Source organism: Aquila chrysaetos, chromosome 7 (genome assembly GCF_900496995.4).
Source record: "Aquila chrysaetos chrysaetos chromosome 7, bAquChr1.4, whole genome shotgun sequence".
Taxonomy (NCBI): Eukaryota; Metazoa; Chordata; class Aves; order Accipitriformes; family Accipitridae; genus Aquila; species Aquila chrysaetos.
In genome coordinates this window covers 24,198,352-24,270,440 of record NC_044010.1, presented here as the reverse complement: position 1 = coordinate 24,270,440, position 72,089 = coordinate 24,198,352, and the positions used below count along the sequence as shown (strand labels likewise).

At 38.9% G+C, this 72,089-nt stretch overlaps 1 long non-coding RNA gene across 1 annotated transcript; it reads left to right on the top strand.

Annotated features, from left to right (window-relative positions):
* Nucleotides 1–18,730: 18,730 nt before the first annotated feature.
* LOC115344155 lies at nucleotides 18,731–61,768 on the top strand. Its single transcript, XR_003924451.1, has 3 exons — nucleotides 18,731–18,837; nucleotides 41,371–41,531; nucleotides 61,635–61,768. It is a non-coding gene; the product is annotated as an uncharacterized LOC115344155 (long non-coding RNA).
* Nucleotides 61,769–72,089: the final 10,321 nt, after the last annotated feature.

The following is a 72,089-nucleotide window of genomic DNA, read 5'->3' as shown; positions in this document are numbered from 1 at the left end:
CCACCTGATTTCTCCTTTCTCCTAATTCTCATATTTTAACATTTCTCCATCAAAATTACCTCTTTCATTCGATTCCTTCTCCTCATCTGCATTCTACTGTGATGCTTGCTTCCACCAGTAATATCTCAACACTAAAACAAAAGCTTTATCGTCCTTTAACCTACATTGGTCAATTTTAATAGTATTTGATTTTTGGAAATGTTTATTACATATGCCTTTTTAATAACATTGTGTGAGTAGAGTAATGTCTCTTAAACTACTTTGAGACATCAAGGTGCTCATGGTCTTCTATCTGACAGGAAAAATAAAGAACTAAAAAGGTTGTATAATGTAGCTACTCAGTATAATATTAGTCTTTGGTTTTGTTTGGTTGTAATTTTGGATCTTTCTGTTGGTTTTGCTATGTAAAAAACAGAATATGAAGCTCAAATGTTTTAGGGCCGTGTAGGAAGAAAAATAGTGTGCAAGTTGCACCATTTAAAAAAAAAAAATGTAGCAAAGCAGCAACTGTAATATTTCAGGTCTAGGTTTGTCCTTCAGGTATTATTTGTTGGTACAAAACTCCAGCACATGGTTCTGGTACAGAGAAAGATGTTTTGAGAATAAAGAGAGCGAGTTTGAAGCAAAGTTCTAATGCAAATACATACGTAGGCAGGAAAGACACTGCCCTTGATGAGGAGGTGCTGAGAGGATTACCAGTCAAGAATATTCAGCAATTATCCATGTTGAATTTGTGACATATTAAACCTTTGCACAATATAACCAATGTTTTAGTCTTACAGCAAGCCATTATTTGTTCAGATAACAAAAGATAAGAGATTCTTCTGCCATGAGCATGAATGAAGATAATTTGTCATGCATCCTTAATATATCTGCTCTGAAAAAAAATGGGTTTAAACTATCATAAAAACTGTATTTGGATCATTATGATAAAACTGAGAGAACTCTTTCCTTAAAAGCAGCAATATTTTTCAGTCTAAACAGCTACCAAAAAGCCAGTCCATTTTGATGTCTTTATGTAAGATTACAGTCATAGCCTACATGCTGTACCTGCTTGGTGAATTGTGTTGATGAATGTTTTTTTTCTTGGTGAGTGTCCTCTTTCTGAAAGAACCTTAGAATGCTTATATTTGAACCTTAAGGATGTTAATTTAGATAAATCAGTTTTCTGTTATTCTGTATGTATATGCTATTTGTCTCAAACCACCGAGTTAGGTGTCATATTCATTATGCACCATGAGTCAACTCACGTTGCTCTAACTTGAACAATCCACAAATGACAACAACCAGGCAAAACTGGTGGTGTGAACTCCAAACTTGTATTATACACTTCGGCTCAGAAAATTCATCAAGACACTATTGCAGTGACTTGTCCCTAAACAGAAGCAACAAAGGCATGCAGAGATGCATTTCACATTAGAATTTGACTCTACAGTGAATCATACCTATCATTCAAAGTAATTCTGAATACCATGTTGTCAGACTAAACAATCACTTCAAAATACATGATTTATTGTTCATCTGTCTTCTCTGATACAAAACAGGGAATCTATTGATTTTTTTGAAGCCAATTTTTTTTGTGGTGTGAAGCATCACAATTGCTATTAACTATAATATTGTGCGGGCAGTGAAATAGTGCTATTAGTTAATGTGCAAGCAAATATCGACCAGTAATTTTCAACAATAAATGTAATGATATGAGACATGAGTGTTTGTTTAGCATTTTATTTTGACAATCCAAGAACTGAAGAAAATCTCAGAGTCGGAATCTTGCTACCATTAAAATTTATGCAAAGATTTCTATCCATCTAGGTTTGGCAAAACTGGCTGTAAGCCAAAGGTCTAATGACTTTAGCTTTAGAAGAAAATCAATGGTATGCAAATAATTATTGAATTGTCATAGACTAAGCAAAGCAGCTCAAAGATTTAAACAAAAGGAGGGGGGTTAATTTTAATTCAAAGAACAAAGACTTGCTACTATTTCCCTTGAAATGTAGGCAGTATTTGTATCAGTGATCTTTTTGTTTTGTTAGGAAAAAATACTGGGAAGCTGAGTGGCAAGCACATTTAAGATAAAGTATAGCTACCTCTTTTACCAGGAACTATGTACATTCTTCAATAGGAACAGGAATGTTTTAGTTTTTGCATGTGAGAGCATATCTGTAATAGTCCCTCTGCCACACATCAGTGCAGCAATAGGTACTGTGGCATACAGCCTGTCTTGGTGCCCATTGGTTTCAGTGGTGCTACGTTCCTTTGCCTCGGGGAAGGCAGTACCTCTCAAGCTGCACCCCTACTGATGACAACACCAAAGGATGAATGCAGTTTGTAACCCAGTAAATATGATTTTTCCATTGCTACTACAAGGCCACAGGCCTCAGGCTGAGCTGGCTTTAAAAGGTGCCTCATAGCCAAGTGAATGAGAATGGCTTGCTCTGGTAAAATAAGGCCCAAATTTACAATACAGAAAGGAAATTCATATTTCTCAGACCAAATAATTGTATAGCTAGATGAATCTTTAATACTAGAGGAATTGTTTATTTGGTGGTCTCCTTTCATGCATAAGTAATGTCTTTTTTTCAGACACGAGCATTGGCATTAGATAATGTTGCTGGAGACCTGCAGAAAAGTGAGAAATATTTGCTACCTATTTTGTGTAACACAGGATATGGTGAAATGAAGCAGAAGAGTAGCTGACCTCTATTGAAAACCAAATGATTTTTCTGTTAATGTTAGCCTATACCACTAAAAGATGAAAGATTTACTATCAAATTACTAGGAACACAAAGCATTCAATTAAGATTTGAATCTATGGTTGCATGTTTTTAATTCTTCATCACAGGCAGGTCTTTCATGAATCACTTACCATTTATGAAATATATTATGAAAATATGCGTAAGGTTAATTTTCTCAAAGAAGGAATTAGAAGGAAGTCAATTATTTCAACAGACTCTATATTATTAAAAAAAATATTTCCCAACAGTTTCGTCAGTTTTCTTCAGTGTGTACACAATAGTCATATTCAGTGTAGCTTCCCTTCGTTTATTTTAAATTAACAATATTACATTGTAACCCAGTAAGTGTGGTTATATTCACCACTGCTGGGGGCAGGCATCAGGCTGTGTCGGGTCCCAGGGGGTGGCTGGGCGGCCCTTGGCCTGAGTGGGGCTGAGCTGGGTTTACCAGGCGCCCCGTGGCCAAGAGCCCATTGCCCAGCCTGTCTGAGCTCCAGCTCTGTGAGTGCCGCCGGGGAAGGGGCTGACAGCCCCAGGCAGTCCCTGCCGGACAAACAGCTCCTGTGGGCAGCTTTCACCCCTTCCCTGGGAGCAGGGGGAAGGGAGCAGGTGGGGATGGGAGAACGTGTAATGAAGCGGAACGGGACACGAGATCAAGGACACCACCACAGACAAGGGGTAAATACTGAGAAGGTGGTTTTGTACATGTAACGACTTTGACTGTATTATCAATGAGGCTTTTTTGCATTAGATAATTTGAAGTATTTGACTGTGAAAATGCTAATTGGACAAGCAATATATGGCATGCTCCCTTTACCCATAACAGTATTTTGTGTGTAAAAGTACTTACCACAGACAACACATCTCATTTACATTATGCTAATTAATACAACTAATCATTAATTTGTTAAAAAAATTACACCTGTATTTCAGAAAGTGTATGAGTGATTAATTTTTCCCCTCGTACAATGAAGAATAGCTAAAGCAACCTTGTCCCTCAGTTAATTTATGCATTAAGGACTCTTCAGACATAATTTGCTGCCTGTCCTCTTGTTTTCTTTGAACGGCAGCAAGCCACATTTCTCTTCAGTATCACAAACACCTGACTTCCTCACTGACTCCAGGGCATGTCTCCTTGCAAAATGCTTGAGAAACAGGAAAACTACTGCATAACTTAGCACCTGCGGCACAGAAATGGTGATTCAACAGTGGTTTGTAGAGGTCTGTGGCAGAGTGGGGAATTAAACCTTGGCACTGTAAGGCTCAAGGTTCAGGTCCCTACTGGCACTAACAGCAAAGCTTATCCATGACATTATGCATTCCTAACAATATTAGTGACCATAACACTAGCTAGGAGTTATGGGGAGGAATGGAGCCAGCTACAGATCTTGAAAGGATCTTGCTCTGGGATTGCTGGCTGCTCAGGAGGATCTTATGGTATGGAATTATATCTGGTCATTTACAAATGCAAGATCTGTCTTCAGGACTTCAGATGTGAGATGTGGTTCACGTCCAAAGAATTGTTTGCCTCTGGGCAAGAGGGGTTTTATGCACTGAACAGGGGTAATTTTTGTAGCTCTATAGAGCTGAAAAAACGCCTAGCATGCACAGAAGCATTAAGTCACTGTAGATAAGAAAAGACAATATCCTCACTCTGACAAGATCTGTGGTGGTTGTGCATGACTTCACAGCTGACATGATCAAACTTCATAGCTCCCACTACCACTCTTCATCCATTCTTTCACCATATTGCTTTCCCAATGGCACAGAGACAATTGGGTGTTTTCCTTTTCTTCCCTGTCATGGTTTAGGCCCAGCCAGCAACTAAGCACCATGTGGCCGCTCACTCACTCCTCTCCCCTGGTGGGATGGGGAGCAAAATCAGAAGAAAAAGGTAAAAATCTGTGGGTTGAGATAAGCACAGTTTAATAGGACAAGAAGGAGAGAAGAAATAATAAGAACAATAATACTAATAACAGAATATATAAAGTGAGTGATGCACAATGCAATTGCTCACCATCTGGAACCTGATGCCCAGCCTGTTCTCGAGCCACGATCCCTCCACCCTGCCCAGCCAGCTCCCACAGTTTATATACTGAGCATGACGTCATATGGTATCGATTATCCCCTTGGCTAGTTCAGATCAGCTATCCTGGCTGTGTCCCCTCCCAGCTTCTTGTGAAAATGAGCTCTATCATAGCCGAACCCATGACATTATTCACCCCTTATTCTATACCATCTATGTCATGCCCAGATCCTACACTTTCCAATTAATCACCACCACTTTTCCTGTCTTTGACATATATATATATAAATATACACGGATATCTTTCCCTTAGTCTATGGGCCATCCGTCTAACGTGTCCACCAAGTTCATTTAACCCATGACTTCAGGGCTCCAGCTGTCATAACAGTCTTTCAGGGCAGGAGAGATGGTGTGTGGTGTTGGATTGTTGCATGCTGCATCTAGAGCTCGTGGCTGGTGTATTTGGCGCAGCCCACGCCCACGGTCTGCATGGTTGAAGATGTCGATCTTGAGGAAGTTGCTGGGTGCCATTTGCTGGAGCCAGCTGAAGTTCCATCACCGCTGCACTTTGGTCAGTTTCATCGAAGTGCATCCTTCAGTAATTTAGGTGATTCTTACTGTAATACCATTGATACGGCATATAGCAACTGTAGTAGCAATGACATACAGTGGTGGTGGTATTTAGCAATTAACATCATACAATTTAATTCACTGGCTATTCTCACCCAAAATAAATCCCCTTGAGGAACACATCGAACTTCCCCATCCTTCCACATCACCCACCAAGTGGACCCAGGTCCTTGAGCAAATGCAATCCCACAGATGGGTTTGTCTTTGCCCAAGACAGGACTAACCCAGACTATCTTCCCTAAGATACTCTTCATGTGCACTACAGGGACTTTATCCCCTTCTACAGTACGTGGAAGTTTTGATTGGGCAGGGCCAGCTCAATTGGTAGATCTTCTAGTGTTAACTAACCAGGTGGCTTCTGCTAAATGTGTACCTCAAAGTTTGAAGGTCCCACGCCCCATCACTCTCAGTGTAGTTTTTAGCAGTCCATTGTATTGTTTGATTTTCCTGGAAGCTGGTCCGTGATAGGGGATGTGATATACCCACTCAATGTCATGCTTTTTGGCCCAGCTGTCTATGAGGTTGTTTCAGAAATGAGTCCTGTTGTCTGACTCAGTTCTTTCTGGGGTGGGGTGCCGTGTCACCGTAAAACTAGCTTTTCAAGGCCCAGCACAGTGTTCCTTGTAGTGGCATGGAGCACAGGATATGTTTCCAGCCATCTGGTGGTTGCTTCCACCTTTGTAAGCACATGGCACTTGCCTTGGCAGGTTCATGGGAGTGTGATATAGTCAATCTGCCAGGCCTCCCCATATTTGTATTTCACCCATTGTCCTCCATCCCACAGGGGCTTTAACCGCTTGGCCTGCTTGATCGCAGTGCATGTTTCACGTTCATGGATAACCTGTGCGATAATGTCCATGGCCAAGTCCACCCCTCGATCACGAGCCCATTTATATATTGCATCTCTTCCTTGATGGCCTGAGGTGTCATGGGCCCACCAAGCCTTATGTTGCCAGTCCAGATCCATGTGAGCCACTTCAATCTTAGCAGCCTGATCCATCTGTCGGTTATTTTGATGTTCTTAAGTGGCCTGACTCTTAGGTACATGGGCATCTACATGATGTACTTTTACAACCAGATTCTCTAGCCAGGCAGCAATATCTTGCCACAGTGTGGCAGCCCAGACGGGTTTGCCTCTATGCTGCCAGTTGCTCTGGTTCCATTGCTGTAACCACTCCCATGGAGCATTTGCCACCATCCGTGAATCAGTGTAGAGATAGAGCACTGGCCATTTTCCTCTATCAGCAATGTCTAAAGCCAGCTGGATGGCTTTCACTTCTGCAAACTGACTCGATTCACCTTCTCCTTCAGCAGTTTCTGCAATTTGCCATATGGGACTCCATACAGCAGCCTTCCACCTCCGATGCTTTCCCCCAATGCAACAGGACCCATCAGTGAAAAGGGCACATTACTTCTCATTTTCTGGCAGTTTATCATACAGTGGGGCCTCTTCAGCATGCATCACGCCCTCCTCTGGTAATATTCTGAAATCTTTCCCTTCTGGCCAGTCTGTGATCACTTCCAAAATTCCTGAGTGACTGGGGTTTCCTATGCGTGCCTGTTGTGTGATCTGTGTGACCCACTTACTCCACGTGGCATCAGTTGCATGATGTGTAGTGGAGACTTTCCCTTTGAACATCCAGCCCAACACCGGCAGTCGGGGTGCTAAGAGGAGCTGTGCTTCAGTACCAACCGCTTCCGAGGCACTTTCGGACTCCTTCATATGCTGCCAATATCTCTTTGTCAGTTGGAGTATAGCGAGCCTTGGATCCTCTGTATCCCTGACTCCAAAACCCCAGGGGTCAGCCTCGGGTCTCCCCTGGTGCTTTTTGCCAGAGACCCCAGGTAGGGCCATTCTCCCCATCTGCGGTGTAGAGCACATTTTTAACATCTTGTCCTGCCCGGAGTGGCCCAAGGGCCACTGCATGAACAATCTCCCGTTTAATTTGTTCAAAGGCTTGTTGTTGTTAAAATCATTCTTCTTCCAGGTCACTTGATAGAGACTGTAATCTGGCATATGCATACCTCAAAAACCCACAATGCCTAAGAAAGCTTGTGTTTCCTTTTTGCTAGTTGCTGGAGACATAGCTGCTGTTTTGGTGATCACATCCATTGGGATCTGATGGTGTCTATCTTTCTATTTTATTCCTAAAAACTGGATCTCCTGTGCAGGTCCCTTGACCTTTGTTTTATGGCAAAACCTGCCTTCAGAAAGATTTGAACTATTTCCTTCCCTTTCTCAAAAACTTCTTCTGCTGCGTTGCCCCATACAATGATGTCATCAATGTGTTGCAGGTGTTCTGGAGCTTCACCCTGTTCCACTGGATGCCCCTCCAAGTGAAAGCAAACTGTGGCCTGCACTCTGCTGCCAGAGGGATTGAGAAAAAAGCATTAATGATATCAATTGTGGCACACCACTTGACTGCCTTTGACTCCAGTTCGTATTGAAGTTCTGGCATATCCAGCACAGCAGCATTCAGTGGTGGTGTGACTTCATTCAGGCCACGATAGTCTACCATTAGTCTCCACTCCCCTTTAGATTTTCACACTGGCCATATGGGACTGTTAAAGGGTGAATGAGTTTTGCTGATCACCCCTTGGCTCCCCAGTCAATGAATCAGCGTATGGATGTGAGTCAGGGAGTCTTGGTTTGTGTGATATCGATGCCAGTGCACTGATGTGGTAGCAATTGGCACCTGTTGTTCTTCGACCCTCAGCAACCCCATAAATGAAGGGTCTTCAGAGAGACCAGGCAAGGTAGACAGCAGTTCAGTTTCCTCTGTCTCCAAGGCAGCTCTACCAAAAGCCCACCAGTACCCCTTTTGGGTCCTTAAAATACCCTCTCCTGAGATAGCCTTTGCCAAGGATGCATGGGGCCTCTGAGCCAGTCACAATGGGGTTTTTCTACCATTCTTTCCCAGTCAGGCTTACTTCATTCTCCAATACAGTTGACTCTTGGGATCCCCCCATCACTCCAGAAACACAGATGGGTTCTGCCCCTTTATATCTTGATGGCATTACGGTACATTGTGCATCGGTGTCGCTCACCTTCTTTCCAGGACATCACTGCCAATGAGTTGGCATACAACAGTGCTGCACTTCATAGAAACTTCAGCCACATGGATTGTGTGCATTGGACTTTATCTGAACCTGTGGGTAACTGCTTGTTATCCGGATCATTATAAATGACCTCCAGCACAGCTAATTCCCTCAGGCACTGTATACCTCTCTCCATGGTGGTCCATTTGCCTGGGTGATATGTCCCTTGAAGGGGTACCTTTCCTTCACAACTGACAGGAGTCACCTCCAGAGGCTGAGGGTTTGTGTCTTTTTTCCAATCGCCTTGTCAATGCACCCTTCCCTAGACAGGGATCCCAGCTGCTTGGCTTCCCTACTCTTTAATTCCAAGCTACTGGCCCCGTTTTCCCAGCATTGGAGCAGCCAGGTAAAAATGTGCTTGCCTGGATGGCAGCTGAAATCCTTGGCTACTTTGGGTCACCTATCCTGGCTGTGTCACCTCCCAGTTTCTTGTGAAAATTAACTCTATCCTAGCCAAACCCATGACATTGCCCTCGGAGGGAGAGGTGCCCTGCAGGGAAGGGAACAGATTCCACAGGAACCGCTGTCTCTTTAGAACCACCACACAAGACTCTAGAGAGACAGCTCTAAGATAAAGGATAACAAAGGTGATTTTTTGTCAGACCCCACAAGCAGAAGTGCAGATGGTACACTAGTAGACATTATTTGCTAATAGAATATTCCTTCTGTTTCAGTTTGAAAGCTTTTAAGTGTAACAGATGGCAGTACTATCAACATAATTCAAGATAAGGGACATTGGCTTATACTGGAACACCACTGACCTGACTGATAATATTTATGCACCTGGAGACCTTTTTTTTTTTTTTAAATAACTTGATTCCTTTAATCAGGCAACAGTTACTTCCAAGGAGGCACTGTTGTCATCTGGAAGTCATCTGGAAACTATTCAAACGTCACAAAGGTCAAATTAAATGACTGGTCTTATTTCCAGTGTGATATATTTCAAACCATAAGATCCCTTCACAGCTGAAGCAATTCTGAACCTTTGCTTACAGAAGGAGTGGATGCTTCATGAAGAATTATTGGGATGGTTTTCTAAAATCAGCGGAAAGCAAGCTGACGGGGTTGGAAGAATCCTATTGGTGCGGACATTGACTCACTTATTTTTTCTGTCTTAGGTTCAATACTTATCACTCAAGTAATTGCAAATAAGATTCGGTCATACAAATGTTGGAGGATTTCAATGTTCACTGGATGTGCAAGCCACCATTCTTTTTAAACAGAACTATTATTGTGTATCTGAAACAGTAGAGCACATGGACTAGTACTAACTAGACATACATCCAAGAACACTGAAAACATTAGACTAAAGGCACAATCCTTCTTGACCCCTAGTTAATACACGTTGCCAAAATTTTTTCTGGATTGTAATTGTTGAGTTTGATTTTTTCTTATTAACCTATCTTATACATAATGATTGATGGAGCACTGTAAGATCTTTAAATTTTGACAAGCAAATCAAATATCTTTGTTACAGAATCCAATCTAGAATCTAAACTTATTAGCTTTTTAGGATATCTTGCCAGTAGGAAATTATTTAATCTATTTATTTTAATTCTCCTGCCTGTAGGACATCTCTCTATGTCTTGGAAATAACATTTGACAAGGACTTCAAGATTATAATGTTAGGATTATAATAATAATTAGATCCATTTTCAGCATTTCCTAGACATATTATAATATAATAGTACTGTAGTAAGAGCTATTCAGTGTTTGGAAGAAAGAGACCGATTGTCCTCTTACGGTTGATGCCAGATTCTCAGATGGTGTAAATCAACTTCGTTTCCAAGAGCTAAAGGTCTCGGCTTCTATTTTTTTATACATACTTTGTTTACAATGTTATTTCAGAAGCATTGTGATGGTAGTTCTTTCCCTGGCAACTATTTTTTCCATTTGCAAGTTTTCTTTCCTCAATCCCGTTTTTATTGAAATTAAAATGAAGGAGGTTTTTTCACTTCAGCATTAGGTTAGTGATTTGATACATGATGCTTAGTTAGCATCAATTTCACTGTCAAGAGGAGAGGTCTTTTTTATTCTATGTTGTCCCAGGATAAATGCTATAGATCCTTTATAAGTAATAATGATTTTTAATTTCTTAGACAAACTAATAGGTGTTAGACGTTATTTCAAGTTCTGTACATATTGATATGGTCACCGTGTTAAAATGTCCTTCCATCTGAGATCTGACCAGTAGGTTTTTCTGTATATTTATATATACAGAATGAAAGCTTCCACAAGAAGTAGTAATGCAAATCACTGAACTTTGATTCCCTGTGTTCCAACTAAACTCATTGACAAACTTCTCTTCTGCTAAACCTTTTCTGTTCATAACTTTTCTGTTAACAGACCTGTTATTAGCTGTTAGTCTCCTGTACAAAAACTAAGTTTCTTATCTCCCAGCTCATAGTCCTTACCAGCTTTTACTCTATTTACAATTCCACTTCTGTATTTTGTGTTGCAGTTACACCTGTTCCCTATATTTCTTCTTTCCTGAAGATCGTTTATGTCTTTTCTCATTCTTTCTAAAGAGCCACCTGTTTCCTGAGGTAACAGGGTGGCTGTTTTGCTCCAGTCCTCCATTCTGCTGTTGCACTGATTTCTTCATTTGCTTCACACTCTCTGAAATTCACTGGCACATTCTGGTCCCATGCATCTATTCCCTCCTCTCTGTGACGCTGGTCTGCTCTTTGCTCAATCAGGTGATTATTTTCTCCTTTATGCAGGGAAAATCTTTAGTGATGAGCAAAATTTGACTTAACATAAGAAGTATTAAAGACCCACTTTTTTTCCACAATTGGTATTAAATTAACCCTAATCCCACAGTAGGTCTTTTCAGCATCAGGCTTCCAAAATTATGAACTGAGCCTACCTAACAAACAAGTTACGATAATGACTGACAAAAACATGTGACATGACACCTGCAATAGTACATTAATACTGATAAATTGTGAAGACTGCAGAAAATACAGTTTCTTAAAAGCAGGAAGTAAGGTCTCCTGCACATTTGCCTCGTATGGGGTCATTTACAAGTTTTTTGTTCTAGCCAAGGTCTGAGCCTGGGAAGATGTGCCAAAGCAGTGCAACAGGGCAGTACCTGCACAATGGGATGGAGTGTGGGTAGAATCCTGTCTTGTATGGTATGAACCCTGTTAGGGAAGGGGTGATTTTGACTCTGAAATGGATTTCCAGAAGAACAGCAGAATGTTTCACCCAGCGGTTGTGTTCTTTTCATATGCTGAAACACTGCAGCAAACCATAAAGGGTAATGTCACTGTCAACAGCAGGTTGCAAGAATGTATTATAAGTGAAAGTGTTAGCTGGATTTGGCATAGTAACCTCTATCCTCTCCAATGTAATAGTAGTTGCTTCATCCAGAACTGTTTAAGCTGAGCAGTACTCAAAGACAGCGAGTAGATATTTGCTGCTCTAAAGGTACCATTTCTGGAGCACTACCGTATGCAGTACCATCAGTCCCCCTGTAGATCAGACAAGAACTAAGGTGTTAGGGTTGCTATGGCATACTCTCAAGCTACTGGAGTACTCTGGATAGCTTAATATGCTAAAGTATGCAACATCTGAAACAAAAATATAATGAACTCTAACTCGCCCCAAAGGACTTTTAAGTGCTTTCAATTGTTCAGCCAGTTTCTTTCAACTGTTGACCTCTGAAACAGTTTGCTGCTCTCATATAATGAATGACCTCATTTAATGACAAACACTTTTTGTTAACTAAATTTTCTTGAGATAATCAACCTACTTCTTTGACCCCTCACCTGAAAGGCAGCCTCTGACACCATAAATTTATTAGAACAGAAACCAATGCATTCTCTTGTACTGAATGCATTTATCACTTTGTGCTCGCAAAATTTTAGTTAGTTATAGGAAGAAGTCTGTAAATTCAGACATGCTATAGGCCAAATCTGAGTTCCTCATCTTAAGTTGATAGAAAAACTGATGGATTGTTAGTCTCTTTTTCTGGGTTTGGTTTTTTTTTTTAGCTGTGTGATTTACAAAGCTCTACAAATCATCACCATTTCAGTATATCCGCTTGCTGTGCATTTTTGCTACTTAGTCACTTCAGAAATTGATTGTCAAGGCTCTTTGGTGCTTGGTTTGTATGAAGTAGAAGACAGGTCACTTTACTAATTATTAAGGATAAGCAAGACAAGACAGATAGACTATATTGCAAGACAGTAATAATAAGAATGATGAAGATAATGATAATAATAATAACAATAATAAATTGTGTAAATTTCAATAGGTTTCTCTAGTATCAAAGAGCTTTTATAGTGAGTGAATTGTAATAACCCATAATGTAGGAGCAGAACTCTTTCCTGATCATGGGTTTTTTTATCATTTAGTCCATGGGAATGATGCTGCCCAAAGTGACTACTAACCTGACTCATTTTTATACACACTCCTCAGCTTGCAGCTTGCTTGTATTGTCATTAGACTTCTAATGTGTCTTTTGCCTTCTTTCCATGGGGAAAAATGCTGGAAATGTCATCCATTCACCCCTGGAGTTGCAAGAGTAAGGTAGTTGGATTCACAGAGCAAGAAGATGATGTGTGTTTTCAGTCTCTTGAGAAACTTCTCATGTTGAAATATACTTAGCAAAATGCCTCATGCTGAACAACAGAAGGGGCAGGTTGTTGTCTTTGGACTGCATATATGATTTGGGTGAGGAACCCTGGGATTGTATCCTCTGTCTCCCTTGTTTCTCTTACGTCGGCTGCATGGTGGGCAGTAAAGGGCAGGCCAAAAGGGCCATTGTGATGCCATTTCCAGCATGTTGCACCATTCTCAGCTGACTCTTAAATAGTTTCTTAGAACTGCCTGAGCAGAGATCAATAAAGTGTCTTTAAAAATAAACACAGATCTCTATTGACATTTCTGTCCAAGAAGTTGTAGAGAAATGGAAAGGAAGTCTTCAGCCACCAAGGTGCCTAAAAAGAAACAAAAAATATTGGACACAGAGTAGTGACAGCATAGTTTAGTTTGTTGGTTTTTTCTTCCCTATTAGTGAAAGGAAGGGACAAACTATGTGTTGGAAGACATCCAGAAGATTGATAACTCATGTATTCTGCAGGGCAGGTATGTGAAGGAGCCAGACACCCTGGTGTCCATGTATCCTGGGAAACCTGTGTTTGCCCACTCCGTGACTATCCTTCTAGCATTCTCTTCTAGTGGAAACCTGAGCAGCCACATCTCCTTCCACCATAAAATTACATTGTAGCTATGAAAACACTTTTCCAGTCCTATAGATACAGGCAGCATCTGCAGGGTCACAGGCAGTGGCCCTGTTTCTCCACTGTTCTTCAACCCGTGAATTCACTGTAAGAGAAGTTTTCACAAGAGTTTGGGTCAAAAAACATGGTCTGAGGATTTGTTGTCCCATGTGGCATAAAAGATCAAGGTTCACTTCCTAGGAATGTGAAATACTTTCAGTGAATAGAATTCATATTACTGTATTCATAAAACCTTTGATGATGGCAGATATCTTATATATCCCCACTTGTATATTAAATTTAAGTTTGTAATAATGTTTTGGTCTTTTGCGATACCTAGCATACCTATAGAAGGGGAAGGGAGTACAGGAGTGCTAAGTGGCATTCTTGTGGCTCTTTCTGCACTTCACATCCCTTGTTGGTTTTCTGCAAATGTAACAAGTTCAGCTTGAGAACCCAAGCCATTCTTTTCAGGCTGACAAACTGCAAAGTGAACAAAAATATTAACTAAAGTCTTAGGCATCTCTAGCTCAAAGAAAAGTGTTGAAGTTCCTCATTTAAAATCTGTCTCTTTCCTTCACATAGTGTGGTTGCAACACAGCAAGAACAAGAGGCAGAAAGCAACAGCTTATTTTGGCTGTTCTTGACTTTGTGAGAGTTTTCCTCTGCACAGTTTTACTGCAAAGTGAAAAAAAAAAAAAAAAAGTGTCTCAAAGCCTGACTAACCTGGTAACAACACTGTGTAGTTGGAGAGGGACAGGGGAGGGAAACAGAAAATTCATACAGAGGAACCTCAAGACTCATGACCAGACACCACATGAGCTTGCAACAAGAAATGGCTATCATAGTTTGGAAGGGAATATAATCACTGGTTACTATACCTTTTACTGTATAGTATCTAGTAATCTTTCTTTCAGTGCTGATGTCACAGGATTGGTATCTCCTGCAAGAGGGTTACAGGAGGTGGTATTTTCCATAAATTGTAACTAATAAGGAAGTAATCAGCATCAGTAAAGCAACCGAGAAAGTAGGGCATTTCTGTTTACTAAGCAAAGATATCATAACTAAGGCACGCTCTAATGAAACACCTTGCATGTCAGTTATGCATTGCAGATGGATTATTGCTTAAGCATACTATGGGAAAGAACAGCATAAAGGAAAATATGATACTATAAAAATGATGGGAAAAATAGTAATGGGAAATTGAACTTTTCATTCACCTTATGACTAAAAACATTTTTACACAATGGGACACCTGGTATTCCACCAGAGTGAATTAGCAAATCAGTATTGGTGGAAAATGAGGAAGAAAATAGGAAACTGCATATTTTATTTGCATTCTACCAAAGCTGATTAGAATAGCATGTTCTATGCAATGTTAATGAATTAAGCAGAAAGAGAGTCTATTTTTAAAAAAAGAGGACAAATTTTTGACTCCCTGGCTGAATGAGTTATATGAGCTTTAGCATAAATATGGTAAAACCCGATAGGTCCGTATATTGCTTACTTTTACACCATTTACTTAGATTTTCAGGGAATCTTACCATGTTTCAATTATAAGAATTTCTGTATCCTGCTTTTTGTCAGTGTTACTGCTGATTCCCACAAGTCCTAGTTTCACTGTCTTTGGACAGAGATGAGGATAACAATTTCATAGACCAAAGAAGGGGCTGGCAATTTGACAGAAATTAAAATGGAAGGAGGTAAGAGTATTTCCATCTAGCTGCAGAGTCAGAAGTAATATAGTTGAATCAGTAGAGCACTGAGCCATGGCTGCTAAGTCAGTCCAAGACTGTAGCAATGTGACAGTATGCTTAGGGAAGCATGTGTGTCTGGATAGTATCGGCACTAGATGAAGATCCCTGTCCCATTTGGTATGAACTAATGGGTTCTCTGAACATCTCTTCTTTGCTCAGTACAGATATCCCAATAAATCTTTAGAAGAATAAGGTCCAGTGTCCTCTTTTTCAGGTGTTCAGCTTAGAAAATTTGAATTTTAATTACATATTTAAATCCATCTTTAGAAACTTTATAGTGGTCGTACCTTATAAGATCACATAGCTCTGTGCTTTATAATAGATACCCAAGTTTGGAAACAAAGGATCAGATTTTCAGTCTCCCTATAGTATGATGGAGTTTTTGCCTTATATATAAGGAAGCCACAGGAAAAATAGTACAGATATAGGGTGAATAAACTAAGCACTGGCCAAGCTTAACTTTTAGAGCAAAATCATGATTATTACAAATGATTCAAGTTACATGTTGGTCAATGCTGCATTAAACATGGCTGATCCATTTAGATATTATCATGTCTTGTGATCAACTCTTTCCAAGCTGTTTCCTGGTATTGATTTTCAGGCTTTATCTATTTTGATACACTGATTTGTTTACAATTAAAGTAGATATATTTTACATTTAACCCATGGGTTAATCAGAATATATTTTTGAAGCACTCTAAGGCAATTTCTTTATTTTTCAGATGTGTTTATTGCTATGTTTCTATCTGAAAGCAGAATGCAAGATGATCATTCATTTTACTTTAGCAACGAAAATTGAAGGAACCCTGCTCATTTAGTTTCTCTCTGAGTGGCCCAGTAGAAATAACATTTATTTTCTGTATAAGTAATTTTGCAGCACAAGAAGAAGAGGCTTCATGTGCAGTTTTTCATAAAAGTTCTCTGTGGACTACTTTGCTGATAATTAATTACTTTGCACAGCATCTGTGTAAGGTGAAGATGGCCTATAACTCCTATAATTTTACTTTCTTCTTTTTCTCTTCTTTTTCTTATCTAGGCTTTTTATCACCCACTTTGTACCATCTAAACCATGTGCAAGTCTATTACCTCTTCCCCCAAGCAAGGTCCTGCCTTTCTTCTTCTTTTAAGCACACCTTCCTCATCCACAAACCCATCACGTTATGTAGCTCAGCGTGGCTTACTACATAATGGGAGTAGAGTTTTTCTTAAAGTCCCAGCAATCCTAATCAAACTATCCATGACTTTTAAACCATAACCCTGCATTTATCTTGAGTTTCACATGTAATTTTTGAACACTAGTGACTTAGTTTTTGCTAATCTCTGAATAAGTCATAGATTACTTTTTTGTTGGTAGTATTTTTATGTGGTAGCAACTCTTGTTTTAATATACAAGAAGAATCATTCTGAATTAATAACAAAAGTAGCCTTACATTGCTCTTGGGTCTTATTTTATAGAAAACCCACTGAAACTCCACTGAGGAACCCAGGTACTACTTATGATCCCATTCTTTACGGGGGAATAAAAAGGCACTCTATTTTAACAATGAAGTAGTTGTACTTCAGTGGCACAATAAATTAAAAGCAATCAAGCAGAAATGAAGGTCAAAATTCAAGATGCATGCATGTGGAATATCCATAAATCTTAAAATAAAAAGGAGGTGATCTTTTCAAAAAGGAGATGATGGTGGGAGAAGCTGAGTCATGGAAAGATAAGAGAGTAGCCCATGGTCACCCCACAGAGCAGTAGGAGAGACAAGCATCAAATGCAGTGTAAGGCCCTATATTCTGGGCTTGACTGAGTATCATCTACTCCACTGATCTTTGCTACTACTGAGTGGAGCTCTGAAAGAACTAAAGAATATGTGAATGATGTATTTGGTCAAAACCATCCTGGATTTAATTCCACTGTCTTTACCTTGTCAAAATTACTCTGCAGTTTAGGTTTCTCTTAATCCATATGCTGCTGATGTATCTATTTGATCCTGCTAGGCACCTTTTGCCAAAGGACAGAGCCAAATTCACTTCTTAACCTTGGTGAGGGGGTTGTTTGTTTTCATTCAGAACAATAGCATGTATCTCATTTATTAGAATAATCAGAGGACTATCTGATGGAAAAGTCAGGTATGTGTAAACTGAAAACATAAACTTAATTCCTGTGGCAGGTCCTTTCAACTGTCTTACAGTTAACTGTGTTCAGCAGCTGAATAATTTGAGATCAGCTACATTACTAGTACTGCTTTATAAATACTAAAACTAGATCAAATGAAATTTTCAAAATCATATTGATTATACATTGTTAGGTAAAGAATCAGAGTGTATTGACAATGGAAGAAACTCAGGATGTCAAGCTAATATTAATAGGACTAAACCAAAACATTGTTCAGATGAAATGAAGCTCCACAAGATCCACCACAACCACAAGAAACAGGAAGGTAAAAACACTATTTCAGAACAAAGACGTTCAGGTTTGCTGTGAGATTCCACCAGGTGGAACATCCTATTTTAGGCACTTCATCCAAAAAGGGTACAGAATAAGTTGAGGAGAATACACAGAATATGTTGCAATGTTAATTGCTTAGGAAGGCTTTGGTTTATTTACCAGCTGCAAGACAGAATAGCAAGACAATAGGTCACAGCTCAAACAACTCTTGAAGAGTACATAAAGTTACTTTTCGCATCATTTCTCTCTTACTGATGGAACTGCAAGAATTGTTTTATTTACTGCCCATACGGGATGAGGACCTGAACAAAGGTACATCTTATTACCATTGCTTCACTGCACGTCTGATGCATGCAGTTTTAGAAGCAGTGAAGGAAAACTTCTCAGTCTTCAGATCAGTGTGTAACTTTGTCAAGGGCTAGGTTGTCCTGACAGCTGAAACACTATGCAAAGTGTATGTAGCTGAAGGAGAGATCCAGGGGGATTTTTCTTCCCCATATAACCTTGCTTCTGAGTCTCCATCCTCACTTGAACAGAGGCAGTGCACATCGGAGTAGTCTGAAACTTTTGAACTCTAGGTTTTCAAACCTAAAAGAAAAAAGCTGGTTCCTTTCCTGCTGTAGTCATTTATATGAGTTCATGCAAAATGTGTGAATGAACATTAACTCTTTCCCTATGCTCTTTCACTACATGCTCCACTTGCCTATTTTAAACTGACTAAAAAAAGCAGCTGAAACCTCCTATCATGGTCCCTCCAGCCAATTTTGCAGTGGGTGGTACCCTCTGACACAGGGGTGGTAGCAACCAGCTAAAAGAAAGTCATAGCTCCAGCATCTACTTGATTAGGGAATGCATGTCAATACCATAGGAGGTATGTAGTCAAAAACCAGATCAAGAGGATTATGCTGCTACAAGGAAGAATGTAAGATGCATGCTTGTGTACTGGGGAGTTCCTGAGCCTTTACATTATCCCTGGTGGATTCCTGTTATCCCAACTGAACCTTAATGGGATAATCTTCCCATAAAGCCAAACACATGATAGGTTGAAGAATTCCTCAAAATAACAAAAACTAGACAGCATTGCAATCAGGTGGGTGACTTTTAAGCCTATGTAGAGAAGAGCCCTCCTATAATCACGGAAACCTCATGCTGGAAGTCTGCTTTATGACCATGGGTGCTTACTGCTGTATTGTGCTAGCAAACAGGGACTGACTGTCAAAGGATTAAATGTCTTTTGTGGGCAAAGTGAGAAATACACTCTTTGACTGTTTGCTCCAATTGCCCTTCTGTGGTGTGGGTTTTCTCACTATAGCTGTTAAGGTCTGCAGAGTGAACTGGCTCGCAGATCCCTGTGAAAAATAACTGACTTAGCAGAACAGGTTACTTTTAGTTCAGTGGTCAGGTCAGGTCACTAGCTAAATTTATACGATGGCCACTCAATGCAGTTGTCTGGCTGCACAACCAGGGAAGGCTGAGGGATAAGAGGCAAAGGGTAGAGCTGTCAAAATGGGGACTTCTTAAGCTGACTTCACAGCTGAAGACAGGTTATTGTGCAACACCAGAGTTAAGCCATAGCTTGACATGCAATAAATCCTATCTGAGGGCTTCCAGCCAGGATCAAAACACTGTGACCACATGCTGTAAAGCACGTGACTTAATTTGAGCTCACTCTGCTGATTTAGTTTTCATTAAAAAAATCTAATAGGTTAACTGATCGGTTAGCAGGCTTTATTATAGTACACCAAGTGCCAGTTCTCCTGCAGCTGATGTAAAGCCGACTGAAAGCTTCACATTTTGTGTCATCAGGCTGACTTCACACAAGTTCAACTGTGTGTCCATGCCTTGTGTGGCCAAATTTTTCCAAGTGATAGGCTTGCCAATACACAGATTTGGTTTTTATGATGGTAAAGCTGTGCCTTTATGCTTGTGTGCCCTACAGAATATGAGGTTGGACCTCAGTCTAATGGCAAGCAACATGCCTAGTGAAGGAGCATATTTACATATACCAACTGAAGCTTTACTCAATGCTAATTTTTATTTGTAAATGTATGGCTCTTGCAAAGGTCTTTTTTATATAAGTCACTGTTCTGAAAAATTCTAGGACGAAGTAGGTATCAGACTTGAAGTCGGATGTCCCCCAAAAGAGTGTTAAACTTGGAGGAATATAATCTAAGTTTAAAGAATAAACTTTAACTCATCAAAGGTTTTATGACAGCATTCCACATGAAGTATTTTTTGCTTAAACTGCTTGAAAGTCTTTCTTGGTATAAGGGAAGGAAATTATTGAACCCAGGCAAAAATTTGCTTGATAATAACTACACAATCTTTTGTCTGGCAAGTTCTTAAATGTAGGTGTTTAGTGTACATTGCCTTTCCAATTCTTTCCACACTGTGTTTTCAGTAAATAGACAGAACTGAAATGAGGATAGTGGATATTTCTCTAAATTACTCCACTTTCCCAAATGGATTCATATTGATTTTATGAATGCATCTTCCAAACAAATAATCTGTTTCTGCCAGCTAGATGTGCCAGTCTCTACTTCAACTTAATTACCACACAATGTTGCATGAGATTGAAATAAAACCTTGCTAGCTGAAAATGAAGAAAAGAAATTTTATCACATCTTGGTACATACGTGTCTTCAAGCAGATCATAGAATAATTGCTGATTGATTTATACTTTTTCCCCCTCTCTCCATGTAGTGAGCCCCCTCCAGTCAAAATGCTTATACTGTGGTCCCTGGTACTCAGCTTTTACAGCATTGCATTATTGGCTTTGTGTGCCAAAGCTATCGTTACTTCCTAATAGATTTATGTGTTATCTTTGCAAATCCCTTGTGTTATGTACATAAATCACGCTTCTCATGAGCTTAGAAATCCCTTAAGATAGTGCTGCCTAAATCATAGCCTTGTTGAAAATACCTTTTAGTTTTTGAACAGCTGTGTGTTTGAGCTCACTGCTAACATAAGGCAATTGGAGCATCTGGCTAAACTTTTTTCAAGGTTTGCTTTGGCAATAGCCTAGCTGATAAATATTGATGAATCTGTATTTGAAAGAACAACTCTTTGTGCAGAGGTCTCAGCAGAGAGGGCAGGCAAGGAATATCATTTGGAACTGCAGAGCTATACATCTGTGTTGAACAAAGTCTGTGTTGTTGCTTTGTTTGCTGTGTGTTATATGAAAGGGACTGACTGGGAACAGGGGGAACTCTGCCTCTTTCCCCTAGTCCCTTCCTTGTGCACTGGCTGAGATGATACCTCTCAGTGGGAGCTGATGAATTTTCCTTCCCTGGGAGGAGCAAGCCATGTTTTGGGGAGAGAAGCTGCTACAGTGCAGAGTGAGGCAGGTGAAGAAACCAAAGGGGAAATACAGAAAAGGAGGGAGTACAAAGAAAGACTGTGGAATTCCAGGGAATATGAATACATATTTTAGGCATTTATGCAGTGATCATTATAAGGAAGTGGCCAAAGCCCTGGCTCAGAGTCCTAACCCCATCACTATGTTTTAGGAACATAGGACTTCCAACATTCATCTCATCCCTGGTCTCACGTAAGACAATTCTGAGGAGCAGATTCCCAGAAGTTTCCTGCAACAAGTTAATACAGAATGATCTTTCCCCAAAGCATCATCTAATATCTGGGCCAGTAGTGAGGTTAAAATAGATGTGAGTGAAAATCAGCCTTTGCAAAGAGAAAGTGATAGTATCCAAGGGAAGGTCCCATCTAAAGCCAGAAAATTGTTTTTTTAAATAAGGAACTTAAGGAACAGAGATGTATGCTGGAGTTCCCAGACTCAAAAATACTGTTGTAGATTGTACTAGGGGAGGAGAGAGAGCAGGCTATAGTCTTCATATGTGGAGAGTGCTGCTTTGATTGTTTGTCTGCTGAGTTATAATGCTTAATATTGGCAATGTGGTTAAGTTCATTGTTTTATCTTTAGCCTTATAACATTGATAGTTTACTGAAAGGTCAAGAACTTAGATAATCTAACTACACTTATTTGACTTCTTTACTTTTGTTAAGTTTCTAGCGAATATGACTTGCAAAGGAAAGCTTGAAAACATGACCCACACCACCAGTGCTCAGCCAATAGGCAAAAAATCATGGTTTTTTTCCCTAAAACTAAGATAACACTGGGGACTGTCTTATCATTCACAGCTGACAGTACTGTGTCTGTTAGTCTCCAATGGCTGCTTTTAGTTACTTTGCAGAGATTAATTAAATGGAAGAAAGTAGATATGATTTAGTGGAAAACTGCTGAAGCCTTATTTCTTGGAGTTTTCTTTTAGTTTACATCTAAGAGAGAGAGAGAGTTGTAGCCCTACTACATCCATAATGCAGGATCCAAGAACATGAGGATCTGTTACCCTGATAGTTATTCATGTGAATCTAGAAATTTTAACAAAATATCAGGTCTACATTGTACATAAATCTGTAGGTTTAAAAAGTCATCGCTGCCTTGAGCAAGACAACGTAGGGTTGATTGATCACTACTGTACTGTGAACTCAGACTGTAGGATTCTAAGTCCAGAATACTGATGGTTAGTTTCAGTTACCAAAACAAATATTGCATCATATTAGAAATGTAAACAGAAAGAAGATGCTGTTTAATACCATTTTATGGATTTTTAAAATATTCAGGTTAACATCTGCTACCAAATTAGAATCTGAAAACATTCTCACAGCATATTGCATTTACTAAAATTCTGTTTTTTATTAAAGGAATAATGCAGTAAAAGTAAAACAAACAAACAAACATATTAGCTGAAAGGGCTAGATTCAGGGATGCACTTTGCATTATGGAATCTCCTATGTGAGTACATGAGTGCAAAGTGAGTATGAAACATTAGCTTTTGTATTTGTAGCATTTAAAAATCATTTTGCAACATCATTATTAAGTATACCTAGCGCAGCATTGTGGTGAATGAGTGTTTAAATTTTCCAGCAGAAAACAAATAGAGTTAAATTCCAACTTACGTTAAACTGATGCAAATCAATTTCCTGTCTGGGCTGAAAATCAAAGCAGGTTTTGATCCAAGTACTGTGCATAAATCAGGTATTCATCGTATGTAAATCCATACAGTTTCACTCCTTCCCTTTCAGTCATATTATTCCAAGAGATAATGTTTCTCCTGTATACATACATACTCCACAAGCTGATCAGTTTAAAGCTCAGCCAACAGTGTATTCAAATCATTCATGTCTTTAGAAAAAGCAGTGTGAGTCACATAGAGGTGACTGAAGTATCATTCTTGCGGTTGCAATGACATTAACTATGTTTAGTGTTTGGGACTCTAAGGATCAAAGCTCTCTCTTTTCAGGTGTTTCTACCCACTTAGAGTCCTCTTAGAAATACAGGAATTGAGACTGAAAAAAATCTAGTGAGGGAGATACTTTAAAAATGTACTTTAAATAAACCTATGGCTTTGACAATTTTTATAACATGGAAGAACAAAATTTAAGATTATAAATAGATGAAGTCATATTTAGAAAACTTCCTCAGGTATAGGAGCATTACTATGAAGCCATTTTTAGTTTCCGTGTGTTTTATGAAGCTAAACAAAATGTGGTTTAAAATGAAAGGAGATAAATCTTTGTGCAGTGAGCAGCATGTTCATGGATGTCTCTGTCATAGAATAATGTGGTTTTTAAAATTGTAGATGGGTTCTGGAGGTAAATGGACAAATCACAGAAAAGAAATCCACTGAAAACACATAGCAACTGTGAAAAGTACATAGAAATACAGGGATTTCCTGAGCTACCTGGAGATGCTCTAGAAATATTAGGGAGAAATATCATACATATGTGGGCTTTCATCTCCTCCAGGCATCTACTTAAGGTTACTGTTCTCTAATAGGACACTGAGCAATGCAGACCTTTATTCAGACCCACTAAATTCTTAATCCTGAATCTAGGACTCGGCAAGACTTTGGGTCTTGTTGAAAAGTTATAATCACATCTTCCTATAAAATTAACTTTAGGGGCTGGCAAGCCCATCTGACTTTTCAAAGGTGTGCTATATCCTAGCTGTACTCAAGCTCCTTGGTCCTTGCTGGTTTTGCATTCCTTTACTTGAGGTAGCGCTTCTGGAGACCTCCTGTGACCTGCAGTTATGCACTAGGCTCAGCTCTTTCAAAGCAAAGAGCAAAAGCATGACTGTGTAATTTTCTAGGTTATATGTGTGCAGATGTCGTTAATCAGTGCTAGATTAGGACGCTTCAGATTTCAGATTCCAGCTTCCATTTTAGTTGTTGCCAAGGTTTGGATCTTACTATGGATAACAAACATGGGAAATGCTGAAATTGATAAAACCCAGGCAATTTGCTTGAAACATATGAGGTTAATATTATGTCCAGAATATGACATAAAGTGTTTTGGCTTCATTCTCTGAAAAAGGAAGATAAGAGATCATTCTGTGTGCGGTGCTGTGGACTGGTGATTCATGGAAACTTATGAAAAACAGCAGTGTATTTATAACTTTCATGTAATGAAGGCAATGTATTTTGATTATGGCAAAGCTTAACATAAACTTTGGCATGACCTTCAATAGTGACATAGACCATAGCCATGAGAGCAGGTGGATATTGTTATCTAAATTGTTATAAGTCAATTTCTTTACTAATTTGGAACAATCATGTATGAAGGCTTCTGTAAGTTGTCAAAAATTTTTTTCACTACTGTTTTGATAGATCACATTTATCTTCTCCTCTGCTAGCCCACAAAGCCCTAACTCCTTGCACAGGCTAGAAATAAAGTTGTGGTTGCATACCACAAAAATGCCCACCACAGAGTCATGCTGAGGGTAAGCCAACGTTGAACTGCAACGTGTATAAAGGCTATTGGACATGCTCTGCATTATATGCTACATGGGACAATACTGCAGGTACAGGGGAATATATTGTGAGTGACTTCTCAGAAACTATTGGACTGGCCAATGCTGCATATACAGCCAATGATTTCCAGTTCTGAAGAAGAAAATAGATAGCTGGTTGGAAAATACTGCCTGCAGGAGGAGTTAAGACACTTGAGGGTCTCCTACCTCCTGAAGGACACTCACCTGTGCAGGGACTTAGGTTTCCCAAGGGAGGAAACAAATTGAATGCAGTGAAAGTAAATTCTAAGGCATTGGGTTTTCATTGATAGTTCCCTTGAGCCCACCAGGGAAAGCATGGGAGTTGTTGTGCCTCCCGGAGGCAGGAAGAATGGAGAATGAAACACCTACTGATGTACACCTCTGCAGGATGTGGCTTCCCCTTCTGCTCTACAAATTCAGACCAGTTAAGCAGTGTCAATCAATATCCTGTTGGAGAACTCACATATCTATTTCTCTGTGAACTCCTTGGCATACCTTTGTTAGTGAAATAAGGACTGAAAGCAGCCTATGTCCTGTTTTCACAGCATTAAAACAACTGTCCCTGATTCTAGCTCATTTTGTCCAGCAGTGATGGTCATACTTTTTTGTACCTTCTCTATAATAAGGTCTCTCTTGTGGAAAACCATTTCACTTCATACCACTAACAACACCTCTGAGGGGGTTAGCGGTCAGTTCAATTTGATTTCTCCACTGAGTCCCAATAAGAAGATAAAACAAGTCAATAAAGCAAGTAAGGACCAGGTATGGACCAGGTTAGAAACACAGCAATTCCAGGAAAAGAGGAGCAGGATTTGGACATTGTTTAAAGTGAGCGATGGAAAAAAGTCAACTCTTTGATGTGTGTTTTAATACTTTGTGCTTCATTTGAAAGGAAAAGCACTTGACAATAAGACCTAAAAATTCTAGCAGCAGCCTCATCAAGCATCACTTGTTAAGCTAATAATGTTCTTCCCTCGAGGAGCTTTGTGGTCACAGACTCCTGAGAACAAAGCACTATCATATTTAGTGTATGATTCACCTGGAGCCCTGCCAGGCATGCTAGACGAAGAGGTTTATCATGTCCCCTATGCTTTCAATTGACCTGTTGCTTGTTGATATAGGGGACGGTGTTCGGGGCAGTCTGAAGAAAGATGGTGTGGGCTCCATACAGAAATTCTAAATATAATCCAATCTGTTCAAGCCAGTGAGAGGTATGGTATTGATTAGAGATAGACAGGTCTCTTCACCTTTTCTGAATAAGACAGAATAGGGTAATGAATGCGTTGGAAAGATGTCCACTTTCTTCTCACATCATACATTACCCTAACATATCTTTGGCCTATTCCCAGATTTCCTTTCAGAGCCAGTTTCCCCTCAGGAGAGGAGGACTCCCACGCTAATTGTAGTCTCATTTCTAGTGAGTTGTGATGTTAGTAGAAGCTCTGCTTTATTATTTCCCCCCCTCGTATGACAGAAAAATATGCAGAAAAGTGTGGCCTGATCGTGAAGTATTCACATGGCAGCAGGTATATCAATTGCCCCAGCTGTTGTACTTTCATTTCTACCATCAGGCTGAATCCTTTAAGACATTTACAGCTAAATTACCAGAAGTGCAATGTAGAAATTTTGTTTGTATGGAAAGATCTAATTCATACCCAGTGCTTGATGGTGGGGGGTTTTCAGGAACCACATGCATATTTCTCATCTTCCTGGAAGGCATAGGGGAAAGCAGGTCAGTATAACAGCATATCCTTGCCAGTCTCTTACTGAGCAAGCGTTTCAACCACAGGATGAAAGCTAGGCAAAACAGTGTCTGATGTGATACACTGAGCAGGCTACTATAGCTCTTTAGAAAGCCATGCCAAGTGTAGGGTGAGAGCTCTGAAGTGGCTGTGGCAGTGGCAGTGGCTGGGGTAAAGCCTGTGGATTGTGGACTTTTTAGAATGACAGATAAACTGGAGGGGTGCACAAGTACCCAGGTTCTCCGCTCACGGCAGCCACACGTTCCTCACCTGTTCTTGCATGTGTTGCATGACTAGAAGTAAATTTGGGATGTGACCAATGTTCAGGTTTGTGCCACCTGTTCTGAGACCCCATACACAGCCACATGCCCCAGCAGGTGATGCTGGGCACAGGTGCTGAGCCAAGGGCAAGCTGACAAGTGCAGAATGGCCACTGCCATATGGAGCCGGTGGTCACCCACGGGATACGTTGTGGCAGACCCCGGCCTGTCCTGGCGAAGTGATTAGCAGGTGCACTTGAGTTTGGATTGCATCATGCTACTGCTTTCATGTGTTTCTGCAGGTCATTGACTTGGTGTTCATATTTCCCCATCCTGAGAAAGCTGATTGCAAATCTTTTCCCATGTATTTCATCCATATTGTGAGGACAGAACTGGTTTCATTCATAGTTTGTTGTTTGGATTTTTTTATCCCATTAAATGCAAGCTACCAATGTGGAGTCATTTGCTCTTTTTTTAGGGAAAGAACAAGCTTTGAAACTTTTGAATTGTTTTCAGAAAGCTCAGAAAATGTTGCCCTTTCTTTCCACAATTATGTTTTATAAAATCAAGACTGTGAGTTAAAAATAAAATTTCTGTTTACCATTGACACAAATTGGTCTTTCTATCCATGTAAAATGTGCTTTGTTGTTTCAACATGGTCATATAGTTCAGATTTTATATTTAATTAAGGAGTTTCTGGCACATATCAGATTATAGAAAACAGAGAGAGAGAAAGCTATTAGGTCAGTGAGTCTAGATTTCCACATAATAATTTTCCACATAATAATAATTCCACATGAATAATTTTAAGAAGCAGTCACTCAGCAGAAAAAGGAAAAACTTCCTGAGACTATTGTTAGACAAACTGTTGAAGGAACAAGGGGAATTACAGAATTTACATTTTACTGAGGTCTTATAGACATCTCTGGGCAATATTCACAAAATCTGATTATTTCAGTAAAAACATCTCACCCAATCAGAGTAGTGATGACCAGAACTCAGTTGCGTGCCACCTCCTAGAAGCTGTTTGAACCATGGAGCTGCAGTTATGATTCCTTTTCTTTTTTTCTGTTTCCAGAAAATTTGGAATCAGCTCATTGACTGTGCAAAGACAAAAAGCCAACTGAAAAAACAGACAGAAGATCAATAAATAGCAACAACTGACAGAGTGAGCCCATAGAGCTTCTCTTTTGGTATTGTCCAGACTACTCTCCTGAAATCTGTAGGTCTGAATTACCTCTAGCAAAGGAACAAATGTGTCAATGACTAAGATATTTTGTAAAAAGTAGTCATGGTAAATGCTGTCACCAGCTGTAGAAGTATTTATGACCCAGGAGCTCCAAGTCACATGTCCCTCAAATGGAATTGGAGTTTAAATACTCCTCCTTCCAAGCATTATTTTTTGATTGAATTAGATATCTGCTTACTCAGTCATCCTGCTGCTGTGGATTTCAACCCCAAGTGTCTGAACAGGGCTGTATTGCATAGCAGACCCATATGCCTGCATAAGGCAGCCGGACTCTACTTTTGGAGAAGTGAAAAAAAGTTGGACACTCTCAGGAAGGAATTCCCCAGTGGTCCTACATTCTGGTGAAACAGCAAGGAGAGAGAATAAAGAAATTCAAGAAATGTCCAGCCGTCAGCACTCAAACACAGAAAATGAAACAGCTCCTTACCAGGGTCCCAGGTAACTCTAGCTAACAGACTGGACACAAAATGAAAGGTTGAAAGACTGAACTATCTAGAGATTTAGGGATTAAAACTGTGATTTGGAGTGGTGTGTCAGGAGCAAGCAGAAGTTGAGGAAGCTCTGTGATGCCCTGGTGTGTCTCCAGGCCGAGGTGTGGCATCGAACAGACATATTTCTGCATGATCAGAAGTTTGCTTATAGTCTCCCTGTGTAACTCCAAATCCTTGTGGCGAGCAGTTGGAGAAGACTTCCACTTGATTTCTGCGTTCAGTGTCAGCTAATGAGTTTATTGAGGAACATCTTTTAAGGCTTCGCTTGGGCTGCAGATAAAAAAAAAAAGTGTATGGGGAAAAAAAACAAAGGCAAGATTCCTTGCCAAAGTAAAACTTCTCTGACAGGTATGTATATGAACACTTTAAAAAGCGTTTGTACCACATGTTAGAGAGAGAGACAAATGTCTTTCGTGAGCTGCAGTTATAATATAACCAGAGAAATCCACCATCCTCAGGCAGGCCAGAGTAAGTAGAGTTACCAAGGAATTTTAGCCTATGCAATGAGGTGGGTACGCTTTAACATGCAAAGCAGCAAATGTCTCCCTTGATTTTTGCATCCAGCTTGTATCACTTCCTCGTTCACTGTGAGCTTGAGCAAGTTAGCCCTCCACCAAACCCCTCTCAGCTAGATGCTATTATTTCAATTTGAAGCACCTGCTTTAGTCCAGGGAAGACCAGGACTGTGTTTATGGTTTATGGTAGAGTCTTAGTCCCCATTGTCTTGGGTCATGGTCTTTACCACATTCACTTTGTTGCCTGGACTATCTACTTGCAGTTGCAAACTTGACTTTTAACATAATTAGTGACAGAGCTCTGCTTTTTAATGTCAAAAGATTTCTTGGCTGCTTTTCCCAACCTGCTGCTCCCAGTGTTTGGAGCCTGCACTGAGCCTGAAAGCCCATTACTGGCTGTCATCAGCGAAATAAGATATCAAAAAAAATTGCTGATGCGTCATTTACTGCAACTGGAAACCACTTAATTAATATACTGGTTTTATGTCTTTAGTAATTAAAATTTAATTAATTCTTTTTCCTTATGAGTGTACAGAAGGGGTAACTACTCCTCCAACAAATGCTTTACTTACTGTTTTAAAGGCATTTGGAAATTGTCTTATGAGAACTAAAACATTCTCTTCATAATGCTTCCCTTTTTTCCTTCCAGCTAGCTGATGAACTAAGAACTGAATCAGTAGAAATTATGCTCAGAGCTGATGGCTCATCTATTTCCTTTCTTTGGCTGCTTTTACAAGTAGGCAATGAAGGTGCTGACTTGGCAGGCTTCAGAGCCAAGACTTTTTAAGACCAACTAGTGATTTGGAGTTCTTATGTTTTATATGCCTGGCTTGAAACACTGTAGAGGCAATTGATTTTCAGAGGAATGGTACTCAGCACTTTGTAGAAATCCAAGCCTTTTCTAGCACTTTCAGAATTATTGAGTACTTTTGGAAATCTGGGTCCAGGTCTTTGAGTTCAGTGTCTGACATTGAAAATCTGGGTGCAGTTTTGCTCCAATGCCTCGGAGGGTTTGGACTGCCAGAGCCCTTTGGAGGAGAGAGGTTCATTTCAGATATTTCTTTCCACCTTCTCATGCTTCTTTTGTTTCCTGCTCTGTTTAGGAGCTGGAAGGAATTGATAAAGCTTTCATTTCTCTAGATAAAAATAAAATCTATGATACATGCTGCTTTGGACCTCTGGAAGTACTTTGAAGTTCAGTTTGAGGCCACAGGTGGTTTGGGTGGAAAACAGAATGACAGAGTATTTTGAATTTTTCAAATGTGTTATTTTGGATAGAATTATAGATAGATTCATGGAAGAGGAGGTGTTCTAATTTCTAGTCAGTGCCTACTTGAAGTCACAAGTCAGAGCACACAAAAGATCGAAAGCAAGGCTACAAAACCAAAGGAGTATATATGTACATGCTCTCTCCTGGGTTATAGCAATTCATCAAGCAGAGCAAGCAGTGAAGAATGTGCACTTTCTGCCTTGCTTCCCAGGTCATCAGGAAATGCACTGGTTGACTTGTCTGGCTTTCAGCAAGATAGGGCTACAAATTTTGTCAGCTGCAGTGTGGGAATAGCCAGGGAGGGATAAAGCTGTACACGTTTATGTCCCAACACTTTCTAACCAAATGAAAGCAATGAGGGAAAAACAGTACCTACAAAGAAGGGATGAAAATTTTTTTTCCCAAATACATAAAAAACAAAGAAAACATTTCACCAAGCAAACACGTCTCCATTTTTATCAGTAGGGACTATTCTGTAGTCGCTGAGCCGGACTCAGCCTGGACCATGTCAAGTAGAACAGGCTGAGACTGAACAATAAAATATAAATGGAGTGAGATAAGAAAAAATCTTGGGTTTGGGGTTTTTTCCTGCAGATTGAGAAGCAATTGACCTTAAACCAGCAGATTAAGCTGTCAACCTAAGATTGACAGCTGTGCTGTGCTATCTGAAGTTGAATAATGGGATCCATAGACCGTTCTGAGTGGGTCAACTCAGCACCTCAAAATAATCTTAATATCAATTTTATAGTTCTCCTAAACAACCTTGTGGTGCTAAATGGGACTAGAGATGGGGGCATAAATTAAGAGCATTACATTAATGATCTACCTATAACATTAGGTAAATGCACAATCATTTTAAGAAGAAATGTAGTAGAGGAAGTGAGTAAGTAGTGTGATGCATTCCTATTCTAAATTTCAAGGGCAAATAATTATTCTGATTTGCTTTTCTCACTGAACTACTTTCCTTTTTAGCTATAATTATTTCACCTACATGTGCAAATTTGGACAGAATTTAAAAGTAAAAAATCAGGTGCAAGACATCACATAGCAATTGGTATGCCAATTCACTCCATTTTAAACATTCTTCCAAACAAGAACCACTTCTGAGGGACTTGACTTAATCATACAACCAGGGCCAGGACAAGGAACATCTAAACATCAAGAAGCTTCCTTTAACACTCCGTAAGCACTAGTTTTCCCTCCTTCTTTCTGCTCCACTGCCATCATAGCAACCAGCTTCCAGTGGTTAATTTTAAGATTAGCTATTTCCCCCATTTGTGGAAACTAAGTATTTTCATTAGAATATGAATTTGAATAATATTTATCCCACTAAAATGAAATAATCTCCTTAAAAATGCAGCATTGTGAAACTTTAAGTAGATAGAGAAAGGGTAAGTGTTTTCTTAGGAATTCTGCTGCTAATCCCATGCCATACAGACTCAAATCATGAAAGAGACTAGAATAGGAGAAAAACCAGAGCAAATCCTGAAATAGCGTGTTACTTTTTAACTGTAGTGAGCTTGTGCTAATTTATTATAAAGAAGCTATTACTTTTGGACAAGAATAAAATTAGTATATGAAACTCATTGACTGTCCTCCAATATGATTATAATTATATAAAGTTATTATTACACATAATATGCTGTCCAAGTGCACTTCCAGCATTTTACTTTGGCTTTTTGTTACACACCTGCTATCTTGGTTGTAAGTCCATAAGACAAAAGAACAAGGGCTTCTTAAAAGTTTTCTTTTCCTGTCTCAAAAAAGAAATCAGCGTGAAAGCCCATAATATTGCTCACTCTGAGGAAATACAAGACTATGAAGGAAACTAACCTTATTGAGTTTTTAATGCCACCCTCCATAAGAACATCTTTGATCAGACACATCTGGTGCCTTTTAAAGAAACAAAGCTGGTTTAAAAAACTAAACAAATCACCAGTCCTTTTTAAATTTTGACTTATAAATCAGTAAAATTAAAATAGATACTCATCAATTTCACTGAAACTTTTAAAAGGAAACTAGACACAAAGGTCTCTACTACTTTAATAATGGAGCATCTGCCCTGTCAGTCAAGTAGCAAAAAGCAAGCCAATAGTTGTATGGCTTGTCTCAGAAAAAAATATTCTGGGTGTACCTTCACATTAAAAAGGAATTTTTGCTCCAAATGCCAAACTGATCAACAGAATTTCAGAAGATAAATGTTTATTTGCCAGCTATTTCTGTACCAATATTAGCAGGCATACTGCACTGCTCAGACAAAGCAAGGGGAAAGACCAATATCATGGATATGACAAGAAGTAAGTATATACAGTGTCTTGGTTTTGGGAGTGTTAAGCTGTGGTAAATCCTAAGGAAAAATGATTATCTCAACCTCGTTAATTTGCTAATTTAATACTCTCCATCAGTCCATTACTCAAATGTGCAGTTCATATATGTTATGGCTAAGAATATTACTTGAGAAAGATTTGAAAAAAATGGACTGTAAAGATTATGTAATTGAGAGGAGGAAGGAAAGGAAAACAATTTCAGTTAAATAGGGTAAAGTAAAATTTGGATTTAAAATTATTTTTGCCAAATTCACAGTCTCAAAAATCATAGTTATGCTCACCAGAATTTTGGTAGATATATCTTAAAAAGTCATATGTCAGAGCTTGTTAGTACCTCAGAGTGATAACAAATTATTTTTTAATGTTATGAAATTTGTTTGAAGTAAGATAGCAACAATTCTGCATATCTCATACACAATTTGAAAAGCCACAAAGTAAATAAAACTGGGACAAACAAGGGCATTTTAGGGCCATCTTCTCTTCAGAAGCACTCATCCTGTTGATCTGATGAAATCGAGACCAAATAGGCCTGTATGTAACACCAGAAATTTTAAAATGTTGTAAAATAACCATGAATCCAGCATCACTTTGACATATGAGCAAGCTATGACTGTCTTTTGTAGACATAAAAATGTTAGAAAAATAGATTATCAAATAATTCTACTGTTTTTTTCTCATAACAGATAAATTAAACCTGTGAAATACCTAATAAGTATTTAATCTGTATGTCATAAATATTATTTAAATATGATGTTAACCTTACAGTGATTGCATAGGTAACATAATGGTTTGGTGCTGTCTAGCAAATCAACTCCACCCAAAATTTCTGTCGAAGTCTTCTCACACCTTCAAGAGAATATATTCAATGGCCGATGTAATTAGAAGCAAACACCAGGCCAAAGACTGGAGCAATATCTATGTTTAAAGTGGTTTTATTTAATACTGTACTAGGACCCAAATTCAATTGTATGCCAAGTGATTGAACAAAGGCTCACACTCGTGTATGTTTTTGAGCTATCCCACAAACACCTGCAAGGAGAATGTTTAAGCTCATATTTTGCTCATAGGTACAAGAATAGATACAAGCGTCCATCAACCTGCAGTGGCTATGTACCTAACAGTGTTTTTACAGTTATCAGGTATCAACATAAGTTGAAGCAGTAGACAGGCAGGATGTGAAAGTCTGTGCTACCCTGAGAAGGTCATGGATGTGGCTTAAATGCCCAAGCAATAAGCACCTGAAGATTGTCAATGTGAATGAATGCAGAGAAAATACATAGGTGTGGCAGCACAACATAAGTCTCTTAGCCTATGTTTCAAGAAATTTATATGTATCCAAGTAGACTTATATCTTCTATTTTGTTCTCAGGTCTGAGATATAATCAATGAAGACTATTCAAATTAAACCACCTCATTTGCCAAATGCTAGTCACAGAATTGTGAGAGCAAAATATGCAGCTTATATCACTGTCAGAGCTATTAAAATAACAGAAAATATTATAAAAATCTTGATGGTTTAGGAAATGTTAAAATCTAAATACTGAATTTATTTTAGCAAATTCTGCTTTAACAGTTCCCATTTGTTTTCAGTCTTTGTCATTTTCTTTTTGTGCTGGACTCCCTGTCTATCTCTTATTTCCTATCAAATATTGCAGTCTTCCCATTTACTGAGCTGATGCTCAAGTCCTGTTCACAGTGCATGAAGGGAGATGATACACTTTGAGGTGATCACTTCACAGAAGAGAAGACAGGCAGCAGGTAAATGAACCACAATTTGCATGAAGCAGCGTGGTTTCCCTCCTGAATCAGAATTTTGAGGATTGGGGATTTTATTTTCCTTTTTTAAAATTGAAGGAAAAAAATCTGTCTTGTCTTTTTAATTACATTCAAAAATCTGAGAAAATCAGAAACTTCTGAAAATATCCAATTCAATAGAAAATCCAATAGCATTGCCAAAAATTTTGCTGTGATCAATCTTTAAAATGTTCAGCAGCCCTCAAGTTGATTAATTCAATTGTAAAACCTCATTTTTTAATAATTTTGGTCACAAAGTTATCAAAGTCTGTCATCTAGCCAAGCATCCAAAATGTTACCATGCAAATTTAATGATCAATCACAAGATGGTAACACAAAGTCATCAGAAAGATCATTGAAATTAACATCCATTGAACAAACCAAAGATGTAATAGATTTGTGTGAACCAATCTGGCCAAACAATCTGGTAAACAAAAAAAAAAAAAAGATATAAATTTCTCAGCCAGTATTTCACAAGAAAAATTCAGCCTGTTTATGTACAAAATATATGCAAGGCTGGAGAAAATGAGGAAGAACAATTAAGCAAATGAATCGACACCTCAGCAGTGCTGGCTGACCTACACTAATTGCTGAACCTGGGCATCCGTTCTGATGAGCGCTGCGTTCAGAAGAGTGATACGTGCAGCAGCTTTGGTCGCTTGTATTTCATCAAGTAAATACTGCAGGTGGTATAATCAGCAGAATTAATTCTGTTAGACTATGTAAGAGGCTGCCAAAAAACTGTGCTTGATGGTTCACTTCTTCACTAACATTTCCAGCAAGTATGTCACTAGTGCTAAGTGGCTTGGGGGCTGCTGCTGCTGCATGAGAAGCTATAATATGCTGAGCTTTGTAAATGTGCCCATTTATACAGTCCATGAAATTCACACTAATTGATCTGCATGGAAAAGCAGCTCCCTGTTCCATTACCATGTCTTCCAAGTGCCTTTTAGGAACCAGCAAAATCGATACGTTTCTGTAAATAAAATGAGAGCTATATCTGTGTGGTTATAAATTTGATAAAAAGCTGGCAAATTTAAACTAATAACACTTTAATAAAATATGTATCTGTAGATCAGTAATTATGTCCCCATGGCCACATTTAACTTGAAAGAAAATAATATACCTTTGAAAATAAATACTTTATCATTTACTATTATGAGACATTTTTGCCTCTACATTTTAGTTTCCTAAATGCATTTTAGTGTTGTTGCTTTAATTATATTTTAGTCATGCTGAAAAAAAGACCTATGAACATGCATGAACAGGTTCATAGGCAGTCACTCAGTGGCTGCAGCTGCGAGCAAAAGTGGCTGGGTTTATGCTATCCCAAGCTGTCCCAGGCTACAACGATGTGGATCTGCCTGAGCTCAGCCCTGCATCCCAGGTCCAGCACTCAGCAAAAGAGCTGTAGTCTTACAGTCTGTGGCCCACGTCTTCTGTAGGAGAAGCATAGTCCTTGTAGACTGGATACTTGCCCCATTTTTCCAAGCCCAAAGTTAGTCATGCTTCAATGAAACACCTTTCCATGTAATACTATCAATAAGCTCCCCTGTGGCGGTTGGGCAGTCTATGGGGAGTCTGTTGGTTAGATCTACCAGTCCCTGGAGCAGACGGTTAGCTATGGCCACCAGTTCATTGCCTCTGGCTATCCCAGCTCTTGTGGCCATGCTGATTCAATGCTGGTTTTGACCCTTCTTTCCTGACTTTGCGAAAGATGTTGCCAGCTCATCTCTAGTGTGTCCAGCCAAGAGATTAATGTCTTGCAACAATGAAGCAACCTATTATAACACAACTGTTCCTTTGCAATCTTTGTTACCCATCATGAAGTTCTGTTGGCTCTCAGAAATGAAAAAAACCTGTCAGGCTCTTTTATTTTAGTCTCTCTTATCTATTTTTTCATTCTGCAAGTCTGCAGTGACTATTCCAGTTTAGCATTCAATTTGCATCCATTTGTAGCTGAAGAAAAAATTATCTCTGTATTTTTCATACATAGTAAGTCTGCCAGGTGCCTTTTGACCATGGCACTAATCAGTTTATGGGAAGTTTCAGCTAAGGCTGGCCTCTCATAGATAAAGTTATACAGTTCTTATATAAATGGATGAAGGCCAAAACCACCTCCTTTCTTTGGGCAAGTGGCATTTTGTTTTTGCTCACACCTGCTAATATACAAGCCAGTAATCTGCAACATTGACTCTGTTTTGTCAAGACATTGACTCCAAACTGCCCCTTGAACTGTTTACAGCCAGTGTAATTCTGTGCTTTCTGTTACAGTACCTCAGCAGTGATAAAACCCCAAGCTCTCTATTAAGACTTACAATCCATGAACACTGAACAGTTTTACACATCGATGCTTTTAAAGTACTATGGTTAGCTATGGCACAGACAAATAACTTGCTGGCTTCATTTCTCTCCTGTGGCATTTAATTACCAATACACAGTATTTAAACTTGTTTATTCAGTTATGGGTCTGTCAGTTTTAGAACTGGCATCTCAGTATCTCTCACCTTTTCAAAACTACCAGCTGCTATGTTTTTCAGTACTTTTTCCAAAGGGCAAAGCAGGTTATTTCTGTATTCATCATGCCCAATCCATACTATCAAGTTGTTGAATTTTTCAGTGAAATAAATGAACCCAAATGGTAGTCCCTTGGAATGGTGCTTTCCAAAAGTTTTAAAACATAATTCCACTTGTGCTCTAGTTTCATAAGGTAACCAACGAGAGCCATGGCAATAATTTAGGCAGCATAAATGGCATCAGCTAACTCCCCAGTAATTTTTCCCCGTAAGTATTGTAGAAATTAAGGATAAAATATGTTGTACAGTTATTTGGTTTTGAAGGTTATATGGCCCAATCCCAGCATTAGGAAGTATTCTCTTTTAATGTTATCTTTCTTCGAAGAAAAGAAAAAGGAGCAGGAGAAGTTTTATAAAGGCATGAGTTATGACTCTGTGGTAGGACTATAGTTCCTCTGGTATTTGGTCCTTTGAAAATTCACCTACCTCCTGAAAAACATGAACTGCCATTCCAGAAGTGCTTCTTCTTAACAGAAAGAGCAGGCAGATGTGCGTGAAACTGGCGGCATCCAGTTTCTCTGGTAATGCTACAAATTTCATGTCTTTCTAAGTCTTTTGCCTCATTGCCTATATTGCAGAGAAACCACAGTACAATGTTTGGTTTATCTTATCACCCTGCAATAACAATAAATTATCTGCAAATTTTATCTTCTACTTACAGTGCCATTTCTGGCACCATGGACAGCCTTTATATTTATGCTCAGCATAAGTCACTGAATGTTTCACTTGCTTTTATATTAATATTCCTATCATGCCCTGCAGAAACACTTGCCATTACCCCTGTGAAGAGCCCCTCAGTCGTTGGCTGTGCATCCCACACTGTGTTTGTAAACACTTGCAAAGCAATGAAGCATAGTTCTTGTTTTGGCATCTTTTTTCACATGATGCACGCAGGCTTGGTGTATGCTGTGTATATGGTTTTCTACAGTCCTCTGTGGGGGTTGTTTTCAGCCTTGCTGTCACATGCCTACTTTATTTGTAGTCGTCTCATGTCCTGTTTATTGTGGTCTTCCAAAGCCTTGTGAGGCTCTGAGCAGATCAGGTGAGCTCAGAATTTCCTCAGCAAGGACATGAGGTTGAATTTCAGAAATCAGGGCCAGTGCCAGGGGGTGGTGACCTGGTGATGGAGCTCTGTCTAGCAGGTAGATATTGCAGACATGATAATCCTGACGCTTGCTGAATTAGAGCACTAATCACTGCCATTAGCAGCAGTCTGCCTTCCTTTTCTTGCCAAATTCTAATGGCTTCCTAAGTGATTATTTCTGAATCTTCCAATAGTTTCTTTAGGGGGGATTTATCTGGTCAAATAAGAACTCTGCAGTAAAGATATCTAGAACAGTGTTAGTCATTTAGACTGTGTAATCAATTACAGAAATAGGTACTTCTAGGGAGTACTTCAACTTACCCTAAAGTGGATTTCTAAAATAGATAAATCATGTTCCAAAAGATTATACTTCTCTCCAATGGCTATAGAGGAGTCTGTACAAATTGTTCAGTGAAACAGCAACACCCTAGGTATCTGAAGCCAAATGAGGATTATTACTAGCCTTTAAATATTCCCAGACCTCTGTGAAGGACTCAGCAAAATCTACTGTTTAGCCTTATATTGGTAATGAGTTCTTCCATGTTTTCACTTCTCTCGTCTTTTATGTTTCAATTTTTTGGTATAGAATGGGAAATCCATAGGTTCTGTATTATAAGTAGCTTCCCTACCTGCTTTAGCTGGAAACAGTTAAACACATGAGTGTCAGGACCAGATAAGTACAGAAATAAAATTATTTTCTTCTTACCTTCAGTTTTGTTGACACCTGTGGCCTGAAAGTGCAGCATGGAGCACTGTTTAAATTCTCTCCAGCTGTGCTTCACACTTCAGAGAGTACTTTTGTTGTATCCCTACTATGCCTGGTGTTCAGTGATCAACTGGTGCCTAAGAGATCTGCAGCAAATATGTTGTTCTTGATGTGGTCCAACTAACTGGGCATGACAACAGTAAGAGCTATACACTCTCTGGGGAAAAAAAAAATCTCCGGCCTCTTTTGCCTACCTGTACTATTGCCAGGCCAGTCCTAAGGCTTTGCAAGAGGCATCACCTCTGAGTTTGTAATGATTTCAGTGTAAATGAACTTGTTGGGGGTGCTGTGAAGGTGCTGAGAGCTTTCCCTGCTGAGTGGACTGAAGGATTTCCTGCCCAGAGAGAGGGAACATAAAAAGGGTTGCCCTTTCTTTTTCCTGCTGCACCAGCAACAAAACACCAATATGCTAACTATCTAGAGCACGAGCAGTCCAACTAACTTCTCACTTTGCTGGAAACATGACAAGAAATGGGGAAGGATGCTCTAGAATACAAAATTAGACAGATGGTCTGTCAAAAAAAATTAACAGCAGCAAATCTCTCTAAGAGGCAGTTGGGATCTACAAAAAAACTGGAAGAACCAGAGGAACCTAAATTACTGCTGCTGTTCCAACTTTATGCATGCACAGTTGGGTGGGCCTTCAAAACAGAGGGCCAGAGTCTTTGCTGCATTTATTTAGGTAAAGATGCCAGTAGTGAATTTAGCAATCAATCAGCAGTCAAAGCATGCTAGTCCAAATGTAATGTTTGTATTGCGTTTTCTGTGGGAGGCAGAGGTATGATGAGGTTGAGGGTTCTCTCTTTCTCTTTTTCATATCTCTAATTTAACTGTTGGAAGATTCTCAATGTGATGCATCTGTGAATAAGGTAGATGTGATGCTTAGAAGCAGAGAGGTATTAAAGATATTGTATTGTGCAAGCAACTGATTAGGATTCCCATCTGAATACTGTATTTCTCTTTAGCCTGTGTCTAAATGCTGAGAAGAGGAGCATTTCCCCACTTCTGCAGAACTACTGAGGCCCAGTTTCAGCTCTGAGCATTTTAATTCCAGTAGTTATAAACATGTTAACAGGAGCATCAGAGAAAAAAATGTTGAATTCTGTGACAATGGTATTTGCTTCATTGTAATAAGGTAAATCATGACAGTTGTACTGGATATAAAGTGTGACACAAGTGGCAAGGCTATCATCAATGCTTGCAAAGAGGCCAACTTCTAAATCGGTGGCAAATGGTTAGAATGAGAGCCTTGTGGCTCAGACCAGAAAAGGTGGCACTGGCTGCTAGGACAGCATGGACAGTATTGGAGGATGGCAGTTAAATAGAAAAGGTTTGGGAATTTAGTTATTGGTGGATGGAGAAGAAACTGGGGAAACTTTGTGGAAGGTCACTGAGCTATCAAGTGTATAATGGGAGCTTTTAGAGGACAGAATCAAGCTGTTTTTTTCAAACTCAGGACACAACTGAGAAAGTAGAGCCTGTGCACAAACCATAGATGCCACAGTAACCCGCTATGATGATGACTGAGGCACTCAGCAGAAGTCAGCATCTCCAGGCTTTTGATCTGCCTAGGCAAGCTGCAGAGGACTGCTTTCTTAGTATCTTAACAATTCCCCATTTGGATCCAGTGGCATGTACTACTACTTCTGTGCATGGTATCTGGGCTCTGGGGCCTTCCTTTTTTTCCTTTCTGTAGAAATCTAACCAATCTCACAAAGACAGCTTGTTTCTAGAGGAATGCAAGCAGGTGGGAAGTGCCTGCAATTCCTTTTGAACTTCACCAGTTAAAAAGAAATTACTGTTTCAAATTACAATACTTTGTCACACTAATCATTCCTCAAAAATACAGCTCTATGTCTGGAATAACTGCTTACCTCGACTGAGAAACCTTCAACTGGAGAGGAAGAATTGGGGATGCTAAAGATAAAACTCATAGCAGCAAGGGCCAGGAAAACAATACACAGGAAGCTCAAAAGATGGAAAGAAGTGAAAAAAATTGTGGAGATGCAGTGAAACTCGTGCTGCTCTAGTTAAATTTGCTGCCTGACCACCAAATCAATTCACAGTGAATTTGTACTTCCAGCTCATTAATGAGGCAAAGCACCAGATTCTCACCACCTGAAACCTGATATGGAAAACTGCTCCTTAGAAAGTGCCTTGTCTTTCTGGGGATTTTAATATTCACACATATTCCTGGCATCAGCACGCTTGCCAAATAAACTGCTTTTTCTTGGACAAGTATTGCTTTATAGTCTTCAATATAAATACTGGGGTCAGGTCATTCTGTGCCTGTTCTTTATTCTTTACTCTGCTGTACCATGCGCTGATGGAGCCAGAAGCAATAACTCTTTGAAATTATTAAGCAGCATTTTCTCTGGAAATGCTGACTTAGATTTACATAGATAGGGCAGGTAACCAACAAGAGATGCCACAGAGTGGAGTGAGCAGAGGGGCTCTGTGAAACAGGAATGGATGAAGTTAGAAGACTGATACAAAATACTGCTTTTTCTCTTTCCCTGTCCTTTAAGAATGGCAGGGAAACAAATCCGCACAAGAAGAAAAAGGAATCAAGCACTCTCTCATCCGTCAAGTGCTGGCCCTGGGACACAGGGAGGCAGGGCTGGAGTTTCTGCCCATTAACCATGTGATCAGCTCTGCCACTGTGCTGGACCTTTGACAGGCTTTCCAGGTAAGTGAAAGTCAAATCAGAATTGGCTTTATGAGACAAGGTCCTATATATGAGGTCTGACACTAGGACAACATATCTACTTTATTATTGTCCATGTAAAAGAGAAACCAAAGTTGACCAGCACTAGAACAAGGAGACAAATGTCTGCACAGCTTCATTCTCATTCACCTCCCCCTACAAAACTTGTTCTAGAAGGTGTTTCATCTTGCCATGTAAACATTGATGTCTTCATTTCTCCTTAGATTAAATTTTGATTTAGAATAGATTTACTGGAATCAAACTACCCAAAACTTTGACCTGATTTCTCTTACAAGTTTTTGACCTCTCCAGTTTGATTATAAGAAGACTAAATGTGTGTTTCTAAATGTGGAGTTTCTAAAGCACTAGAGCAGACTGAAACACCTCTTGAGACAGAAAGTAGCCATCTGAAAATGCTGATCCATGTTTCTGGCCAAGAAGGAACAGTATACAAACTCTGTACTTTTCTAATCCTGCAAGCTTCCCAGCATCAGTTCACTCCAGCACCAGTTCACAGCACAGGGCTGATTTGATTTTCACTGATTGCCAGCAGCCTCAACAGGCCAGCTGCTCTAGTAGCTGGAGACCAGCCAGGAGTAAAGTGGCCCTGGCCACCGTCCCCTGTGCTGATGGCAGGGTAAGGAGGCATACAAACTACCGCAGCAACTGCTTGAAGATTTCTGAAATGGGAAGACACCCAGCAGCTGCCAGCTACTTTAGTTTTTAGGTCAGCTTTGATCCAGCGAACTGGTGCAAAACTGTCATCTTGGTTTGGTGGATCTAGCTCCATGCATGTATGCATCCTTACACTCTTTTCTCTTATATTGTTATATTGCAAGCAAAAAGTGGTTGGCTGTACCCACCCCCAAAAAAAAAAAGGTATGTTTGCTTATTTTCGAAAATCAAATGAGCTACATTAATCAATTTAATTTAAAATTTGTATATCATGGAACTGTAGATGGTCAACATATGAGACAAGAAGCAAAAAAAGTTCTTTTAGATCCTTACTTGAAGCAAGATTTATACAGATTTTAACACCTCAGATAATCTGTAGAGAGATTAGAGAAGGCAGGACCTTGTAAAGAGCATACATTCAGTGGTGATAATCTGGAAGAGCGCAGAACTAGCTGCAGCACTTATCAAAGCACAGCAGAGCCCGGTTACAGAAACCCCTCCAGCTCGCAGCTATCTGAGCCAGGAAATCAGTATGGTGCAGGACAGCATCCCAACAGGGCTTGCTGGCTTTCAGAGAGGCAGCATGGTGTGTCTGAAACCACAGTACAGGCTCAACACAGGCCAATGCTATACAAAGTTTATTTATCATAGGTCTAGCAAATAATGTAGAATCCACAGCTATACTTTCTACATTATACTTACCTGCAGATCTGTCTTTTCTTATGCCAGGGAATAAAGCCAGTAGAAGGGTACTTATAGTACTTCCTCAACAATATATGAGATTACTTTAAAGGTCAAAGTGTTTTTCATTTTGAATGCCACACTTTGAGGCAAAAATAAAAAGTCTCTTTTCTAGTACTATAGACACACATAGTCAATTATTTTTTACTCTGAACTACCAGTTATTAGTAAAAGTGGCATTTTCAAATTAAAAGATGTTACAAAGTAGATGTAGGTCAGTACAACAATTAACAGCAGTCTTACACCAAAACAAAATTTAAACAGGCAGTTTTGTAGTTAAAGGAGGTGAAAACTTTTCAAAACCTCTTTGTCTGAATTTCACCTTTTTGCAATAAACTTTCCACAAGCCTATGATAAATGGAAAGAAAGACACCAGAATATGCCACAGCCCAACATCTAGGGTATTAATCTGAAATGTGGGAGATTTAAGCAGTCTGCATGTAATACCTCTGAACCTCATTAATAACCCCAACCTCACTGCTTCTGCAGCTAGGCAGTCCAACAGTGGTACTCCAAACAAAAGCAACAGTGGAGGTATATGTGGATAATTCATTCTCTAGAGTTGTTTCTTTCTTGCATTTATTTTGTGCATGTTGACAGAATCAGCTGCCATCCATTCCAAGGAAAAATGCCGTTAGGTTTCAGTCTGGATTTTTTTTGTTTTCCTTAAAAAAAATAGCTTTTTTGCCTTTTTTTACAAACTTGTATATTAAGCATGCTGCTAGAGCTACAGCAAAAAGGCAAGAATGCAAGTGAAAACATAGCTTTTAAAATGCTTGTTTTGTAGGTCTAGCTCTAATGTAGCTATCCACTTTTTATTTCAAATTCTCATTTTTAGTAGATATGAAATAGTCAACAGTACAGAACTTACACAATATCAACAGTGCTCTAATGTATTCAGTTAGCTACCTTCTAACAATCCACACACCTCTAGGTAAACTGCCCTGGAATAAAATTTTACCTGTAATGGTTATAGGCAAAGGGATTTGCTTGTACCTGAATTTGGTTTTGTGATAGTTATTTGAATTAACTGAAAAAACCACCTCTTTATAAATAATGGAATTATTTTTTGTCAATGAATAGTCTGAATATGATATTTTCCTCTTTTTCAGACAGATTATTTTACATAAATATTTTCCAAAGTAATCTACTTCACCAAAAATTTTAGAAACTCTTTTGTTCAATATACAGACTTCGATAAAAACTATAAACATTCTAAAAAGTTATTCAAAAGAAGGTAACAGCATCCCAGATTTTGCACATTTTTAAAATTTAAAAGTTAAAAGATGTGCTTTATTAGCCACTAGTGATACTGATTTATGCTGATTCAAGAGTTGGCCCTTTAGAGATATTTTCCAAGGTTCAAAGATGTTGTTAACAAATTCTTAAATGGAAAAATATCACAATATAAATAGGTGGCTTCTGTCCCTCACTTATGTACATACACGAACAAGGCAACTATAGAAAATGGGCTTTCTAATTACATAATCACATTTGGTTGTAAAATCTAAGGCTTTGTCCACCTAGACAGATGATATCCTGAACACCTCTAGGATCCTAACATTTCTAAATATCTTTGTTGTCAGAGGAAACCTATACTTTCAAGTAACCCTCCACATCAGCCTATGTGCACTTCAAAGGCTTCTGTCTACCTTTTGAAGTACACTATCCATATCCAATGCTAAACCTTTTCTAAGTGGAGACTGGCAGCTGCAAAAATAGACTGTAAATCTGGTTTCAGCCAGACTGTAAGCAGATTTAAAGGCATATTTTAAAAAGTCCTGAGAGCCTGTCTTGAGTACTGTGCCAAGAATTTCTACCTTGACATTTTCACTCAGTAACTCCTTTCCCTAGTGGCCCATCAGAAACCTCTCTGCTCCTCATCACCTTCCCCTTAATGCTTCTTAAGAAAAAACAGTGCTGGATATGAAGTCCCTGATGTATTCTGCCTCCAATGAAAGGCTGGAGCAAATGGTCAAGGCTTTATCTGTAGATAAGAATACAAGTATTCTTTCCACATGCTGCCATACTGATAGTAATAGGAACGAGATAAACACACTGTGCTTTAGTCTTTAATTCTGTTATAGAAAGCAACTGCTGTGGACTGCATTCTTCCATTCTTACCCAAAATGACCAGAAATTTTCTCTGTTATTCCTGTGCTCCACACTTGAGTCTTTAGTCCATAACATCTTGAACGTACAAAACAACATCAAAAAGTGGTGAACCTAGCTAAAAGTAACCTCTTTCTGTATCATTAGGTATCAAAATGCTTTACAAAGACAGCAGTCATAGTTACCCTATGACATAGATGTAAAAATAAGGATACATCATAGAGACATGCAACCTCTTTAAGGTTAAAGTTCTCTCTTTAAGCTCATCAAACACACCAGCATGAGAGCAAGGAATAGGACCTTGAACCTCAGGTACCCAAAAGAGTTATTACATCAATGAATCCACAGTATTTTTTAGTCCACAGCATGTGGTATTCACAAAGAACACAGTTATTTGTTACAGCTGGAGGTTTCCCATTTGAATGTCTCAATTCCCAGTCTTCTGAACCCAAACATAGTACAGTGACTGTCAGCCTTTTCTATAACACGAGTCTTTGTTATTAAAGAAACCATTCTGAGAGACAGTTTTCCTGTGTAGAAGGAGATGGGATTTTTGCAAAGCACCTAACGATGACCATCAACAGGAAAAACACATGAATTTTGTCTCATTTAAGACTGAAAGAAGAAAAGAACTTCTGGATCCCTCCTACGGGGAATTGGGTTTAATGCTGTATTTAAGATTCTGTTATGGTTCTCCATTCGATTGTGATGTTTGACAAAGTTAGATCCACCATATTCCTAAAAATGTATAATTATTTTGAGCTAGATCACCTTAATAGGCCTTTGAAGGAATGTCAGGTAACTGTAATATATGGGGCCTGCTTATGTTGAGTTTTGTCAAAATTTAAAATAGATAAGGGTCAGTGCTGGCAGGAAACTTGCCTTCTTCCTGGAAGAGTACTTAATATGTTTTTTTTTTCTTTTATGTAGCAAAAGAGAAAAGAAAGTGAGCATGAGAAAAGCAGTTAAGACACCCTGGGTAAACCTGGAGTACTTTGAAAATACCCTAGGTGGTTGATGGGATGTTGAAGAGTTGTTGGGTTTTTGTAAGATGAGCATAAGAAATTATTACTTTTGATACCCCTGCCAGTGGCTTGAAGGCCTTGTTCCTTGTTCTTGCCTGATCAGTGTTTCAGAGGAACTGTTCAGGTTCCTTCCTTTGCCCTTACTGATTCTCTTTTCGGGAACAAAGATTCAGTAGTGCTCTACAGCAGTGCAGGCTTTATCCCAAATTAAAACACTTGCAAAGTACGTGTATTACATTCACAGGAGCTCTGTTTTACTTTTAAGATTTACTGTGAGATTTTAACGTAAATATGGAGAAAACAAGTCTATCTCTCTTCTTGTCTATATTTTCTGTTTACCATTACAGCATCCATATAGTGTTTAGTGCTGTAGTGTTTTCATAGGAAAAAAACCTGTCTTAATATTTAGACAGTACAGAATAACTTAATAGTATTAATATTTACATATTGTTTTATTAGTAGTGTCATGATGCCAAAGAACTGTTACTGAAAATTATTTATTGATGAAGAAATTAATTACAGTAAGAATTCACTGGAGGAACAGTAACATCTGGCTTCATTCTTTATGATTTCCATTCTGATAAGGTTGTAAAGTCTAATAAAATTAATCAGTAATAAAAAACAAACATTGTAATGCATTCTGAGAGGTGGAACTGCTATACTATAACTGCCTTGCCTAAGGCTGCTTTCCAGTGTATTTATTGTAGTAAAATGTAACAGTTAACAGTCATGGGGAGGTGGTGTTGCTTTTCCCTTTAAAAAAGATTATAGGACACCCACTCACACTGTGGCTGCTAAGCCATACAGCTTCTACCAGAAAGGGATCAAGCCATTTCAAAATCTCTTAGCACTTTTTCTCCCGTGCTGCCACCCAGGGCTTGCCTTATCTCCTCAGTGCACTGCCAGAGAAACGTCTCGTCTCCATCCTTCTCTTGGTTCTGTCGTTGTCCTTGTTTTTTCCACGCTTTCCCTTTACTCTCTAACCTATATATGGTAAGCAGCCCTGTCCTCTAAAGCCCTCTTTTGGCTAGATTAAGTACAGTGAGATTTTTAAGGTATTAGATGTGGGAACACAGCTGTTAGCCAGGCCTTCCTCCCTTCAGGACTGGGGATTTTCAAGCCCATATCTGAAAAAGTGTAGGCATATACATATGTATGCACATAGATATTTATCACCTCCTGTATAATTCACGTGATTTCCTTTCTCTCAGCTTGGCATTATCTCTGGAAGGCCAGTGCTGAGCTCAGCAGGTAGGGAGGGGAGAGTGGGAGCAGGAGGCTATGGAAAATAACATCAACCATGCTTGGAGAACGGGCTGTAATTAGGATTTTACCAAACTCAAGTGAGTTGTATCTAGCCCAGCCTCAGTGCCCTTGTGCTGTAGAATGGGTAAATTTATGATGAGTTGGGATGTGAGCCCATAAGCCCACATGGCTTTGCGATGATGGTTTACTAGGTCAGCTCCAGAAGTGATATGACACCACAGCTCTACATCTACTCCAACAAACCAGGGTGTTTCCTTTCTCTTCAATGAACTTCAGTCAGGGCTGCAAACACGACTAACCTTAAGCACATTTCAAAGCCTAGCTCTCCTTTTAGCATGCAATTTATATGCAGATTCTTATTAAAAATGATGCATTAAAGTTAAGGAAGCACTAAACTCTTCTGTTGAATAACAAGCCTAAAGTAGTTTCCTGAGTTAGGGAAAGGAGGTTAAGAATGAAGTACAGCTTTGGACAGAAATTACGTGCCTATAACTTAAGCAGTTTTTCACCAGAGAGACAGGGAGCGTAGTCTGACAATTTCCAGCATCTAAGATGTGTGTTAGTGGTACAGCCTGTAATGAAGAGACTCTTTGGGGAGAGGCTTCAAGATCTATGATCTGCATATTCTCAGAAGAATGCCTCATAGAAACTTTGCAGAGATTTTAAGTATCCTTTTCCAGGCTATGTGCTACAGTGGGGTCTGCAAGCCTGCTAGAAAGCTTTGCTTATTCAGCATCTGGAGGTGTCAGCTTCAAAAATGATGTTTTAGCCCAGGGGCTTAGCAATTAGACGCTGTTCCATTAAGATACTCTATTTAAGAGCTCTCCGCACCCACTCCTTGCCCCTTTCCCAGTGCAGTAGCAAGGAAAGTAACAGGGTTTTCTGTAAGTAGTGTGCATTTCACCTTAATAGTATATCAAATGAAATGAGTCCAATTCCCAGCTCCATGGAGTTAATTGAATGTTATATTTGCAGGATTCCTTTACATTGCAATTGATTTTAAGACTTCCTTCTCTTCTTTCTTAAAGTCTTTAATTATTCCTGGCTTTCTTCTACATTTTATAGTTAAGGCTTTATTATTATTGTTATTACTGTTCAGAAATTTTCCAATCCTGGCAGGTTTCTTTGCATTGCACAGAAAAACATGAACTGTACCATTTCCACAAGACATGCTCTATCATAATTCATTAACTTTATCTATCCTGTAAATAAGGGTAAATTTCTTTTTATGCATTTCACATCAGGGAAACATCGCACATAATTAGACTTTTTTTGCAATAGGCACTACAGCTGGATGAAAAATCTGGAGGAATATTTCTGAATTAAAAAGACAAATCTGGTGACAATTTTTTTTTCTGAAGTCTGGGTCCATTTGTCAAACTGTTCATAGGAGGGGAAGAGGAACCTCTGAAAAGTTATTCATTTCAGCATTTTCTAAAGAAGTATTGAGGCTTATTATATTCTAAATATTTTTTCGTGCTGAAATTTCCTATGCTATTTTTATTTTAGAAATAGAAAAAATATTCAATAAAACCAATTTTTTTTTATTATAGTTAAATCAGAATTTTTTTCAGGATTTTTAGTTTCATCAGACAACCAAAGAATTCATTTTTACCCAACTCCTTCATGCAGGAATGTTTTTAGGCAACGCCATTTTAGAAACTTTTAACATATCCCATTGTTAATATGTGCCAGAAAATTTTCATTGCGTGGTTCTTAATCAAGCATAATTGGCATGGCAAGTGGTACTATTGAGCCATCTCAGAAGGAATATGGAAACACTGAACAAGGACTTAATGATCAGCTACACGAGGTCTAGGAGTATAGCTTTATGAAGATACATTTTTATAAGTTATTTTACCCCAGTTCAGTAATTCCATTGTGACGTCCCACGAAAAAAAACCCAAACAAACAAACAAACAAAAAAACCTCCAACCTGCAGAGCTAGTATAGCTAGGAGGAACAAGCAGATGGTGAGGTTGTACTGCTTATGAATAGCACTGTGTTGCAGTTTAACCCCAGATGGCAACTAAGCACCACACAGCCACTCACTCACTCCCCCACACACACTCAGTGGGATGAGGGAGAGAATCGAAAAAAAGTAAAAGTCATGGGTTGAGATAAAGAGTTTAATAGGACAGAAAAGGAAGAAAATAATAGTAATCATAATAATAATAAAATTACAATACTACTAATAAAAAATGAGAATATACAAAACAAGTGATGTACAATGCAATTGCTCACCACTCACTGACTGATGCCCAGTTAGTTCCAGAGCAGCAGTCTGCACCCCCTGGCCAACTGCCCCCCTGGGCATGATGTCACATGGTACGGAATACCCCTTTGGCCAGTTTGGGTCAGCTGTCCTGGCTGTTGTCCCCTCCGAACTTCTTGTGCCCCTCCAGCCTTCTTGTTGGCTGGGCATGAGAAGCTGAAAAATACTTGACTGGGTATAAACACTACTTAGCAACAACTGAAAACATGAGTGTGTTATCAACATTCTTCTCATACTAAATCCAAAACATAACACTATAGCAGCTACCAGAAAGAAAATTAACTCTATCCCAGCTGAAACCAGGACACACTGCCACTAAAAGATAAAGTCATGACCATGTGTCCTGTTTCAGACATGGCCTGAAATGATGGTGCCCCAAATCTGCTTATCATCAAGGATGTCTCAAAATCCTTCCTTGAATCTCTTTGGAAAAACAGGTTGGAAATGCTAAAATTGCAGCAAAAGCAGAACATTTACCAGGCAAATAAATGCCATATCCTGAAAGGCTACACCACAAAGATTTTACTTTAATGCCTATATTTTATTTAGTACCTAGAGACAATGTACTAAATGTGGATATAGATTGTCTGTGGTGACTGCCAGCGTAACAATAGATACTCTGCCTGGAGACACTGGTGTTGTCTAAATCCTTCCAGTCAGAAAGACTATTCAACCTGCTCTGGCTAGAGATGTCATCTTTTTGCATTCCCTCCTCTTTAGGAGAAACAAGTACCTGTAACCCAGGTAGTGTCTAGAGCAGGAACAAAACACTTACCACTCTGTCGAGCCCTCAGTGGGTCACAGGGAGGCACACACAAAAGCACTTTAATCTCGTTTGCATTTTATGTCATCAAAACGGTTGTAGGGGTGAATAGATTGCACTATAACTAATCCTAAAAGTTGGGTTTTTTTAAAAAGTAGGGCAAACCCTGCAAAAATAATCATATTAGAACTGAAGTGATGAGATATTTTTATTTAAGGAGGATCATTTTGACATCCTGAGCTTTTACTCTGCATTTCTTTCATGCTTTCAACTTTTTGCTTATAGCCAAGAGGGTTAAAATCTTTTTTTCTTTTCCCCTTCTGCTGTTCTTTTATGCAGTCGTTTGACTCAAGAACCTGGGCTTTAAGAAAAATGTTATGTATCTCAGGGCTCATAATGTTAATTGAGAGAATGGTTTTTTTAATTAAGGTTTTGTAGAAAGAAAATTTTTTTTGAAGGTTACAAAAAATAGCACATATTTGTATGTGTATATGTGCATGTGTACATACATATATGAATGAGTAATGCTTGCCTATGTCCATTGGGGATTGTGACTATGCTTGTTTTCTTGAAGTACCCCAAATTCTCTCATTCATAGCCTAAAGACTATATTTAAAACTTTTATCTCTGGAATGCAAAGTTTTTTCAGTCAGATTCATAATTTTGCAGAATTTTATTTTGTCAAATAACTCAATACTGTGGACATCCACAACAGGTTTCTTTCACATTTTCCCAGTTTGCTTTAGAAGTCTGAAATATAGGTTGAGTAGACATTGTTCTATTATATCAGTTTCTAGACTCTGTAATCTTTTAATAACCTCTTCAGCTGTTATCTATTCTGTTCCTAATTCCTCATTTTACTGCCTTGGTAATCTGATTCCTAGTGCAGGCAAATCTCCACCTTCCTCACTTTTTAAAGTCAATGCAACAATGACTTATTTTTCCTTATCTTTTGTGCATAATTCATCATTTCCTCTTAGCTGGATTTTTTTATGCAAGTTTCTTCTGTGCACATTTAGAAAAAACATTACAGCAGAAATAGCTCAAGCTGTTGCTAGCTTGCAACCCTACCAAAATGTATTACCAGATCTCAAATACAGAGCAGGGAAAATTTAGGCTCACCTATGACCTCTCAAAGTGCAATAAGAAGTAGTGATTTAGTGGAAAGCACTGATTCTTCTAAGTCAGTTCCAGTTCCTCTATCTAGGGGCCACTGAGCTGAAAATATACCTTTTGACTGAATGTCAGCTTAAAGTACTAATTACCCTGTTCATTAAAGATCCCATTGCATCAGAATAGATTTGTTCGGAATTTGCTTCCTGGTTGTAATCCCATTCCCTTTTCCTAATATGGTGTACTGTATTAGGAAAATACTGTAATACAGTTCTTTTTCCTAAAAATTCTTCTAGTTCTAACAACACACAAATCAGCCATGTTTCAGTGGTGCTCTCTGGCCTAACACAGCTGTCGTCCTCCACTCCTCAACTGGCTTTTTTAAGGTTACATTAAACGACCCTCACAGATTTTTACAGGTAGCAACTCCTTGCACCCCTCCAGAAGCCAACTGCAACTACAGTCACTGCCAGTGACAGTGAAAAGAAAAGCAAGCCCAAGAGAAATCTTCCTGGGGCTAAAGTTATTGGCCCCTGGGGCTCAACCCAGTGGCCAGCAAATCCAATGGCAATTGCTCCACTGATAAGAGGTAATATATCAGATCTATAGAGCTGTGTGAGCTCTACAGAGCTCAAATCCATGGAGCATCAACAGTGTCCATGCTTCTGGGCTTGATGTAGAGAGAGCAGGGGCCAGAAATCACTTGACAGTCATCTGCTTTAGAAAAGAAACGCTGAAATTCCCCAGAAAGCTGTGATATCTTGGTCCTATTGCAATTCCTTGAGTGCGGTTTTGTCTAATGTTTGATGGTATTGTGTTGATCAATGCTAGAGATGTGTACAGTACAGACAAAAAGAGTTTTGCAACCTAATAAACAAGTAATTTCTGTATTTTGGAAATAACTGATGAAGGTCAGAAAACCATCTGGAAATTCTCTGGCTATGACACTTCTCCACGTGCATGACTTGTAACATTTTCACAGAGTGAGATCAGCTGTGATTTAAGAAAAAAAAAATCCTGATCAGGTTTTGAGGGATTTTTTACACTACCATGAAACCTTCTGAATATTTCTAATTAACCTTGGTCTTGTTTTACCTATCACAGCTTGTTGTCATAGCTTCCTTTAACAACAAAAGCTCAAAACCCAAAAATCAAACCCAAAAGTCTTCATTTAAAGATTTTGTGTTTAGTGGTTGGTATAGACTTCTTAGGGCTTCACTAGTTTCTTCACAGATTGAATACCACTTGCTTCCTGTAATGAAATTTACAGCAGTTTTCTTGAATACATCTCCCTCAGATTAACTGAAGCCACAGAATCTGACAAATATGAAATAACAGCGTGTCTTTATAAGCTACTTACTTGCATCTATTTAAAAATGCTACCACTGCACTCCAGTTAAAAATTAGATTCCTTTCAAACAATTTACGAACGCCCAACTCAATTTTCAAGCCAAAGAACTTGAAGTGTTATTACCTCCTGCATCCAATCAAATTCATCTACAAATATTGCTTAATTCTCTTCTACATTAGGCGAGTATCTGTGATAAATGCCTTTTAGCTCTGCTGAAATTCTGGTATTCATCTCTCTCCTTCTAACAAGCCGTATTTATTTTAACAGAGGCACATCTTTTCATAATATGAAATCTGAGGCTGAGATCTGTTGCAATTCGTTGTATGGGCCCTATTATTCTTCACAAAATCACTGTTCCATGTGTGTATCTTTTTAGCATGTCCCAGGTTTTGTTCTCACTATTTTAATCTGAAATTACTGGACAGTGTGGTAGATACTCACATCTGTGAGATGCTTGGAGCAAAAAGCTTCTCTCAATCATGAACTAAACTACTTTGTGCCTTACTCTGGATGCTGGGAAAGCAATTTCACATGAAAATCTTTTGCATCATAACAGGCTACCGCTGTTTGCTGTCCTCAAAAGGGCAGGACTTCCAGCATCATTAAATGTTCCACATAGGATGTGAACAAATTGAGATCTTGGCACCAACCTTCTCCCAATTAGCTGACATGCAGAATGAATGGGTGTTAAAAGGAGATAGCAATGACTACTGTGACAGTCAAGCTGCCCTCTTCCATGATCCAACACCTAGCAGAGTCTGCACCAGCAAAGGTTTTCACTGGTGTGGCAGTAGGATGAAGGGGGTGATTAGAGGCGACTTGTTGCTGATGATATGTAAGCTTATAGGAAGACATGATTCGGTGTCCGCATAATCTTCCCTTATTGAATGTCTCAGGGTAATGAGGGTTGAGGGGCTTAAAGGAAGAAGGAGAAGGAAATTATCTCTGCCAAGGTTTAAAAACAGCTGGAGAGTCAAGGATGCAAGTGAGAGAAAACAATTAAGTTTGCTCATGCGACCTTAATTCACTCATTTTCCATATGTTTTACCGCAGCCTTAAATTCCTTGGTCAGAACCTTTTTCCATAGGGAGTTTTCCCTTTAAATTGTGCAGGATGGATCTCCTCTGAATAAAGAAGTCATAAGCAGTTATGTCTACAAAATGCTGGACTTTGTTGCTGCATCTGTTGAAAGGTATGTAATAAACAGGACACACTTCAGGATGGGAAAGGACGGTATCTGTCATAAGTGTTTCTGCATGATGTTAGGTACATTACTCAAAGGAGCATTTTTACAAGCATTCATTAGTTGAGTCCTTCTTATTTTCCAGTTGATTGGCTTGCAATTTGGATATTAGCTTTGCAGAAGTGCTGAGCACTCACTGTTGCAACTGGAGTTGGTGGGATACGTACTTTAAATATCGATGTACAGTGAAATCAGTGGGATATATACCTTAAATATTAATGTACAATGCCATGCTGACAGCAGTGTATAGCTGCATTTCTAACCCTGGACCAATTAACCTTCTGAGAAGTCCTACCTCATGATGCTGTATGGATATATACCCAAAGGACTTAATAATGCTAAGTTCCTTGAAAAATCAGGTTATGTGTCTCGTACTGGGCACTAAAATTAATAGATAATCAATTTCCTTCTCAGCCTCAATTGTCTTATCTGAAAAAAAATGAGACTAATAGGAGCCCCTTATCTCACATGGGTAGAATAAAAGTTTATTAATGGCGGTGAAACACTCCAATACTCACCAGAGTTGAAAAAAAAAAAAAGAAGAAAAAAATGATGACATTCAGAACTGAAGTTAAAATTAGTGATGAGAAAGATCATTTTATTTTGAGCATTCCTGCTTGCATTTAGGAGCACACATTGACCAGAGAGTAGATTGATGCAGGGATCCTGTGGAAAACAAGGTGTATAATGAGTAAAAGGAGACAATAGCATTTGCAGATAGAAGCTGTGAGACTGGATGTTGAAATGGCTCTGTTAACCTGTTCCTAACTTGAAGCTTTTTGCTCTTTCAAGGCTTTTTCAGGTGCAGATCCAATTCTGGGGAAGAGAAGCATGGAGCAGATTCTGGACTGTTCCCCCTCCATAGGTGCCATCAGCACGTACCCCACTGGTACCATGTGAATGCAGGGCGCTTCTCCCCCTCCTTCCTGAAGGCACACCTCTCTGCTCTGCATGTACAATTATGAAAAGTAAATAGTTTTAGTTTTCCATAGCAGAAGCATATGAGAAGCACAAGTGAAAGCAACCCTTTCCTCATGAGCACTTCCTCTGTAATTTTTTTTGGTCCTTTCTAAAAAAGTGTCCTTTTCTAGGGATTTCTTTCTTGGTATGCCATTTCTGGCATAGGCAGTTCTAGACAGAAGGTAGCTGTTTTATAACTGGCAGCTTAAGTAACTTTTCCACCAATGTTACTGTGCCTTCTGGTAGGTACATTTTCCACAAATGATACTTCTCTCCTCATAGGAGAGTTGGCACATCTTTACCGTAGTGCTTGATTTTTTTGTGAATTCTGCCAACCCAAATTTCACAGTACATAGAAGCAATAAATTCTGCCTTGTAATAGATGGCTGGAATTTGAATAGATGTTTCGATTTTAACCTCTACCCTCATCAGCATTAAGAAGTAACTGCTTGCCAATATAAACCACACAGTTGCCACAGCTGTTTTCCTACTCAAATGTGGACTAAAGATGAGTTTCTCAGACAGCATTAAAAGGACAAATGATAGCCTGTTACAGAAACTACTTCATTCTGCAACAGCAATGTTCCCTTTTGAGTGACTAGTCCCTAAAGCTGGAGCAATAATTAAGTCACTGCGAGATCTATGTATAAGGTAGCTCTCATAAATATACTGGTATTTGCTTTTATGATCTATTTAGCTTTGCCATAGTCAGCTTCATTGACTTGCATTTGGCCACTGTTGCATCGTACTGATGTTGTATTCAGCTGAACAGAGATGGAAGTTGAGGAGCATTAAGTGCACCTCTTCACCCCAGCCGTATTATTCCTACCTTCTGTCACCCTCTTGGATCAGCATTTCTGGTAGGAGGCAATGCCTTGTATAGGCACAAAGAAGCACCAAATTATTATAACTGCCACAGTTGTAAATATATGTTTTATGTGCTCAGCACCTCTAAAACTTGATCCTTCCTTTATCTGTAGCCTATATGGGGTTTTGTTCCCTTCCTCTGCCCTAATGCATGGTCATGCACACACACATGCATGTGTGCGCAGTCAAGATTCCCAGCATCAAATCCTCATTCTGCTCTGCAGAGTGAACTCCTCCTGTGCATGTTCTCCTTGCTGGTTTTGCTCTAGACTGTAGGTTTCCCACACATTCACAGTCTCCTCTACCTACAGTAACTTTTCACCCCCACGTCACAATCCTGTGCTGTTCTTAGTGCCAGCTTCTGTGTGACTTGGGGTGGTATTTGGTGCTCTTTTGACCTTTCCCAGGTAGCTTTGGCTGGTTTACTGCTGAGAGGTCCAACTGGGTTGCTACTTGATTGTTTGCTGGCAATGCTTGGCAGCAAGAGCTGATATTGTTATTCTTTATTACAGAACCAATTATCTCTGCTATAAAATCAATAAAAATATGGGGCTATTGATTAAGAGGCCAGGCAATGGAGATAGGATAGAATATCAGTATTATATACTAATACATTGCACATGCCTTTGGCTCAGATATTATTCTTAAATGCATATCTTCTTCTGAGTGATCTCTTTACTTTGTCATAGTAGTTATTGACTCGGATTTTATCCACCCCCCAGTAAAGTTGTTGCAAAACTGTAAAATAAGTAAAGAGTAACTCTAATGCAATTGCACTTTGATTTAATCCTGTTCCCAACATGGAAATGCTAAGTTCTGAAAAGCAGCTTTTAGCTGCAATCTACGGGATTTATCTCCAAATGTGCAGGTGATACAATTAGGTGAGTACTGTTCATCTCGTCCATTGTGCCATTTAACTCCCAGTAAGTCTTTTTTCTTCAAACATAACTCTCTGCATAGCTGTCACAGCACTATATAACAGAGCTGTTCACTCTCTAGCTTGACTTATTTTATATGGGTTTGTTGGCAATCAGACTTAGCTGTACATGCATAAGCTCCAAATCACTTGGCGTGGTCATCTTAGCTGTCACTGCTTCCTCACCTTTCAGTGAGCAAAGACTGGAAATACTGGGGAAAAAAGGAACATTTCACATAGCTTTGCAGCGATCTGTCCACCTGAGTTAGCACTGATGGGCTCCTCAGAGAGCAAACCAGAAGATTGGGATGAAAAATACAAAGGTGAAAACAGAGAGGTGCTTTCCTCCTCTGCTCCACAAAGTAATATTTCCAGAAATACCTTGGCTTGATTTACCAAAATAGGATGATAAAACATTTTGCAGGTTGTAAGACCTGCAATAGTGAAATATCAATAACCCCACAGGTTGATAAAACACACTTGTATACAGATTTTACATTTATCTAGGTAATGCACTACTTTACACTTTAAAGGGAAAAAAAAAGGACAAAAAAAACAAACAGGCAAAATAAAAATTAAATTGCATAAGCTATTTTAAACTGCAGCACAAAACATTAATTATCTATTACTCCTACTTCCCAGTTCTCTGAGAACTACGGCAATAGACAATTGAACACATCTTTATGTTTTGCTCAATAAATGAAATTGTTGCCAGTACTTAAGATTTTGTTATGCCCATAAAAATTCTAGTCTATCATACTGACTGTGATTTTTCCAGGAAAAAAATCTCTAAAACTCAGAAGCCAAACAAAAAAATTCACCCTGCAAGCATTAATACATTTGAACATAGTTATTTCTTGTATTTTTAAGAAATAATTTCTCATCATAATTCATTACCACTCCAAGGATTTAGATAGTTTTCAAAAACTTAAATCAAGTGGCTGAATCTGTAAATACAAAGTCATCAAGAACTTGTTACAAGTCTTGTCAGATTTACACATGCAAAATCAGACCCTAAGCATTTTGCTGGGAGTTCAAAGCAAAGAAGTTGGAGACTAAAAGAGGTTTTGGTTCATTAATTATTGCAGTGTTATCCTGGATTATATTGAACAGTTGTCTGGGGGTCCAAGTTCTTGTATGCAGAGAGGTCTAGCATTTCAGATATGATGATTCACACTCACATCAGTGGCAGGCATTCACTGCAGGTAGTGATGGACTTTCCATGGTGCACTCAAGGTAGTCAGAGTTCATAAATGGCTTCTTTACCTTAATGGCTTGTGCATATTTCCAAATACGTGATCCTGGAGTTGATGCATGCAAGCAGTCTTCCATTTTAAGTGAAGTAGGGTGTGCTAGAAAAATTGCTGGAGAACCCACAAGGCACTTCACTTACTGCTGAAGGACTCTGCTGAGAGAAGCTTATGACACAGGTGGAAGAGGCCTCATAAGCATCCGATTAAATTACAAGGTTTTGGACTAGGACTTTATATAAAAAATACATTTGTACTGTAGCAGATGGATACTTCATATTCTTCTAGATTCCTTAAGAAACTATAGGCAAACCCCATAATTTTTATTTATTTATGAGTTAATTTAGATTAGAGGTTCATCAAGTTGGGTACTCCATGAGATTTCCAGAGTGCCTGGTTAGATGGGTTTACTGGCAGAAAGAGCAGGGACTGTCCTTTGTATTTGTAAAGTTTCCTGTCCACATAGTTGAGATGTATCAACCCAGACCCTTTAAGCACTAGCATAATAAAGATGTAAAGTAATAACTATAACCTCTAGGTCGGTGTGTGAATGTATAGAAAGTAACCTATTCAAAACACAGAGGTGGGCAGCCAGCTGTTGTGAGATCTCTTTGTCTGCCACGTGCCCATTCAAGGCAACTGCCCTGGAGATAGTGAGGAGAACATGGGAGGGAATATTGCCTCACTTCATCACCTACTGTGACTGTGTTACCTACTGTCTCCAAGGAAAGATGAAGGACCCGGCATGTATTTTTTCCTCCACACTTCCTTCAGTATACACAAAAATCCAGCTCTGTTAGTCATATTTTCATGAGTCTCCCTTGCAGTGAGCTGACCTTTCAAACTCCTGCATGCATGAGATCAATCACTTTGATTTTGGAACACACTTCTCCACCCATCCATCCTCCCTGGAGAGACAGTACAGAATAATTGGAGAGAATTAATCCAAACAAGCCAAACAGATGTTGGAGAAAGATTTCCTCCCACTCAGTCATCTTCTGACTGAAACTTAGCTTGTCCTTACCACAGATGGCCCTTCCCGTTTGTCAAGCATGTTAATTTACTATTTTAACATGTACTATTTAGCTAGTACTGGAGACTTTTTCCCAACATTTTAGTGAGAGGCTTAGACAAACAACTCAAACAGTCTTGGTGCATGCAGAAGAAATTTGAAATCATGACAAACAAAGTACAACTAAAATTTAGTTTTACCAATAGACTATATTTAAGTTGCAGGCTTTAATGATGGTGTTGCTATGATAGTATTGGTATCCTTGAAGGTAAATTTGTATTTTAAGTTTGTTCATTTTTATGTAGGTCGTGTTTCCATTGTGTAGGGATTTTGTAATAACAATTAAAAGGCACATTTGTCAGAAATAGCTGATAACAGTAGGTGCATCACGGGCAGCTTACCCCAGTAAGACACCTTGGCCATGTTGATTTCCATGAGTATAAACTTCAAAGTTCAATGAACTTCAAAGTACAATGAACTTCAGCAGATCCAGTTTCTCACCTTTTACATGGAAGACAGGAGAGGAAGGGGGATAGAGGGAGGTAAGAAAAGCACTAAGGAAAAATATCTGTCATATCTGTTTATCTCTTCGCTCGAGGGGGTCAGTAAATGATAAAGCAGGAATACAGACCACATGGGGCCAACAGATAGAGGGGACTGAAAGAAGATTTTCTTGGGAAGGGCCAGCAAAATCCCTCAGAGGGAAGCTACAGATCTGTAGGTTTAAAGTGTGCATAAAGCAGCAGTTACGCAGGGAAAATGGCCAGCTTCATGGACCTGCCTGGGAAAAGCAGCAGTCTGGAGGCAGGCAGCACCCGAGAGCCATGTTTCTGTGCTGAGTGGGAGCGAAGCAGCACAGCAGCAGAGTGCCAGTCCACACGTGTCCGGAGGTGATGGATAGGCCCATTAGATTTTAGCTTTGTTGCTGAGAAGTCAGAGTGCTGCGTAGTTTTGTGATGTGACGCTGGTCCACCAGGATCTGTGCTATGTCAGTGAGCTAATTTGATATTCACGATCTAACATTTGCCTGATATTGCTTAACAGTCAGTGCTTTCTGGTATCAAACACCCTCTATCAGTTTAAAATGTTGGGCTTGAGATTAATATCATAAATTCCCCTCACTCCTATGTCCAGAAAATTTTCTGCTGCCAAAAATCCATGAATAATTGTATTTAGACAGTTTCATAGCACTGTTGAGAGCAGAAAAGGTCATTTGCAGTGAAAAAACTAATTTCCTCTATAAAGCTAGTTTTATTACCAAAAAAATTGAACAATGACCATCTAGTCTTCGCTGAGGGTAGAAATGCACTTTAAAAAATGACATTAATTTTAAATAACTTACTTTCATATGTCATGGAAATACAAGGGATTCTGCCATTTTTACCACCATTTTTATATATATATCTGTATAAACTAATTAAACTTCCTTTCTGAGGTACATAAAAATTTAAATAGATGAAAGAGAGGAGGTCACTAGCTGATTACTTTCTCATTTAATTTGGTATCCTGCTGCAAAATTTAAATCTTCATTGGAAATACAGCAAAGCTTGAGGATTTTCAGAGCTAAGAATTTGGGTTTCACCCCTTTTAAGTTTATAAATAAAAATTTAAGGGAGATGTCATAAGGTTTTTTGTGTAGATCCAATCTGAGTCAAATTTGCTATAATATTAAAATGCAAATACAAAAATTGGAAGAGTTATAAACAACTGCTTCATTTTGCATGACTCAGAAACATATTCCCCAAAATGATCTTGCCAGCTGAGAGGAGCATGAGCAATTTCAGACTGAAGGTAATCATGTAAGACCTATGCAGACCACTCTTACTTCATATTTCAACCCACAAAACAGCTGTGTTACAGTAATACTAAAAATCTGACTGAAGAGGTCAACATTTCTTCTTTCATCACCTAATCTACAGTAGGTGCTGAGCTTTGGTAGTACTCATGGCCTTCAATGGAGAAACAGTAGTAAGAGAATCACTTCATAAAAATTTCTTCTCTAGGTATAAGCACGTAATATTGCATGATGCCATGTGAAGGTGCTGAAGCAGTGCAGTCCTCTCAGCAAGGGTAGCTAGACCAAGACAAATGCTGAGCTTCTTTCTGTACCTGAGATAACTAATTCAGAGTTAATTCAGGTTCCATCACGCCGCACTAAATCCTGCCCTGTAGATGTGTCTCTTACTTCACTGTCCCCACGTCTTCCAAAATACTACAGTAGCAGGTCTGCAAATACCACAGGTAAAATCAGAATTCATGTAAGTCCCTCTTTAAATATTTTGCACATACATTCACGTGCTATCTGCCCCAGACTTGCTGAAATATCAAGGCACAAACTAAACATTAAGAACGGCATTTTTTTCCTTAGGTAATCTACATGTTTAATTTACTCTCTTTTTTTTTTTCCATTTCCAAGTTATTTTGCACCTGTTCATGAACTACTGTTCTCTTACTATATATTAGTGATATATTTAAAACTAGGTTAAGTCATTAATGTAAATAACCTTTGCTTCCAGATGCTACAGAGTCAGATAAAGATCTGAAGACCAGCGAAAGTACAAACTTAGAAGGTGTCTACACTATTACATACTTTACCTAGCTTGAAACCAGCATGTTCCAACATGCTGGTTGTGTTTTGTTTTTCAATGTAAATCATGTCCATGACCTGATGTGCTTAATAGATCAATAAAAAATCAAATTGGTACAACCAGAGGTCAATGAAATGGAATTTGGGGACAGAGCTGAGGTATATGGGGAGGGATTGTAGGAAATACATAAACATTTGCATAAATTTAGACTCAGAAATGGATAGTTATGTAGCTTCGTCAGCAGCATGTAGGCTCAGTAGCAGCATGGAGCTCAATGCACATTACGTAAGCCCAGCATGGAGGCCAAATACTGTGATGGGTTAGACTGCACCAAGCTATGCGTTTCTACATGCTGCTCGCACCCAAGATCAAAGTTTCATGGTGCCAGCCTGGGGAGGAAGAAGCTGTCCATGCTTGGGACTGGCACCAGCTGGGCCACTGCTTCAAGCATGCAGTTCCTCAGACAACTCAGATGCAGTTCCTCCTTGGCTGTGGGCCAAGGAGCTGTACAAAATTGATTTCCAGGGTGCAGTGATATTTTTATATATTTCATTAATGATCTTTGATTCCTGTCTAGTTCCTGAAGAGGCAGCACATTTTCTTTTTCCCTGTACCTAGTAAACTGGTTGTGGCTTCTACCCTTTGCCAATGGTGATGTTGCCACTCTCTTTGAACAGCAGTTTCTGACACCTGCAAGAGTCATGGGCACTGCTGATCCTCTCTCTGAGGCAGGTGAGAAAGAGAGAAAGTATGGATGGGGAAGTAGTTTCGATTTCTTTATCCTCTAGTGTGCTCATCAAAATAGTGCAGATGGCACATAGTGAAAACAACAATCTGCTTCCAGTAAAAGTGAACTTTTCCACCCTAAAGGTAGGACACTAGGCCAGTTAAGTTTATGTCTGTTTAAGGATTGTTTCCTCTCCTAAAACACTCCAGTGTGTTTTGCATGGTTACATGCTACCCATGCAATACACTTACATTACTTCAGATTGGCCTTATATGTTAGGATAACAGGACTGCTGGAAACGCTCATGTCAATCTGTAAAGCATCAATCTTGCCAGGAAATCTTGATTGTTTTCTTCTCCAGAGTTATGAAATTAGTAGGGAAGGCAAAGACTGTGGCCTTTTAGGCTGAAGAGAAGCATTTAATCAGTGTGTCATGAAATCCTCTTCTCAGAATTATTTTAATTGGTTTAGATATGAACAGAATCATATAAGCTGAAAATTAGCTGAAGGGCTATAAAAAAGGAATGCATATGAGAAACCATTGTGCTGAATGCAAAGTAGAGAGCAAACGGGTTTTCCTCCTTGTACAACTCCAGGGTTCAACTCCAGAGCTGTTATTTAATTTCTAGGAAACCGCTCATTAATGGACTTCGGCATGGGTACTAAATTAAGGACTGTGGCACCATAAAGGAGCAAGAAGGAACTCACCAGGCCAAGGCTCTAACTCACAAAAGCCCGTAACAAGGTGCCTAAATCCTCCAGCTCTCATCGGCTTCACTTTAAGTACATGCTTAATGAAGTTCCATTGCTAAGGCTCTTTTTCATCTCTGTCTTCTGAGTCTTGTGGTCCTTTCCGTGCTGCATATTAGAGGGGAGCAAAAGGGCACTCTCATAGACTAGCTCATCAGAAAAATGGGGGAGGTGAGGTGGGAGCTAATGCCAAATCGTTTTCCCTCCTCTTCAAATCTGGCAGTTCCTGTACAACAGTAGACTGTGACAGGCGTGGAGAAACACGGCCAGCTGGAGGGGAGCAAAGCTGGCAAGCGGGGTGGCATTTTCTCATGCAGAAAATATATTGGAACTTAATGTTGTTTTTCAGAGCCAGGAAAATGCCACCGCAGGAGGAGGATGGCTAAAGAGCAACTAAAAAAGCATGGTGAGGCACAGGTGGTCAGAGTTGCTTTTCTAAAATTGTGGGCTCGTTGCGGTGGGAACAACCTCTTGTATGGGGCCAAACACAAAGCCATGCTTAAAAGCAACATCTATTGGGAGTCAAGTTTAAAGTCCCTTCAGGTGAGGTCTGCTGTAAAACAGCTGGCAACCTCAACAGCTTTGTGTGAGATGAGCACCCAGCATTTATTTTCTTCTCCAGCCCATTTCGCAGGGGAGTGGAGGGAATGGTTTTCAGCCTGCTGTGAATTGCATCCCAATGATCGGGCTACTTAGGGTTGGATGAAGAGCTGCCTCATGGGGTCTGAGTTTTTTGGGATAAAGTAGGCACACTAAACTGTTTGCTGGCAAAGTGGAGAAGCAGCCCAAAAGAAGTCAATCATTTGTTATTTTTGGATAACATGCTTATGCCAAGCCTGATGACCACAATACATCCTGAAAATTTCTGTGTGTTTGCTAAAGGACCAATATTCACCAGAGACTAAAAACATTTTGAGGTAAACTAAATAGTTTCCTGGGTGCCACATGTCCAGAACTCTAGATGAGATAATGGATGTCAGTCTAAATCATTAACCACACCAGCTTTGTATTATCTCCTAGCATCCTAATGTAGCGTTAGTACTTACGAAGTTTGTTAGTGATGTAGTGGATATTAGTGTAATCAAATTTAACATTCAGCTTTAGGTGTCAATGTTACTGTGGGCTTAGTCTTTAATTTTCAGGTTTCTGTGACAATTTGAATACTTTGAGTTGCTTATTACTCAGTCACTAAGGAAGACTCTAGTTTTTACACCCTTTCTAGCGTCTATACCACTTACTAAAACCCACTAGTATGCCAGTGAATGTTTTCTTCCTGCAAAAAAAGATGACTGAGCATCCCTATGCCACAAGTATCATCACAACCTTTAGATTGTTTGCATTTTGTGCTACTGCAGGACTCTCTACTGTGAAATACAAATGTCTTGATGGTCTTGTTTAGATAAAAGATAAAACTATTTGCTTTCAGACCAGCTCAATAACATGCAGTCCCGAATGCAAGCCAGTATGGCTGGGAAGCTGAGACCCAGCCTCTTTCTTCTTTTTTTCACCATGGGTACGACCGCAGTGAGCAGCTTTGCATGACCGAATAGTATGAGCTGGTTTGCTACTTCTGTGTAGCAAGGGATATACTGGAAGAATGGCACACACAGCCTTTCTTCATTTGTGCATCCACCCAGGGCTAGCAACTCAAGATTATAGTGGCAGTCATGGAGACTAATGTAGCGCCTAATGTGTCATCTGTCTTGCAAATGGATATTGTTTAAGCAAAGCAGAAAACAGCCAACAGTCAATTTTCATGGGTTGGGGCGGGGAGAACCAAGTCAGTCTGTGAACATTAAAACTAATGATGCCTGATGGGTTTTTATCTCAAAGTCTCTCTGCTGTGATTCTTTGATGCCTGTTGAAGGGTGAGCTCATGCTTGCGCCTGTTCTTCAGTAGGGTTACTGATTGTAGACAAGTAACATCTCTTGCCTCTATTCAGCCACTTGTAGGAACTTGATAACTTAATATCTCCTCCTCTGTCAGATTTGATCAAAATTGGACAGGAGATTCTAAAGATATTTGAAAGGAGAGTAACAACACACACACATATGCCTGCATACATAGAGTAATCACATAAATGTCATTTCCTTATTAAACCAGAATAAAACCAGTCACCACTGTAAAAGACTGTGCATGTAAGATACATGCTTCTACTTTAAATCTAGGACTTGGAGAAACATTTTCCAAAATGTTTAGGTACCTTCCTAATTCTACTTGATTTCAATATTTAGGGTCCTATGCTCTCCAAGAATTTATCATCACACATATTGCAATACCTAAAGCACTTACAGCTTTACAAGAAATTTTTGCTTGTATTGTATGCTTTCTCAGACTTTAAACAAAGCATGAGAAAATGTGTTTAAGATGCCCTTATATCCAAACTATCATAATTGTATCACATATGATTTTAATTGTTTTAATTAAAACTTTAACTACCACTACCAAATAACTACCTACCTTGGACAAGGTGCAACCATTTTTGCTAGTTATCTCAAATATGAAAACCGTTCAGTGTTCCTGTCTGAAACAGGTTGCAGGAGGCAGTATATGATGCAATTTCATCATATTCTGTCATGTGTGTTAGAAGGGTTAAATGGTGGCTGGGATAGGCTTCTGCAGCTGGACCTGCCTTTGGAGGTGGGCGGTTAATTCTAAGTGGTGGCAATGCTCATGATTTCCCTCTGAACCTTTTCATTTTTAGTGTGGTTTTTTAAGGTCTCAGACACTAAAGCCAAAAACTCAAGGCAGAATTTTAGCTTTTGTTTGAAATTATGCAAGTTTCCATTCCTCATACCTACCAAAAAAGCTTAAAGCTAGTACAAGCCTAAAAGAGGAATTTGCCTCTGCTTTTGACCATTCACTTAGGAAAAACAAGCCAACAAAAAAATACAACCCTTGATTTTTCAGCTGCTTTCACTATTTGAGGAATGGTTAGTCATCACTTTCTTAATATTTTTGGCAGTACTTCATTCACCAGCAGCAGATGCTGGTGTCATAATATCTCCATAAAGTCTGAAGTAGATGTTATTCCTTGTGAGCAATTATGTTGTCCTGCACTTCTGAGGAGATGCATCCTCCATTGCGCACAATGTCAACCCACCTATGGTAGGTCAACCTGTTCTGGAGATCAGTAATACAAATGCTCAGTAAATGTTCACTAGTCCTATGGCATTGACTCCCATGGTGTAGCTCTAGGGAAAAAACAGGATTTCTGTGTTTTCACATGAGCTCCACTAATTACAACACTGGGCAGATATAATTTGATGCAGGATGTATGAAGTGCTTTCTTCTGACTCCAGTGGGGTTGGTATATGTTTCATAAATAATGACTGCTCTGAAGCCAGTGAGGCTGTGCTGGTTCTACCATGGCTTAAAGAAAATTAGATGAAGCCCAACACTCTCAAAGCCAGTAGAAGCTAGGATAGCGCCTGGAGGCTTGAACTGGAATCAGATCCCTATAGAGTTAGGCACTGTTCAAGTACACAATAAAATACAGTCCTCCTGACACTGCTTGAAGTCTAAATGCAAGTGCCTTATTCAGTTGTATCTTTCTACTAAGAAAAACAGTAAAATTAATGATGGAATAACAATGCTATATACAGAAATGGATTTAAGTGAAGATTAATTTTCTGACCCAATAAAATCTTCCCTATCTGGAGGTTCTTAAAATATTATTACATTCTACAGAAGGCTTGCATATGCTGACACCAAATTGTGGGAAAAGACATTGCTCCTATTATAAAACACAAAAAGTTGGCTCTTCATAACACTTTTACAAAGAAGTAATAATGTGCAGTTTATGAGGAGTAATGTAAATTATACCTGCAACCCATTAAGCTCCCCTTTGTTAAGAAGCTCTGAAGTGCTGATATAGTCCTGGTATCAGCAAATCTGCCATTTTATTGCAGTTATTCATTGCCCACAGCAATTCAACAGAAAATTAATTAGCATCACCCCACAATAAATCTCAACAGTATTAACTAAAATGCCAGTTCTGTAATCACTTTTCATTAAAGCCAAAAATACTAATTAAAATTGATTTTTGCCTGTGCTTTGGTAAACTGCTGCCAGTGTAAGGATCTCAGCAGTAATGCTGGATGAAGGGAGACCTTTACTTAAGTGGATTTTATAAATTGTCTTATCCCCTTTATAAAGATAACAATGTGTGAAAGGATAAGGGCTCTGAGAGCAGAAGCTGACAGGTTCCATGAAGAAGGGGAAAAATGTGAAACCACTGGGAAATGTAACCTTATTAAAACTGTAATATCCTATATTTTCAATCTGGACTATGTCTGTCTTTCAGGCAAGTGCCTATTAATACACCTCAATCAATAAGCTATGGAGGATTCCTCTGATGAATAGTTCTAGCCATTTTAGTGATACTGAATAGAGATATGCCAAATACTTTTGCCTCAGTATAGTCACCTTCTTGGGGCTCTTCTGTATGCCTGAAAAGTAACATACTGCAATCTGATTCAGTTTATTTGGCTATCGTTTGTCCCTGCACACTTCAGGAGGTGTGGAAAAACAAAGTCTGTTTTAATGGTGAACTTCTGCATTGTTCAGCGCCATTCCCAGTGAGGGAACTGTCTCAGTAACACAAAATGAGGCAAAAGTCTTGGGGAAAAAAAAAAACCAAACTGGTCCTGTAGTTAAAATACAGATCATGCTGCTTAGATTCAGTCATAGGCAATCTCAGTGCTGAAGTTTACTTCCTTTTTTAGAGCTGAATTTGCAAGATTATAATTTACCTACAGTGTAGAGTATGCGCCTGTGTGTAAGAGTGACAGCCTGTTATCAATGGCAAATTAAAAACAAATTCCACTGTTGAGCATCACTTTAATACCTAAGTATTAAGCAGCACTGGAACCTTTTCATGCACAGATTTATGCTACTTACATAGTAGAGTAAGAGACAGTAGCAGTACACTGTCTATCCTATGAGTAAACATACACTTCAGCAGTGGGTTTTACTGATACTCCCTGGTACCAGAAAATTGCTGAGATATGGGAATTATATATTGCTGTCCATTGTCAGCTGGGGAATGTGCTAAAATGCAACTGGGTTACAAGAACTATAAGGTGAAGGATATACACATAGCCATGATTTTGTCATATGAACGAGGAATACATATTTAGTTTTCTGGTAAACCTGTTTCTGCAGTGAACAGACCTGCTTCTCCATGCTCCTGCCTCCCTGGACTTGATCATTTCTTTATTTTTCCTTCCAGCTCACCACTCTCCTAATTCTGTCCCTCACCTAACTCTGTGTTTCAAAGCTATTTGGTTTCCCTTTCCAGTCCCTAATACTCATTTTGCTCACTGTAGCTTCAGCCTCCCTGCTCAGCTCATGGTCCAAACCCTAATCTCAGGCAGGTTCAGCTCAGCCAGTCCAACCTACGCTCCCTTTCCAACTATGTCTCAGCACATTCTTGCTTATCTCACTTGGGTTTTTTTAGCTCCTCATGCAGTGTCCCTCCTGGATCCTCCTGCTATACCCAAGGTCCCAGCAGAACTGGTCCTATTCCCCTTTCTCCCTCATGCCTGCCCAAAAACACACTTTCTGGCCCGTTTCTTATCCTTGATCATGTCTCCCTCTTCCCCAGACTAAATTATTCTTGATGTGAGTTTCTTTTGCTGGATTGTTTTGTCCATTCCTGCTCAGGTACCTCCCTCTGCAGGCAAGCAGTCCTGATCCTTCACAAGTTTTCATCTCAGGCACTCCTGTTGTAACATTCACCATCTCCCCTGGGACGTCATGCAGAAGAAACCGTACTTCAGGCGGTAGTTGTTCACAAATCCATCCCCTACTGTTACAGAAGTAAAATTTTGCTCTCTTTTAGTGTTTTGTTTGGAGCTGGTTACCATGGATACACTACAAATGCTTTTATTTTTCTTGGCTCAAAAAAGCTGAAGGGATGTTGCCTGAAAATAAATTGTTTTCGTGAAAAATACAAAAATGTAAAAGGTATTGTCACTATTTCAGATGTCAAAACAAAGGTATGTAAAAATCAGTATTATAATGAAAGATTAAATGGATGTTAAAACAACTCTATATGGTTCTTCTTTGCATAAATTGCCTCTACCAGTGTGTGTAATATTCTGGATCTGTTGTTTCTGTTGTAGTTTTAGTAGCTAGATACTAAAGGTATAATCATAGCCTAGAATCAAACATAAGTGTCAATGCCAAGGTTTTAATTATAAAGTACATCAAACATAAAACTACTTAATTTTTTTTTTCTGAAATGGATTATGATAAATTAAATGCTTAGAATAATAAGAAGAAAAATCTTCAGTGCATTAGACAAGCAGGAGAAATTGCTTCAATTCCAATCCAGTGCATTTTCTAAATTTCCAATACTTGTAATGGAAAAAAAAAGACATATTTTCTTATAACCATGCCATAAATTGGGGATATAATCTCATCATGCATCTGCTCCATTTGCCATCAATTAGTTTGATGAAAACAGGCTAAAGCTGTGCAGTGATCAGCAACAGAGATTAAATACACTTCAGTCTTGATTACACATCTTGTCTTATCCATCCTGCTGGCTAAGGGGCACTCTTACCTTTTGTTATGGCTCTGATAAAATTTTAATGCTTCTCATTTCAATTTTCAAAAATTTGTTATACTGTATTTTTTCCCATGAAATATTTCCTTTCAGTACAAGTAGAGAGAACTAAAAAAATGTACTAACACTGATCAAGAATCCTTTTGAATGGGGAATCCTTTCTCAAGTGCATTATGTGAAACTATGAATAGTAAAGCAATTGCTCTATCATTTCAGTTGTGTTTCTGATGTGGAGTTATAAAGCTAGGGAGTGAGTTCAGTCACGACTTACAAATGTTTCTGGAACTTGAAACTTCTAAATACTTTGTATGTTATAAGGTATTATTATAAAGGAAGCATAATATATCTGGAAATGATCTTTTGCTTAGAAGAGACTGCAAAAAAGAAAAAAATCTGTAAAAATATTTAAAAGTTAAAAACTATAATTACTTAAGAACATGGTCATCTTATCAAAGCACAGTTTGCCATACATGATATTCTTCTTATGTTCAGAATATTTTACCGAAATAACTAATATTTTTTCACACCACCCTAAACTCAACTTTGCATTGTCATTAAAATATCTCCAGAAAATTAATAGGGCAACTTCTCAGATTGCATTGATGCAGTACAGCTAAGAAAAAAAGAAAAAAAGAAGAAAAAGAAATTTCAATATTGTAAGAAATATCACTTCCTGTTTTCAGCCAAAAGGAAATTTTTCCTGAATGGAAATTTTATAGTGATTTTAAGAGTTATTTGAAGACTATTTCCCATAGTTCAAGTTGTCAATCAGCAGGGTATAGCAAAGAGCTCATACTAAACTAGACTTCACCAACACTGAAGGCTCATCCAAGGCAGCAAACCTTGGCAATGAGGTCTAATAAAAAAACTTTATATTTCCAACCAATTTCAGGCTCTTTTCCTTTTATTATATGAGGATCCAGCTATGATTCAGCAGTTCTCAAATACAGCATTTTGACTTCATGAATCATGTGCCTCTTCTAAATGAGATCTATTAAATAGTTGCTTACATTACCAAAAAATAAACCATTTTTTTCTTTACATTTTTTAACTTGAAAGGCAAAGCTTTAAGGCTGCACTTATACAATTAAATATTAAAACTACCCCAATTTAAATGTATAAATCTTTACCTTCTAAGTTCCAAAATACTACACTGCTGTTTCAAGCTGTAGTTGCCCCTATTGAAGCATTTTTATTTGGTTTTGCACTGCAACACATCCTTACACAGTAATGATCATGTTTATATAGGTTCATGGATTGCAATTGTCACTCAGAGCTGGGAAATGCCCTTTTGAATGAGTTCAACCATTCCACAAAACCTCTTAGTATAAAAACAATACCAATCCACTGCCAAGACCTTAAGTATCTGCTATTAACTCCTCCTCAGATTTGAAGGCATCCATTATTTTGCACAAAAAAAAAAGCTTTCCTAAAAACAAATGGGCCAAATTCAGCTCAGTTGTCAGTTCATAGGCTTCATCAAGGGTTCATTTAGCCAGTGTACCAAATAAATTAATAGCTTTTCTAGTTCAGCCAACATTTTGTACTTTATTTCAAATACTCTGCAGTTATTTTAAATCTTGGTTGAAAAAAAAAAAATCTCACCTTGCTAGCGCTTATTTTAAAAGGAAGGAATGAGACACTGTGATAGAAGTGAATGTCTATCTAGAAGCTTGGTTAAATATCCATTGGGAAGTTAAAAATTGGTGAACTATCAAAAGCACAACATTCTTCTTCATGTCTGCATGCATTTTCATTAGGGCATTCAATGATGGAATTGTTTCTTGTCACGCCTTTGTCAGTCTCCCTTATTCTCCAAAGGAAGGAAGCTTGCCTAAAGTAGAAGTCAAGGAATTGCTTATTGCTGAAGATGGTGAGGGTGCTTATGGTCCTGAAGAAGTTCAGTCCACAGGCCTGAGCTGACCCTCCAGAAGACTTTTTCATGCTGCAAAGGTGGATACTTGCTCTTTTCATAGGACACGCTTTTGTGACAGGAACCTGTCAAGTTACAGACTGATCCTTGAATTTTGGTGGGTTTTGCATGTTGTATTTGTGGGAAGCAACACAAGGCGTTGAAAAGAAACATTAAAACATTCCAGATCAGCCAGTTTCATGCAGTATTCAAGACTTCTTGTGTATATATTTTTCATAGATCTAGACGACCAAAAAAAAAAAAAAAAAAGAGTCTAGATAAACTCTTTCAGAATGGGACTGAAATTCTGAAACCATTAAGACTAGAGAAAGCATTACTCATAAATAGTGCTATGGAGACCTTAGTACTGACTGTGAAAATGGAGTGGCTTTCATCAAAAGGAAATTTCAACATTTTTT